The 72,089-nt window shown below is 35.3% G+C and overlaps 1 pseudogene; it reads left to right on the top strand.

Annotated features, from left to right (window-relative positions):
• Nucleotides 1-15,431: 15,431 nt before the first annotated feature.
• On the top strand, nt 15,432-58,480 carry LOC125347563 (annotated as a pseudogene).
• Nucleotides 58,481-72,089: the final 13,609 nt, after the last annotated feature.

Genomic DNA, 72,089 nt, shown 5'->3' with positions numbered 1-72,089 from the left:
CTCTGGCTTGTTCTACTCAACATAAAACGTTTGGGATTCAACTATGCAGAAATAGAAATTGGTAGGTTGTTTTTGCTATGGTAGGAATAGTATTAATATTGAATGGAGAGTATTCAACTTTATGCATAAGCTCTACTTTTGTAATTCCCTATGTATGGGCATGTCAGGACTGTGTTCAATTTGCTGCTATAACAAATGGACCTCTTATTTATATTTAGACACAAGCCTCTCCATAACTATATGCTTTCATTTTCTCAGATAAATAACAGGAGTAATAAAGATAAATTTTCACATAGTAAGTATGTACTGTACATAAAAGTATCATGAATATTCTTGTTTGCAATTCTTGCAAGATTGGACAGGTTGAAGATGAAAAGATCATAAACAATGGTAGTGAATGTGATAGAAATTTTTATCAATAGACATACTTGATCTTTCTTGAAATTATGAAGACCAGAATACCCAGAATGTTATGTTTATAAGAGATAGCAACGTATGCCAGCAATATCATCACCTGAGCCAGTGTACTACTTACTCTTCTTAGCCAAAATGTTAATGACTCCTTGTTCAATTTATAAATTTTTCATGCCTTATTTTACCAGAACTCAGTTGTGTTTCTGGAAAGTCAATCTCATTAATAATGCTTTATGTTTTGAGTCATTAATGTTCATACTAACTTGCTTTCTACCCTCTGATACGAGGTGTCACATCTAAGTCTAAATGATTAAGTCTTTTAATTCTTTCTTAATGGAAAGCTCTTATCAGATAATGCTTGGAGGTATCTTTAGAATTAAAAAAAAAAACTTACCCAATACATGCATGGACAGCTGAGGACATAATAATGGCTGACTGAATGCTTTGACATTTCCAGTCAACTATAGCGGTATCATTGTCCTTTCCTGGTTGTAACATCAGCAGGATTGATAGGAACACAGAGATGATACTAATACAGACATTTCCTTATGCAGACATTCTTACTGCCTGGGTGCCTTTTCAAACTTGAAGGACACTTTCACAGTTTACAAATAGCCTTCCTTGGACAATAAACTATCCTGCTAGCACCATGCATGCTAAGTTTATGCCTGTGGCATTTTTAGAAGCAGAGTTACAAACTTATGGGAATATAAATTTAATGGAAATCCTGACAGCTCCCTATCTTTAACTAAGAGAATGTTGTCAATCGTAGATGGCATTCTCCAGGTAATACTGATGAGGTCAGCTCTGGATAGCAAACTAATTGCAAGCTGTGTTTCTGCTGACAAATTATAAACGGTGCTTATGCATGCCACACAAATCTAATGTAGTTCAGAGCACTGGATAGAGGCATAGCTATCAGTAAAAGTCATTATATGTATTGAATAAATAGAAAATTGCTGTACCAAGCACTTTTTAGATTACTAATGTGAAAGACATATACTATAGAACATCTATCACTGTGGAAACATAATCATCATTGTTTCTGATTCTTTTTAAAACTAATTTATATCAAAATAACGTAATTTCTGAGACTGCAGTATGACAAGTACAGAACATATGTTTATCTATTATAATAACTTTCATTTCATTAGTGTAACAAGAGGAAATGCTTGTTTAAGTTAAATTCAGAGAGAAACAAAATGTTCTCTTGAGTCTATTTTGTGTATTTCTCTAAAGTAATAACTTTTTCCTTCAATTATTTTACTATCTCATGATAAAATACATGTGAATATCATCTTCTTTCTACTACTCATTTAGTGATGCCAAGAACTATTAAAAGAAAACTAAAAATACACAGCAGATAGGATCCAAGCAATTTTAATAGAACCCTTGAATTTTGTAGGTTTAGTAACCTGTGCTGTCCTGTATTACAAACAATAGAGATGAAGTGCATTTATTATACCTTTTGAGTTATTTACTCCTCTAATTGTGTTTAACATAACAAAATAACTTGGGCTATGTGAAATTGTTGGGGTCCTTGGCCCCCAGCACTTCTCCTGGCCAGCAGGAGAAGCGGGGAGCGTATCCCTGGGGCAAGCCAAGATGAGGTAGAGCTGCGAAACCGCCCACCTTGATCCCCCCTTATGGTTAAGGCAGGACACTGAGATGATTCCGGGGAAAATGTCACACATCTTCTGAGTTTAATATGAAAAACCACACTTATAAAGGCTGAATGGTGCCAGGAAGGAGAGGGATGTAGCGTACCTCGCTAGGCGCTGTGATTGGCTGCTTGGGCTGTCCATCAGGTTCTGGACCTGGAAGCAGGTGGGGCTAACAGGGCTGGGAAGGAAGGCGGGCAAGCTAGAACCGCCTCTTAAAGCTGCAGGGCATCTGGGGTGGGCATGCCCCACATCTACCCCTTTTGTTTTTTATTAATAACAGAGGAGGGGCACCAGGCTGGGAGTATGGGCGGAGGCTGTCTCTTCTGGAACTATTTTCTGCTGAAAAGGGGAGAAGTAGTCAGGGGTCCCTGATTCATCATTTGGCCTGGTATCATCTAGTTTGGTTGGTAAAAGTCCTCATCATTTCCACAAGAATGGTTATCAGGGCCAAGGGGTGTCATGGTCTCCTCTGGCTACCTCCTGCAGCTTGGACACGTCAAGGAGTCCCTGGGGCTGGGGTCTTCAAGGTCCAGATCTGTGCTGGGTACAGCAGTGTAGTAAGAGGATGGCCTTGAACTGCAAGTTCCCAGGTGGTGACCTCAGTGAGGGATGTTATCCTGTTAAAAGAGACTTTTGAAGAGGTCAGGCAAAAGCCTGACAAGTTCACAGGACCAGTTAACATGAATGACATGGGAAAACACACCCTGGGCATAAGCCAGAAGAGTTCCATTTGGAACATAAACCCAATTGTGGCCCATTACAAGGAAGGAGGGATAACTGAACTGGGGGCAAGAAGGAAGGGCGAGACAAAGTGACTTCATTTAGGATGTGACATCATTCTTCTCTTACTCCTCTCCATGTTCCTTGTTCCCTGAACTGGCTGAGTTCCAGGGGTCTAGGTGCTTGTTACTAGGATGTCTTGCCCCTACTGGCATTCACGGGGTTTGAACTCAGGGCCTGGGCACTGTCCCTGAGCACTTCTGCTTGAGGCTAGCACTCTACCACATTAGCCATGGTGCCATTTTCAGCATTTCACAGGTTCTCTGGAGCCACACTTTCAGTCTGGCTCTTTGCTGGTTACTTGGGAGATGGAGTTTTAGAGGTAGTTTCACTTTTTTTTTTCTCCCCAGGCTGACTTCAAACTGCAATCCGAGGAGTTTTAGCCATAATAGCCCTTTTGTTTCCAATTAAAGCAACAAGGAGAACAATAGGAATAGAGTTTACCTGTAACTTGTTGAGAATTGACCAACAAATACTTTCCAGAGTTCTTCCATAACACTTAGAGAACAGCAGACTGAATGAGATCCATGTGCTATCAAATCATATCATTTAACCTTACTGGAAGGTGGAAGAGAACACAAATGAATAACAATTAAGAGAGCAAAGGGTCAGGACAATGTAAGTCTCAGCTTCAGCAGTGGCTGTGTCTTCCATCCTGGATCAGCAGGCTTCATTAGTCATGTGTGATGGAGTCAGGCAAGAGAGATGGGTTGGATCTGGGCAAGGCTGTAGTGGCATCTCTCAGAATCCTCTGGATATATCATCACACCTCCTGCTGGGTTGCCTGCAAAATTCTACACAGACTGGTTAAAGACATTTGAAATCTCCCAGTATTCCCTGGTTGCTTACTCTGAGTACTATGGCTTTTGTAGGCTGATACCCTACTGGTTTAAGCAGGGTGACAACTTTAAAAGGATTTTCCTAGTCACAAAATTCACACAGACCAAAGGCCAACCAAGTCTGCTCTCTGCAGCAGCCACAACAGTTTCTGAGACATGGAGAGGGAAGACCAATACTACCCCAAGGCAACCCTGTGGCCACCAAACACAACTCTGATGTTTTTAACCTAGAGTAACTCTGTTATGATAGGACTGTTATGAACCCAACTCTAATCTTGGGAGCGGGTAGGGCAGAGCCAGAGCAGAAGCACTCTGGGCCTTTCAAAATCTTCACAGGACTCCTAGATTCCCTGAGCAGTTTTTTATGAACGAGAGAGAGAATAAGGAATCAGTGAAACCAGGCAGTTTGGGAGCAGCCTCTGGAGGCAGCTTCATGAACCGCCAGTCCACACAGCTAGCACACATGTTGACAGTCCATGCAACTAGCACATATGTCGACCTGAATCCTATAAAGCAAAATATTAATCCTGGGTCAGGAAAATCTAGGTTAGCAGCCACATTTGTATAAAATGACTCTGGTCCTTTGATCTTAAAGTATATGAGAGCACAGGAGAGAAAAATAGAAAGGCAAAATCTTAGTCTATACCAAAGAACTGTCAGGATCAGATGTACATTTGACTTTTAGCATAGATAGACATAAAAAATAACACACTGATTTTACATCATTGGATACCACATGCTGCATATTTGAACCTTTTGGAGTTTTTGTTAGACACATTTGCTTGCACACAAACATAATTAGTTTGGATTTAAAACCTGGGTTTTTGTTTGTTTGTTTTTTTGTTGTTGTCTTTTTCTTCTTCTTTGGCTTGGAGTCTGGTGATAAGGCAGGATGCCTCCAGGCTGTTTACTGTGACTCCACCTACAGGCTGCAAGGATCCCTTTAACATAAAACTTAAACAAGTTAAAATAGTTTAAAAGGCAAGTGATTTTTAAACCATGATGCTAGTTTTTGCATGTTTTACCCACAGATAGACAGACAGACATACATACAGACAGTTGTGCACAAACTTTGGGCGCTCTTAGAAAATTTTTTCTTTTTCTGAATTGGCCATGTAAGTCTTCTGGAATTCCAGTGGCAAAATGATATTATTTTGCCCATATCTTAGAACCACGTAGTCAGTTAGAAAACAAAAAAAACTTTTCCTAGGAAACAACGGTTTTCACAGATTATCTGGCAAGGAAATGAAGAAAGCCACATTTTGAAAAACCAATGGGGAGCTCCAATGGGGAGCTGAAGTGGGATGCTATGACCAGAGAAGGTCCAGGAGATGGGAGACAGCAGAACAGATACGTGGCAAGGCTTAATGATGGTGGAGCTGGTCAGAGCCTTAGCAGGCTCACAGCAAGAAACCTTCACCTCAGAGTATTTGAATTGCAAGGCCATTGTCAGGGTGGGGGGCAGGGGTACCACCCTGCCTTGAGGAATTTGAAGAATTTTGCATGCCCCTTACCTGGGGGATGGGTGGGCTCCACCTCCAACCAACTCTATTGTTCACCTTATGCTCAATGCTAGGGAAAGTTTGGGATTTAGCCAAACAAGCAGAAGTTAAGTAAATAAGCCCAGCAAAAGCTTCCCAGGCCTCAGAAGCCAGAGGAGTGAGAGTAAAGGGTCCTTTACTGTCCCCAGGGTGGGTCCACAAAGGATGGTGGGAAGCCTCTGGTGGAGGAGGGGTGAGAAGGTGGTGAAGGCCGCTGCCACAGCTGCCACCGCTGCTGCAGCTCCCAGCCCTGCTCATCCGCCATGTGTCTTGGGACCTCGGCGTTCAACTTGGGACCCGGGGGACCTGGTGTGGACTCATCTGCGGACCCATTGGAGTGGGGCATAGATCCCCTCTCCTCCTGGGCAGCTGGATGGCTGCCCCTCTCCCGAGCAGCCAGGCTGAAAAGGCCAGCAGTCTCCACCCAGGGTGCAGCAAGCTTCAAGGTCTCCTAGGCATTTTCGGCTTGGGAGTCTGAAATGCCCAGTCTGGTATTTTGGAGTGTGAATCTCAGAACCGTGAAGGGTGGATGGCTCCACTGACTTTGAGTTTGCCCCATTCCTATGGGGATACTCTTGCCTCTGGGACGGCTTGATCAGCTCACTGGTGGAGTTTCTAAGCCTACGCTTTTCAAACCACACGTTCGGGTGCCAAAATGTTGGGGTCCTTGGCCCCCAGCACTTCTCCTGGCCAGCAGCAGGAGAAGTGGGGAGTGTACCCCTGAGGCAAGCCAAGATGAGGCAGAGCTGCGAAACTGCCCACCCGAGCCCCCCTTACGTTTAAGGCAGGACACTGAGAAGATATCGGAGAAAATGTCACGTATCTTCCGAGTTTAATATGAAAAACCTGAAAAAAATGCACTTATAAAGGCTGAATGGTGCCAGGAAGGGGAGGGATGTAGTGTACCTAGCTAGGCACTGTGATTGGCTGCCTGGGCTGTCTGCCAGGTTCCGGATCCGGAAGGCAGGCGGGGCTAACAGGGCTGGGAAGGAAGGCGGGCAAGCTAGAACCACCTCTTAAAGCTGCAAGGCATCTGGGGCAGGGATACCCCACATGAAATTACTAAGGGAATGGTTTATTTGGCTGTCACTTGTAGGGGCTGAAAGTGCAAGATTTGATAGCACCACTGGTTCATTCGCTATGAAGGACATAGAGTGGATGGAGTCCTAGAGGACCCTTTGTAAGAAAGAAAATAATTTCAGAGGCCAGCTTTAGGCATGCTGAATAACTAGATCTCATGGGAAATAATTTAGAGCTGTACCCAAACAAGCTCTATATCTTCTGAGCATAGTGTCCTCCTCAAGGAACTGCCACCAGGCCCTCACATCCCTAAGGCCACACCACCATTCCATATTATTACAGTAAAGACCAAGTGCCCAATTCAGTAATGCTAGAAAAATCAATCAAATTCTGACCATTTAGCAACCCCTACAATTTTAATTTCGATCCAGGAATGTTTCTTCAGCCTAGCATTTTGATTTTTTCCCTCTGTTCTTAGTCTAACCAGGTGACTTTTAATATTTTCTTACTGTTAATATACAAGCCACTTTTCCCACAAAATCATATGAGGTGAAATAAAAGTGACTTGTATACTTACAACATGCAGAAGTCTGGTACTTTTCTATACCATTTAATCCCTTTTCGTTTTATTTGTGTTATACCAGTGCATAGGTTTATTTATCTATTAGTCATTTTTATAACACTGCACAACTATTTTCACAAAATACTATTCATAAAGTTTGTACAAGAATAATTTTAGGAAGTTTTCTGATCTATGAAAAGGATAAAAATGCTGTTTTTTAATTAGAGAGTTTAGGTTGAAATTTGAAAACAATCCATTTGGAAGATATGTATTAATCCAGTAAGACATTGATGTATAGTATTCAATGGATTTTTCCATTCTCAGTAATTTAAAAATTTTTTTTTTGGCGGTCTTGGGCTTGAACTCAGGGTCTGAGCACTGTTCCTTGCTTCCTTTTGCTCAAGGCTAGCACTCTACCACTTGAGTCAGAGCACAACTGCTGTTTTTTTTTCTGTTTATGTGCTGCTGAGGAATTGAACCCAGGGCTTCCACTCTACCGCTAGGCCACATTCCCAGCCCCCTCAGCTATTTTAACTAATTAATTTTTCTTTCTTTATTAAACAGAATTTGTATTATGTAAACTTTAAGTTGTAGTTTTCATATATAAATGCAACATTTATTTTGAGAACTAAAAGAAAAGGTATGATAGTCTAGCATTCCCATTAAAATGACTAAAAGTAAACACAATTAAATGTTTAGGCTTTGGAAATATTGAAGTATAAATAAAGGGAAAGTAAATATACAAAAGCTAAATAGAGTAAAAAAATAGCATGAATATAACAATAAACTAGCCAAAGTTAAAAGCTCATTTTATAGACTAAACCACAGTTAATACATTTTTGAGAATCACTGATTAAGCAGATGATGAAACAATAAAAAAACCTCATATGATGAAAATAAAAGAATATATAAGCACCAAGTAATCAAGGTGTTATTAATATTAGAAAAAAATAATCCAATGCATATGTTTGAGGGACATCTCCACATTTGGTGAACACAAACTGCAGTTTAAAATCTTCTTCTTCCCACCCTGTTTGCTCCAACTCTTTACATGCCCTATTATCTTATGCATTTGAATGTCAAGCCCTGTAATGGCAGTTGCCTCCAAAGAACCCGACCTATTACCATATCTACTAAGACTGTAATCTCTAATAATCATCATGCTCTATGAGGAAATAGGAAAAATAAATCTCCAATAAATAGTAATGGGATTTGTAAAAGAATGAAGGTAGAACCTTACTTAACCAGTGGCAAAAGGCAAATGGAACTGCACTAAAGTCTTCAGTGTTTTAGATTTGTAACTATAAAACAAATGGAAGAAAAAAATGAGGAAAATAAACTACTGGAATGAAATAAGGAAGGCTGATTTTTGTTTGTTTGCTTGTTTCTTTGCTTCAGAAATTGTCCCAACAGTAAAGGTAATAGATACACATAGAAAGTGGTACCAAACTGTGGGGCACACCTGGAAGTCAACTAGCTGGCACCGCCTGTTTCTCAGTCTTGGGGCCATGTGTGGCTAAGACGGTGGCGCCTAACAACAATGAGCAGATGCTACAGTGTCTTTGGTTATAACCTGGACACGGTTCTGTGGGCTGTGATGCCCTGGCTCTTCCGCCCTTGATGGACAGCTCATACCTCCCCTTACAGTCCCTAGATAGGTGCACAACCATCCCCATCCTGCCAATCTTAGACCTGATTGGCTCCTGTGCCTAATATTAGTGCCACGTACTTCCCCAATAAACGAGATCTTGCTTCGACTTGACTCCCAGGCCATCTGATTGTCCTCCAGTGAAGAAGGGCTGGGTGCGGGTGGTCTGCCGACCCTTTTCTTTCTTGGCTCGTCCAGTTGGGGTGTGCCTTCCCTGTCTCTCCTGAGAGTCGGGGGAGCGCGGGGAGGGGGGAGGGGACTAGAGACCCCAACAATAGTGCCCAACTTGAGGCACGAAGAAGCATAGGTTTAAGCTTTAGATGACTCGAGGTAAAGGTATCCCCGAAAAGATGGGGCAATCTCACACTAAAAGTGAAATTCGTCGAGCCAAGCCAAGCGAGTTCTGAGGTAAGGGTATTCCCAAAAAGATGGGGCAATCTCACACTAAGTTTTAGATGACAGGAAAATGCTGAAAGAAGACTGTTTAAGGAAGAAGAGAAGAGCAGGAGGAGAGAGGAGGTGTGTGAAGCGGAGTGGAGTGGAACCAGATGAACTGGAGGAGCAGAGTGGAAAGCTGAACCCAGCTGCCTGGAGGAGTGGTGCAGAGCCCACCGGAGCTGGCCGAAGGAACGAGATGGAGAGGAGAACCAACCTGGCATGAGGAGCCTGGCTGCCTGGAGGAGTGGTGTAGAGCCCACCAGAGCTGGCCAGAGGAACAAGCAGATGCCGGAGGAGGACCAGGAGGAGGCCGCCACGAGAAGCAGCAGCCAGAAGGGCAAGAGAAAAGGGGGCCAGCCGGGCCCAGGAGCAAGCGCAAGGGAATTCAATGCCTCAAGGGCATCTGCCCCTGGAACAAGAGCAGCCTGGTGTGGGATGCAGCCTCTCACATGCTGGCAGCAGGCAAGCAGTGAGTGGTGGCACCACAGGGGACCTGCACGCTCTCGAGGGAGCATGTGGCAAGGAACAATGCTGCGGGGCGCTGGCACAAGACAATGTGCAGCTGCTCCTCAACTGGCTGTGTGGCCCCGGCAGGAGCACGTGGAGCGGAAATGGTGGCTCCAAGAATGCCAGGGACGCCACCTGCTGCGGGGTGCCGAGGAGCTTGCATTGAGGACAGCGGCCCCGCGTAGTAACAGGACTCCCTCTTTAGTGTCAATCTCCAGCCCCCCAGTAAAACAAAAAGGGGGAGATGTGGGACACACCTGGAAGTCAACTAGTTGGCACCGCCTGTTTCTCAGTCTTGGGGCCACGTGTGGCTAAGATGGCAGTGCCTAACAACAATGCACAGCTGCTAGAAGTGTCTTTGGTTATAACCTGGAGGCGGTTCTGTGGGCTGTGATGCCCCAGCTCTTCCACCCTTGATGGACAGTTCATGCCTCCCCTTACAGTCCCTAGATAGGTGCACAACCATCCCCTTCCTGCTGATCTTATACCTGATTGGCTCCTGTGCCTTATATTAGTGACATATACTTCCCCAATAAACGAGATCTTGCTTCCACTTGACTCCCAGGCCGTCTGTTTGTCCTCCAGTGAAGGAGGGCTGGGTGCGGGCAGTCTGCCGACACTTTCTTTTCTTGACTCATCTGGTCAGGGTGTGCCTTCCTCATCTCTCCCGTGGGTCGGGGGAGTGCGGGGGTGGGGGGGGCTAAAGACCCCGACACCAAACAAAATGGTTTGGCATAGTAAAGAAAATAACAGAATGAGAAGGAAATTGGAGAAAGTATCTGCAAACTATCATATCATATCATATCATATATATTATATATATGTATATATATACATATATATATATAATGTATCATAGGAGTGGTAATATACCAAATTAACAATTATAAAATGAACATATACAAATACCCATAGGTATTTAAAAATGCTTAATTTCATTAATCATTATGTATGTAAACTAAAACCAGTGGAATTATTATTTTCCATCCCTACATACAAAATAATACCAATACTAAGTTCTTATGAACAAATAATATGATGCAACTTTTAGAGTTCATATGATGTACATATACATATACATATATGTATATATATATCATACACATAAATTTGTATTGAACATGCTTGTTTAAATCTGAGTTTTAATATAACACTGTTAAAATAAATTTACAACTGACAAACCACTTTAAAATCAACCTTTTGTGAATCATCACAATTACTCATTGTTTTCTTAAAGAGGAAATTGATTCCATTTTAGCATATTAACATTGATGGGGTAATTTTCCAATCAAGCCTTGATGTAAGTGATGAATAGTTACATCTCTGTAAAATACTAAAAAAAAAAAAAAAATCAAATATCTAGCTTTGCTCTCTAAAATTTCAAAGAACATCACAAATTTAAAAGCACTGATCATTTGAATCTATCATAATATTTTACATGTTTCAGTTTAAGTCTCATAGTTCTTACTGAGCTACCACCCTCTTTTAGTGAAAATGCATGTAAGAATTAGCAAGTATGAGTATTTTGTGTTCTTCCCTGAATGTGGGAGTCTTTTCCTGATCCATAAAATCTGCTTTCTGACTGGGAACTAAAGATTTCCTGTTAACATTAGATGAAAATGTATTAAAATAAATTTCCTTCCAATTTTCCCAAATGTCATGGCCAAGGAAGGATTTTATTGTTTTTCTATTTCATTGTATTTCTATTATTTTAGTGTGCCTACATATCTAGAATCAGGTTAATAGAAGTAATTTGAATATTTTTTGCTTCAAATGTTAATTATAAATAACACAGGCATATAACTACTTGATAACCAATTATTTTAGTAAAAAACTAAAAAAAATCCTTTTATCCCAATGAATTATAGCTAAACATTTATAGATCCTTCAAGAAAGGTGTTAATTATGGAAAAATTAATTATTTCAAACCATCAAAGTTTAATTTTTGGCATCAAAGAGTTAGTACTAAGGGTATACTTGAAAATACATTTTATTATGAACTATATCAATATTTGAACCATATAATATAAATTATTTTATTTAAATATTTCCACAAAAAGAAAATGATTTTATGAGTTTTGTTAAGTAATTATTGGAATTGTCTCACCAAAACTAAAACATTTCTCTGTAACGTGTCTTTCTTATTATGTTTCTCAGAAGTATTTCAGAGTTGATACTCATACGCAATTCAGTTTAGAAAATATTAATATCACTGTACATAATATAATTAGATTGTCAAAATTTATTGACTATTAGCCAATTATAATAAGTCAAACTACTACACATATGAATAAGATCTTTAGTGGAGGAAAATCTGATAGTCTTATGAATTCCTATAAATTAAGACACATTCAAGTACACGTTACAAAATAGAGTGAATAAAGTATTTATTCTCTAAATGATCTCACAGAGAAATCTCTATGACTTTTGTAACTTGGATGGTCTTCCTTGACTTTAAGTAAAGGAATAAATCCCTTTACCATAACTTGGATTGAGTTTAAGTATTGAATATTTTGTCACTTAATGAATGAGCCTGAATCAGAGTGCCTATGGCTTACAACTTTAATCCTAGCTATTCAACAGTCTGAGATCTGAGGACTGCAGTTCAAAACCAGCCTGGGCAGCAAAATTCCTAAGTCTCTTGTCTTCAATTAACCACCAGAAAACTGGATGTGGAACTGTGGCTCAAACTGACAAAGCAGTAACTTTTAGTGAAAGAAGAAGGAGAAGAAGAAGAAGAAGAAGAAGAAGAAGAAGAAGAAGAAGAAGAAGAAGAAGAAGAAGAGGAGGAGGAGGAGGAAGAGGAGGAGGAGGAGGAAGAGGAGGAGGAGGAGGAGGAGGAAGAAGCTCAGGACAATGCCTATGCACCAAGTTTATGTCCCACAAACAAAAATAGAACAACAAAACAGGAGTCTTACTCTAATGATAGGGCTAGTACAATTTACTGATTGAAAATGATGGGTATAAAGAACACACTAAAGCCACAAGCACAACAATGTTCATTGCAGCACAATTTGTCATAGCTAAAATATGAAACCAACCCAGATGCCCCTCAGTAGACCAATGGATCAGGAAAATGTGGAACATATACACAATGGAATTTTATGCCTCTATCAGAAAGAATGACATTGCCCCATTAGTAAGGAAATGGAAAGACTTGGAAAAAAAAATTATACTAAGTGAAGTGAGCCAGACCCGGAAACATGGACTCTATGGTCTCCCTCATAGGGAATAATTAGCACAGGTTTAGGCAAGTCACAACAGAGGATCACAAGAACCTAATAGCTATTCCCTTATGAATGCATAAGATGATGCTAAGTGAAATGAACTCCATGTTATGGAAATGACTGTTATATCACTGTTGTAATTACTTTCAACATGCCATGTGAAACCGTAGCTTCTATTGTTGATGATCTTCTTGTATCCCCTTCCTGTGGTTGTACCCGCACTATCACTGTGTCTTATCTGAGTACATTGGAAACTGTATATACTGGTATTAGAACTAGGGAAATGAAAGGGAATATCAAAATCGAGAGACAAAGGATAAAAAGACAAATGACTACAAAAGAAATATTTGCAAAACTGGTGTAAACCAACTGAACAACTCATGGGGGGGAGAGGGAAAAAGGGAGGAAGGACGGGGGAATGAGGGAGGAGGTAACAAACAGTACAAGAGATGTACCCAATGCCTAACCTATGAAACTGTAACCTCTCTGTACATCACTATGACAATAATAAGAGAAAAGAAAAAAAAAGAAAATTTTGGGTATAAAGAAGAATGTTCAATCCCAACTCAATATAGAAATAAATGTTGAGATTTTAGGTAACATCAGTAGAAGTTGAGTTATTGAATAAATGGTTAAAGTTATGATGTCATAAATCTAAAGAGTCCTTCATATATTATAAGAAAAGTAATATTTTATAGTTGCATTCATATTTTATGTGAACTTTTGAATTACTATTTACAATGTATTTTGCATATAACATAACCTATGCTTATGTGTAGTCAGATATATTTATTGAGTACATGCTATAGTCAGAGATTGAAATTATTTCATTAAGAAGATAGGCATGGTTCTAGATTTAAAAGTGTATTTTCTTCTTTTTTTTTCTTTTATTTTAAAACAAAAGACTCACAGGCATTATTAGGCCATCCATTAGAGTAAATTCACTATGTGAAAGGGACTACTGTCATCAAAAATCAATATGTTTGAATGTTTAGTAAGGGTATAGATAAGATTATAGTCTATTTAGGATAAATGCAACAAAATAGAAAATTACCAAATGAGAAAAACACACACCTAATAGTGCATCAGTACATGTGTATATCTCTGTGTGTGTGTGTGTGTGTGTGTGTGTGTGTGTGTGTAATCTTCATATATCTGACTGAACTCTTGACAACAGACTATGAAATTTACAGGGGTGGAGTAATAAGTAAGCATATGAGGGAAAGATGAAATAAACTAGCAAAAATCATGAATGACATGACTCACTTGTAACATAGTTTGAATACATTATCTTCAGTTAATGGAAGCATTTCCAGTGGATTTCTATATCACAATGCTATGCATTCTCATCATTTTTTAGGAATACTATTTAGTCCTTGTGGATGACTCAGAAAGACCACGAGTCCAAATTCATAACTTCAGATGTATATTATTAGTTTTTCAGTCATCAAGACAGTTGTATATCTGTCCATGTTCCATTTTACTGTTATTTAAATGATCCAAATTATCAGTCAACCAGAGATGATGGGACAGTAAATAGATGTAATTGAGAAAATGACCTGTAATTGACTTCAGTAGGATCAAGTGAATTGTAGATGGAAATGATTATACATTATTTAGGCTTGTCCAATTTGATAGTGATCACAAACGTCATAAAGCAATGTAAACTTAAGGTACTTAAAATCAAATACAACCAAAAATCAAGTTCTTTTATTTATTTATTTATTTTTGCCTGTCCTGGGCCTTAAACTCATGGCCTGAGCACTGCCCCTGGCTTCTTTTTGCTCAAGCCTAACACTCTGTCACTTGAGCCACAGTGCCACTTCTGGCTTTTTCTATATATGTGGTGCTGAGGAATCGAACCCAGGGCTTCAGGTATACGAGGCAAGCACTCTTGCCACTAGGCCATATTCCCAGCCCGAAAAATCAAATTCTTTATTCACATCAACTTTATAATGTAGACTAACTTATTTATAGTAGGTAGACTATGTTGATTTCTGGTGAAGTTGAATTCTATAGAGTTTGAACTATGCAGAGTTACATAATTAGGTCTTTGTTCAAAGTATGAATGAAATTCTCCTAAGTATAAGATAGTTTATTTTGAGGCAAATTGATTATATCTAAGTATGGACTAAAGATCATTGGAAAGAAACCACTAGCTTCATGTCTGTGAGTCTCTTCTATGCCTAAGTGAATTTTAATGAGTTCCTAAGCCCTCATCCAAAGGTAGAGTCTAGTATGCAGCTCTTTAAAATTACCTGTTGCCACAAGGCTCCTGTGATTCAAAGAATGACATCAAGTTGTTAAAAATCCTTTAACTAACTATAGAAAACAAACAAACAAATTTGACAAAAACAAAAAAAGAACCCAAAAGACAAGAAGCCCAGTTAGTTGTTCAAATGAGACTATTATCCCTGAACAACAAAAGCTCAGTATCAGCACCTAGGCTCCGCGTTCAGGCCCTAGGACTAGAAAAAAATATAAGTCCCAATGACCTATGGTCACAAAATTTTCATAAAGTTTTCATTAAACATGCCACCATACAGAAATAAGTAACTTTACCTATTGAAGACATGACCAAAAAATAAGTGAACAGATTGAAAAACTGGATTCTAATAATTTTGCTAATATTAAAAAAATATTCAAGTCCCTGAAGATAAAAAAAAATTAAAGGTCTTAACTCATGTTTTTAATAAAATTCAAATGGTGATTTCCAACCAGTAAAATAAAACATGACCTACCATAATAGTGTTTTCTGAATTTCTTCCAGCTATGTGTCAAATTTTGAAGGATGTATAACATGTATTTTGATTTTAAGCTGTGTACACCTATTTTTATGGCTACTCTGTCAGACAGAATGCTACAATGTTTGCAGAATAAAGAACAACTTCCTTCGACTGAGAGGTAAGACATGAAGCATAAAATCAAATGAATGTCAAAGAAAGTATTTTCTGAAGCATTCAAGAAGTTGGCCTCATGAGGACCTATGAGAGCTTATTCAAGGCAGTAAACATTTCTTCCTACAAGCAACATGGTATTGAATGGCAAAAACTAAATTGTGCTGCAACTGTGGATTCTTTTATAGACACACTGTGACATTATATTGTGGAGCTTTTGTTGTATTATTACTGACTCATAGGTAGATAGTATTGTTCTCAGACTTAATTCTGTCAAGGGTGCTGCCAACAGTTGCAGTATTTACAAGTAAATTGCAAGCATAAATACAGCATGAAACAACAGCCCATGAGACACTTATCTCCATGTAACCACCAGAAAACCCAAGGTGGCACTGTGGCTCAAACTGCTAGAGCAGAAAAAGTTCAGGGAAAGTACTCAGGCTCCAGAGCCCCACAACAAAGACCCCAGGGAGAGCTATAAACTGTATAGATAATGACCATCACATTCTTTCCCTAAACTAGTACTTATTCTCTCTTGAGTGGCCAATATGTTCTCTAAGGACATTCTGAAATGAATCACTGCTTGTTAAGTTTCAAGAGTAATGTCAAGAGCCATGTCAAAAATTCACAATTTGTGGTGTTCCTTTAAAGCATTGTAAAAAGGCTTAACAACAAAATAACTTAAAAATAACCCTTTAAAAAGGTTTCATACCTGAAAGTGAGACAAAGTATTCTAACAAGACGAACATGCATATGTAGATTACTGTGTCCCCAGGAAATCAACTGCTTAGCCTCAAGGTAGATAGGTTCAAAGCAAAAGAGAAGTAGAAGAACTTGCATATCACATATAATCAGTAAGAGAGAGATAGTCACCAAATATTTACCATGTGTTTTCTATTCTTTTTAAAAATTTTAGTTCTATGAAAGAACACTTGTCAACAAATATCTAGTCCTCCTGAAAGTACAAGAAAATTGTTTGAATGGAAACAGGAGAGATCTTTTTCTAATTCTATTGGAATTGAAAACTTTATGGTTTTGGTTGTTTTACCTGCTGGGGTTTATATGCTCTTTACATAGTGCCTAGGGCTGTATCAACCACAACCAAGGTTTACCAGGATCAGCGAGGTGGCTGTGGAAAGAACAGATTCCAGAAATCTATTTTAATGTATTGTATAGTTTATTAAAAATAATTTTATCCTGGTGTTGGAGTCATTGCACAGAACAACTAAAGATTCACTAAATAATTCTAAGAAGAGATTATCTAGATAAAAGCTTATATCAGAATTCTACTAAAATAAAAGAAAAAAACATATCTATAATAGTATATCACAGGTAGCTACTATCTATATATTATATGGAAAACTACTGAATAATCTATTGGTTTAAACCCCTTGGATGAACTGGACATCTGTATTTGTAATCCCTCTGTTTAGGAGTTGGAAGCAGAACTGACATGAATTCTAGGTCAGTCTGTGCTACTTAGCAAGACCTTGCCTCATATATTCCATAAAAGTGGTGACAGGGCAACATGTTAGCTTGCAAGTACACTGAAATCCGAGACCACTTCAACCCATGACATGTATTGGAACATAGTTGTATATGTATTGTTATTATAATAACTCTTTTCAAGATCAATGGTTTAATGTAGAGATGCAAGGTAATTTTGACTTTTTTTTCTTCTTTTCCAAAGGGAATGTCTGAGCAATATTCTGGTTAAAAAAAGATAAATTTTGGAGATTGTACAATACTGGCCATCATTTCAGTTTTGCTATATCAGGAGATACCAAGAAGTAATAATTTGTTTCTACAGAAAATCACAGGGAACAAGAGGGGTCTCACATTTTCTTTTCTTTTTTCCTATACCTGAGAAAATAAAGTGCCATTGGTTGGCTACAGGATTATTCTCAATGTAAAAGTCTTAGAATTAAAAAATAGAATAAAGTAAAATAAAACAGGAACATTACAGGCCTAATTGCAAGGTCTTAGTATACTACAAGAGAAAGTCTAATTCGCAAGAGCGGAGAAGTTTTTGAGATTTTTCTTTCTTTCTCATAACTAAAGGAGTGCTTTCTCTATTTGCTGAGAAAGAAGGCCTGTATTTGTCAGCCACCATGTTGATTGGGAGGTAAGTCCCAGACTGAGAAGAAATAAAGCCCTTTAAAGGAATCCAGCATGCAGGTATTGTCTCTAGTATTTTCTTCTCAGGTACGAGAAATGACTTCCTGCAAACAGTGTAATAAAAGCCTCAGCCAAATCTCTGCTCCTTAATTATATATTTTTTACTATAATATTGTATATAGCAAGTAAGGTTTGGAAAGACAACAAAGCTTATGCATATTGAGAAAAAAAAGCTGCAAACTATGTGGATATGATAAATTTTAGGGCAAGCTGTTGACATAGGTTAATCCACAACTAATCTGCAATTGTTTAATACTCACTGACAACTCAGACATACAGCATTATTAATACAGAGAACAATCTCCAAGAAAGAGGACAGAGAGTCTTGCAATGCCATCATTTTATTGTACATATTATTTCTCATGACTAATACCTTGTCCTCTTCTCTCAGGATTACCATAACACATTCCTACTGATGCTTCTACATGGCAGAAAGATCTTACTGTTTGCAGCCACCTTCCATTGCCTCCCTTCTATTCTTTAAGATAAATGCCAATTTCCATAAAAAAGGTGTAGAAAGTTCTTAAGCAATGGAGGGCTGTTCAATTTCTCAGGCTCATTTCTTCCTCTAGCTTTATTAAATGTCTTACCCTTTCCAGCATCGTTCAAGAATCAGGTCAGTGTCCCCCCTTCAAGAACATGCCTTGGCCTTCTCTTCCTCAATTTAATTTAAATACTCCCCTGGTAGACTGTAGTAGCACTTATTGTATTAAATTGAAAACATTTGTCTACTTGTCTGTTCCTTTCAGCCGGCTGAGTTCCTTGAGGACCGGAAGCTTAACGTTCAATTTGTACTCTGTTCACATCCCAACCCACAGCACAAAGGCATTCACAGAAAAAACATATCTGAAATAATCACCACTCCATGGCAAGGTTCTTATGTCACTAAACTGATCTCTATGTTCAGAGGAAGTAGAGGCAGAGGGTGCTAAAATAATTATATGTGGAAGCAGAGATTAGAATCTCTAGTTACAAAAATCTAGTTGTAAACCTTTTCTATAATTTCAGCTAAGTTATTTGAGGAAATTTATACTAATTTTAGGGATCTCAGTTTGTTAAATTTTTAAATGGTTGGTCATCCTGGTTGAACAAAGACTAAAAAATTAATATATACAAATGTTTTAAATAACATGATCATGGTAAGGATTCTTTAGTCAATTTAAAAAGGGCTCTTTGAAGGATGTATTAGTGTATCTCTTCTAAATTCACTGATCCCATACTAGCACTGATCTAATTGAAGAAAAACTTATTTACTTTGCTTGTCTATCAATATCTGCTTAGTTGAATATTTCTTTTTTTTTTTTTTTTTTTTTTTTGGCCAGTCCTGGGCCTTGGGCTCAGGGCCTGAGCACTGTCCCTGGCTTCCTTTTGCTCAAGGCTAGCACTCTGCCACTTGAGCCACAGCGCCGCTTCTGGCCGTTTTCTGTATATGTGGTGCTGGGGAATCGAACCCAGGGCCTCATGTATATGAGGCAAGCTCTCTTGCCACTAGGCCATATCCCCAGCCCCTAGTTGAATATTTCTAAAGTAAACAATAGGGATACAAGTACTTTGTCTTTAGAAAGAATAATTGTATCGGCTGTAAACTTTTAAAGGCTCTAGTAAAATGACGTTTTCATCAGTTTTTTTAATCTTCTACTGACAAACAGACAAGCTCTGTACATTTATGTAAAAATAATGACACGGGCAGGAGCTAGTGGCTCCTGCCTAGCTACTCAGGAGGTTGAGATCTGACCATTATGGTTCAAAACCTAGGCAGGAAGTTCATGAGACTCTTATCACCAATTATACAACAAAACCCAGAAGTTCAAGTGGTATAGTGATACTGGTAAACCAAAAAGACAGGAACAGCACCCAGGGTCCCTGAGTTCAAGCCTCAGGATTCCTCACACACACACACACACACACACACACACACACACACACACACACACACACACACACACACACACCAGAGACGGGGGGGGGGGGGGGGGGGGAGGAGGGGAAGAGAGAAAGAGAGAGAATGACACATATCTCCTATTCACATAAAAAGAGAAAACTGCAATTCAAATACAGGTATCGGTATGAATAGTACATTTTTGTTTTAATTTGTTTCTTTACTTTTTCATCACTGTTTTTTTTTTCTTCATCGTGAAATGTATTCACATCCATGGGACCAAACATATGGCTTGTTATCAACAAGGTTGATGAAGCCACATATCTTGGCTGAAAGCATGCTGTGCTGCTTGTTTACCTTGGATAATTTCCTCATTGGTCTCAAAAGAATGAAAAAACACAATTGCAAACCATACCATGGATTATACATAACTGATAAACTCTCTGCATCATTCTAAACTATACTATGTCTGCTTACGTTTAAAAAAAACCTTTCCTTTTATCAAAATATTCAAAATATTGGGATGGTTGAATATCTTGAAGTCATTGGGCACTTGCTTAGCAAATGAAAGCCATGGATTTGCTTCCTAATGCACATGCACAAACAAATAAATGAACACAAATATGTAACATAGCAATCACATGAACAAAATATTGATTATTTTGGTAGGATGGGTAAATAAGTGTAGTATATGAAATTTATCAACTCATACTTAGGTTTCTTCAGTTCTGCCATAATAAAGCAGATTATAAAATGGAAAAAAAACTTTACAAGGTATATGTTTAATATTATCTGACACTACATGTCTGTCTTGTTGTTATATTGTAGGAATTTCATACTAAATCTTACATATCCAAAATATTTTCAGAAATTATATTTCATTATACTAACTTTGCTATTTAGAATCTCAATTATTTTCTCTTATTTATAAGAAATTATATTTAACATTGAATACAGGCCAAAAGAAAAATATAGCTGCATATTAATTGCATAAGCTCCTAAATTCACCAAATTAGAAAAGTTTGTCTTTTCATTTAAGAAATTTTCTTACTTTTACCTTAATTAATTATACTAATATGAAGATTGCTCTTGCTATTCAAGTTGTATTTACTAATTTGTGAAGTAAAAAATATAATTAACAGAAAATAATAATTAACATATGTTTATAACTTACTGCTACAGGTACATTTCAGAATATCAGTGAACTGAAACTTTTATTTTTCCTTGAGTTATTTTATTAAAACACATATCACATTTTAATGCAATACAGATAGATATGCAATCACATTTTAATTTTCCTAACTATACAATACACATAGACAAGCCAGAAAAGGCCAAATTATTAAACATAATAGGATTGGCTATACATGCATAAGTTCCATTTTGTACAAATAAAACTAAGATGGATTTTTCTGAAGGCTAACCTTTGTTGAATCACTTTCACTCTTTTTGATTATTTTCACATTCAGAATCTACTTACGTTAGCCTAAGTTAACCACCTTTTCTGTTTCTTTGAAGACATTCTAATATTGTTCTGGATACTTCCATCAGCTATCAGGCACTGATTTTAGAAGTTCTGGAACAATAACTCCAGGGGACTGATTGACAGTGACTGCTACCAAATTAGCATTTCCATGGAAGCCAGCTTCAGTTATCCACAACACAGATTTTCTGAACTGTTTTGCAATACAAGCTAAATCACTCACTGTGTATTCAAGAAAACACAAGACACTTTGTTTGAATACTGCATTAGGGCAGAAGTAAAAATCGTATACTCTTTAACACACTGTGTTCTGGAAAATGGAAAAGGCAAAGCATAACAGATTCTTGCTGTGTGAGATAACACTTTTTGTGGTGAGATGATTTAAATTTAGCTTACAAAAAAACTTCAAAACTGCACATATTGAATTTAAAAATCCTGAGGTTTATAGCTGATTGTCAATTCATTTGTTCTGAACATACCAAATATGCTAGAATTACATATGAACATATGGCAAATGGCAAGAAATCACAACTTAAGGTAATGTCTGAAACTGAACCGCTTGTGCTTTTGACTTTGTATAATGCACAGAAAAAAAAAGAAAAAAACACCTCAATACTAAAAAGATACTGAGAGCTAAAAGGGGTTTTTGATACTATCATGTAAAACTAGGGGAATAAAAAGTAAACTAAGATTATATTCTTAAATTTCCAAGTACAAATCTATAAAATATTTTAAAACCAAGACATATACCTAGCCATGTCAACTTAATTACTCCATTCCATCAGGTTCACACATACAAACACATGTCTGCCCAGTACCCATTCATTGGTCTTTTTCTATGATTAATCTTTTATTATTTCCAACAACATTAACCCCAGTTGGACTGATAATAAGAAAGTTCAAGATTATCTTTTAATTTTTAAATCTATTTTTTGCTTTTTTATTCTAATTTATAACTAGTTGTACAATGGAGTTAACAAAGCAGCTTATGAATCCATCTTGATCAATGTCAACTCTTAAAACATTCTCATGCATACTTCCACTATTGACCCCTTCCCTCACTCTTAATTTTGCAGGACATACACTGGATTCTTAACTGCATTCTCTCCCTCTTCTCTTCATTTGTCTACTCCATTCCCCTTTACCATACTCTATTTATCACTTTCAAGTACCTGTTGTTTCATTTTCCTGAACTTTTTTTTTGTTATTTTTTTTGCCAATTCTGGGGCTTGAACTCACAGCCTGAGCACTGTCCCTGGCTTCTTTTTGCTCAAGGCTAGCATTCTACCACTTGAGCCACAGCGCCACTTCCGGCTTTTTCTCTATATATGTGGTACTGAGGAATGGAACCCAGGGCTTCATTTATATGAGATGCGCACTCTACCACTAGGCCATATTCCCCTGAACTTTTATTTTGACATTCTAAGAAATTACACTCTTAGAGTTCACCTATGAACCTACTATTTTTCAGGTATTGCATTTGTATACATTTGTATATCACCCAACATATTGACTTATGAGTTTGTAAGCAAAATCTAGCTTCCATATAAAAGGGAAACAGGGATACTTTGTCTCTCTGGACCTGACTTACAAACTTACTTAACATACTTTTCTGCCAAGTCTTTTCATTTCTTCACAAATGTAACAATATCATTCTTTCTAATGCATGAATAAAACTCCATTATTTATATACACCACATATTTTAGTTCCATTTGTTCCTTGAAGATGGTAGTTGGATTGGTGTCTCATGTATTCAACTATTGAGCCCTATCCCAAACCTTGATTCAGAATAGTAAGTCAGTACTAGTGATTACAAATTTTCAATTGTAAAAATTAGCTTCTGGTATGTTAAACATCTCGATGAATTATTCTCTTTTGTTTCTATACATGACATGACATACCTATCATGTGAGGAATATCTGACAAAAAGGTACTGAAATAATAGCTTAATATAACAGAATTCAGAATTAAATATAGTTATCCAAAATTTCCCGTGTTGTGCATAATATTTACATGTGATTTACTTAGTAATGCTTTGTCCACTAATAGATGGCTTAATCTGAATAATATTCAAGTGAAGCTAGTATCTGTCATTCTATAATTTTAAATAATTTTCCTAATACTGAAACATAACTATACTATTTTTATAGCTACTTAGGAGGCAAGAGAATCTAAAAGTTTCAGGCCAATTATAGTAAAGGTATCAGTGATTGTCTGACTGAAAAATAATAAAAACAGAAAGACTGAGGATGAAGCTACCTGCATAACTAAGTTCATTGCAGAATTACTTACCATAGTTAAACTATAGAATGAACCCAGATGGCCCTCAATAGATGAATCAATGGAGAAATTGTGGTAAATATTCACAATGGGATTCTGTGCTTCTATCAGAAAGAATGACATTGTTCCATTTGTAAGGAAATGGAAAGTTTTGGAAAAAAATACTAAGTGAAGTGAGCCAGACCCAAAGAAAAATAGACTCTATGGTTCCCCTCATTGGTAATAATTAGTAAAGGTGTTGGGATAATCCTAGATGATCACAGTAGCTCAATTGCTATGTACATGTGATCACATAAGAGGATGCTAAGCATAATGATCCCCAAGATACGAAATCAAGTACTTTATCATTGTTGTTATTTTTAACTTACTATATGAAAGTATTTATTTTTTCTTTTGTTTGTCTTCCCTATGATTTTGTCCCTGTTATTCCTGTATTTGATTTTGGTACCCTGGGTATTGCATCTATCTTTATCTGTATAGGGAAGGAAAGGGGAACATAAAAATGGTGAGACAAAGGGTAAAGGAGAACTAATGAAACAATACTTACAAGATAATATGTTATAAACTAACTGTACAAAATCTTGGGGAGGGGGGTAGGGAGAGAGACGGTGGGAGAAAAATGAGGGAGCAGGTACCAAGTTTGTCAAAAACTGCATTCACTAACTTATGTATGTAACTGAAACCCCTCTGTATATCATCTTGACAATCAATAGTTTAAAAAAGAAAGACGAAAGACTAGGGAAGTAGCTTATATGATAAAGCATATATATATATATATATATATATATATATATATATATATATTCTGTTTTAGCCATGCATATTGACACACATTTTTAATTTCTTCACTCAGGAAGATCAAGAGGTTGAGGTTATCCTAGATTACATAACAAGACCCTGTTACAAAATTACTCAGTTTAATACATTATTTTCTAGTAGATGGAACAGAATATGATAGATTGGAAATAAAGGAAAATTAGTATTTTTATTCAAGGAACAAAAGCTATTTATGAGTTCAAGGATGTATGGCTAATTATATTAGTATTTATGTCTTAAAATTATTACATCTGTGGTCACACAATTTGATATGTGACATCTCTTTAACAATGTTTTTCTGAGAATAAAGTGGATAATGTAATATAGGCAATGGATGTGAATGGAATTTATCTGATGACATCATAAAAATTGTAAAGCAAATGGAAGAAAACTTACAAATAATCTCCACATCTGTATAATGTGGACAGACATTTGCAAAAATGTCCACTTTAGAAGGTGAAACACAATGAATGAAGATATGCCTTAACAGTTCAAAACAAATAATGTTAGGTAAAATTTTCACCATGAGATATAGGCATGAATGAATGACCATTCCAGATACATTGTAGTCTCTGTATGTTTGGTATGTTTATTAAACCATTATCTTGATTGACTTTTGGGATGTAGTGAATCTAGACTTAAGAAATGCCTTTTAAAAACTCTTTCATGGTGTCCTTGAGAACAAGAATTCATTTTGTTGATGAACAAGACATTTTAGTAAGATTGTCAATGGTTGATGATGTTCAGAAAGAGCTATAATTACAGAAAACTGTCAAGACTGAAAACAAATTCAAACAGCAAATGACAGAAGGCTTTGCCCCTTCTCTGCTTTATATTTTTATCAATGACTGTGATGATTAAAATTATAGCCAAGAGTGAGCAGAAAATGGTATCTGCTATAGTGGATGACAGGTGTCAAATACAAATAAAAAACAAAAGATCTAAAATGTCTGTGTGACTTGCATCTCACAATTCACATAATATATCAAATATTTACCAAAAGTCACCATAAAAGCAGATCTCAGATATCAAAGATTTATTGTAATCTGGATGAACGCATTATCTTATTTTGAAAAAAAAATGAAATGCCAATTTTTTTTATTTCATCAAGATTTTATTGTCGGTCAAATGGCAAGAAACATGCACAGTACTTTTTGTCTACAAATAAAGCAACATTTTGGTAAAATTTTCTTAAAGGTATTTAAGTTGCCAATTTTGACAATGAAAAATACACAAAGTATAGTTTCTTCTTAATCAGGAGTGAAATTCTTAGGTTTCAGCTTTCAAATATCTATGTACCATTAGCAAGGTAAATGTTATTAGTATTTTAGAAAAATATACTCATAATTCCTGTGTTGAAGTTTAAACATCATTATAAAGTATTAAGAGAATCAAAACTTACACTAACTGATATTCAATATTAGGGAATGTGGAGAATTAATTGAGTACATATAATATGATGAAGTTGATTCCCACATTTGGATCCTGGTGGATAGCAGAAAAGAGGAAAAGCAACTGGATGACTTTCACACAGTAAAGACATACACACACTTCCTGACTCGGTACTGTCTGTCCTATGACTCTGCCCATATAAGGATATAACCTTGTGAGACCAAGGGATTTGCCATTTCCAGAACAATAAAAAACAGTAAGTATCATTATAATACTTTCATTCTATGGTATTATATTGTTGTAACATAATATGCATAGATAAATTAATATTTTTCTTTGAAAATATGATTTTATTTATTTTTCACTATAATTGGTAAATAGTGTTTGTAATATGCCTGTGAATAGCTGTATTACTACTTATATTATAACCCTCTTATACTGTGATGTTTTTGCAGTACATACTAAGAATTACTAGCTTATAGGTGTTACAGATTTTTAATTTTAATGCATTTTAAATTATCTCTTACTGTGATTTTTTCATGGAGAACTCTAAGCATAAATTAATGTGATTATTGGTGTTTTACTTTCTCACTGACACCTGTTAATGTTTTTTATGACTACATTATGGGTGTGAAAATGCATCTTAAGTGCTATGAATTTGCAATTTACCATTACAAATTACAAACTTCTTAGGCTTTTTTCTCTAAGGCTCTTGTGCTTTCTTTTCTATGTAATATTTTTTAGCCATTTTTAACTTGAAATTTTACTCCTTGATTTGATGTAGTTATTAGTTACCTCAGCTTCCTAAATGTAATAACCACTATCACCTGCCTATAGGGACAGGATTTAATTTGTAACAATTAACCCAGGATTGCAGATATGTTTTAACAAGTTCTTATATACTTCAGTATGGAGTCCTTTATACTTCACATTTGCTCTATTTTCTGTTATGTGAACATAGTATACTTTTCAAAATTTAAAAGAAAAACTGATATTGACAAATCACTGTTAATTTAATTCCAGATGTGATGTTTTGTTTTTCTATTTATTTTCATTCCTTTTCTGCATTAAGAGCAAATTTTAAAAACTTTGCATTTAGTTGTCATGTTTTCTTCACTTCCATTTTTTTCTGCACATTTTTCATCTTTCCTCATGCTTCACAAATTTTACTGTTTTTAATTTTAGTAATACTAGCCATGTACTGTGTAGAGTATTGCTTTGCATGTAGTTTTTGCCAGTTATGAAATTATGGAAAAAAAGGTAACATGCATATTTCATCAGACTTCCCAACTGTATTTGATATCACATTACAAAATGTACTTTATTTACTCACTGCAAAGTTACTCTTTTCTCTCTTCCTTGCTCCAGTATTAAGTCTATACCCACTCAAGAAGTACATGAAGTAGGAAAGCACTTCCATCTTTGGCAGAAAGTAGAGTATTCATACATTCCATTCTATTCCGCTAGAAATATTATCAAGAAGGATTTACTTTTCCAATAGGCCTTGACTTTTTTTTTACTAGCTCTGATGATACATTGATGGTAACTTCTTCCAAGAGAAGTCTGGTGGGACTGCCTTGAAAGACTGTTGTTCACTCTAAATGCCTTTAGGATCAACCTTGGTTATATCCTGTAGATAACTAGTTTCCAGTTCTGACCAGCACTTTCTGCTTCAAGTTTGGCTTCTTTTCTTAAACCACATGATGATCCAAGAAAAACTGGTTTAAAACTTTTTGTAGCCTCTTCATCTTTCATGGTCACAGAATGGAATAGCATTAGTTCTATTTGGATTTAGCTTTGGCTAAGTAATGTTGTGGCTACTTCAGTCTTCCCTCTAGTGTATTAAAAGCCTGCTTGTTTTGCAGCCACTTTTGTATCCAGTGATGAGTACTTTTGATGTCCTTCCAGAACACTTCCCTTGCACTCACAAGGGAATCTGTCTCAATGTTTGGCCCCAAAGCTCTACACTTTAGCCTCTCTAAGCTTCTCACTACATTTCCCATTATTTTCCACATCTGCCTAAGGTGAAATCTGTTAGAATTTCCCTTTCATTTGCACAATTATTACACAATAATTTTCATTATCATTTTCCTAATTGGCTTAATTTCCATCAGATTGTATCTCAGGTTTTGGAGAGGTCCAACGGACAGAAGGAGGGTGGAAAGAATAGTCAGTGGTCTTACCAAAACCAGTATTTTCAAGTTAACTTTTCCATTTTATATAGCACATTTCATGTTTCCCCCAAAGCAACTACAAAAGGAGCAAAAGTCACTCCTGTCAAGTCCCTATGCATATGAGCTGTTGTCATCAGATTCTTTCAATGTATGTTTCTTTTCATATATTCTGCACTGATTCTGATAAGCATTCAAAACTTGACAATTTATGAGTTCCATCAGTCCTGAACAATTCTGAGTAATTTTCTCAACTGCTCAGACTTCTCTTGGTCTGTCATTCATCTTTCTGATAAACATATAGTGCCCAGGAGGAATGTGCTCCTGAATTGGTCTCCATGAATCTTTGCTTCATCTTCATACATTTATTTGCTTCTGTTTGGGAAGGCTTGGTTAGACATTCAGATTTTGTTTTCCTGTAAAACCTTGAACACTCCTCACTAAGTGACTATTTTACAACTCTTCCTCTCTCTTTCTTGCTCTTAGGAAGTTAGATAGATAGATAAAGAGAGGTATATGCACAGATTCAAAAGTAGATACATAAGCACGTCATTTCTAGTTTTTGTGTGTTTGTTGCTCAAATCAGTTGCTTCTTATTTCTGGATCATAAATTTAAATTTTTGTCCATTATATGTATTTTATAAGCAAGTATTCTGTAATATCTATGTATAAACTCCACCTGGCTTTAGTTTGTCTTCTAGAATTCTGAGATATCTCCTTTTGGGGAAAAGTACATCTATGAAGTATTTTCATTTGTTTCTGAGATTAAAAAAATTGTTACTAAGCACAGATAAACTTAAATATTTATTTATTGCTAGAAAGAAAACATTTGTAAAGTTGTTGCTTATGAATGAGTGATAATAATTGGAAGCAAGCATAAGCACATTTTAATTCTTCTTTTAAAGAATTATTCCTATGGTCATGTATATCAAATGGATGAACATTTCCAGGTTTGGTTTGGGGAAAAATACCTTATTTTTCCAAACAATAATGTAAATTTCTATTTACATATTTATGCTAGTTATAACATTAAATACCACAGACTTAGATTTATTTCTATTCTTCATTCTAATTGTATTTGCTATTACTCACTGTCTGCAAAATGTTGTTTGAATAAGAGATAAGGAGAATGCAATTACTCTGTGGCTTTTGTTGCTATGACACATAATTAACATGATCTTTATCTCCCAGATGTTCCAAATACTTGTTAGAACATAATACATTAACAAGTGTCATTATAAATATTTTGTATTCATATATCTGCCTATATGTATTGCATAAATGTATTGCCATATGCGTACTCACACAACTACATTAATGCATCTCTATTCAAACTTCCAAAGCTTCCTGATGATGATTTGTTCCACCTTTAATAGTAAAATTATTTTGTAAAAGAGCTAAACTGTAATTATGTTTCATCTAACTTTCTCTCTCTCCCCAATATGTCAAGAGAGTTTCATTGTTTGTCCAAGAAAAATCTCTCCTAAATGATTTGAACACTAAAATTTTACCCTATACATAACATCATATTTTATGATTAAATTTGGCTATTGGTCACCCACCAATATTCACAGCCATATTCTATAGTTAAATAACCTCTATACAATTCATATTCTTTTTCTATTTATTCCTTGAGGAATTAAAAATTTTATAACTTCACCATATTGCTTGCATTTATCTATTCAACCATCACCAATTCTTTCCATTTCTGAATTATCTTTTTTTTTAAATTATCTTGAAACAATACAAATTTGTTTATGTGTGTGCCAGTGAAGTCATAGTGATCAATATGGATTTAATTGGGATTTGAAAAGGAATTTGGTAAATAAATGTAACTGTATTGACTCTGAAATCTCTCATTATCTTAATACCTCTTTGCCATCCATCTTCTTTAATTTTACTATGTTAAAAATACCTTCCTTGCAACAAATTGAACAGTGCCTACAAGTATTCTAAGGCATGCATTTTCATTTGATCCTAAAATTAGGTCAAATCACTCAGTGTTTTTTATTTAGTCAAACATATTGGCCTCATTAAGATTAGTGATGAGAATGGATTTAACAAGGACTAATCTGAATTTTATACATGTCATTCTAACTGGGCTAATGAAATGATTTTGGTTGCCAGAAGCATTTCAGTCTGGCTATCTGGAGTGCAGCATTTTACATGAGCTGCCAGAAATAAAAGCATTCATTTGCACTTCTAGACAGAAAATGTGGGAGTCTACAGACTGACATACAGAATGAGAGAAACCCAATTGGACAATAAAAAACCTTTAAAGTGTCTCTCCAGATGGTTGAGCTGCTGTTACTCCACGTGGAACTGCAACACCCTCCTTTAGGTGATGGCATTTCTGCTAGTTTATGAAAATTCACAAGAAAAGTTCTGAACTCAAAGAGCAGTATTAAGCTTCTCTGGCAATCAATATTTTTAGCATGATTTCTGAGGTGTGATATTTATCATAGCCCTGATGATAGGAATACATAAATTTCTTCAAATAACTAAATAAACATGAACTTCTTTCACAAACAGTAGCAAATTTCTAATAGCTCACAAAGGAAGAAAAATGGCAAAAGAGCTTCTATGACTAACAAACTTAAAATTCTATTGAAAGGGAGTTGTATTTGTTTTCATTTATCAGGTTTGAATTCAAGGCATTTCCTTTTTTGCACAATAGCTGTTATTGGAGTGTCACTGCAGCTTTTATAAAATATGACTAATGATTATACAATTGTTATTTCCAGAGTCTGTTCTGAAATGGCAGCCAATAGAATTTTGGATACATTCAAATATTGGTATTTTACAGATGTATAAAGTTATTGTTTTGCTTTTGTTTGAATACAAGCCATTTGTTTATCTTAGGATGATTAGAACAATTAACAAATTTAAGTTTTAGCACAATAAATTTTCCATCTACTTATATATCCTTGAAATTTAAACAATCCTTGTGAGATTGACTCTGAATGCCTCTGTGAACTGTAAAGAAAAATGCTGTTATTGACAACTAAAATATTTTATACAGGAGACTTTTTCTAAAATATTAAATTAAATATAAAAATTTTAAGCTATTTATTGAATATTTCAGATATAGTTATACACATTGAATGGAAGATTCTATATTATCATGAATTAAAGATGAGATGTATAGGGGCTGGGGATATGGCCTAGTGGCAAGAGTGCTTGCCTCGTATACATGAGGCCCTGGGTTCGATTCCCCAGCACCACATATACAGAAAATGGCCAGAAGTGGCGCTGTGGCTCAAGTAGCAGAGTGCTAGCCTTGAGCAAAAAGAAGCCAGGGACAGTGCTCAGGCCCCAAGTCCAAGCCCCAGGACTGGCCAAAAAAAAAAAGATGAGATGTATAAAGTGCTTAAAATGTTGCATTATAAAAATAGTTCAACAAAATAACTGAGAAAATATACTAGATGGGGTCCAGAGTAAAGGGACAGGAAAATGAAGAGAAGCAGGGGATACAGTAAAAAATTCAATGTATATCCTGCAAAATTAAAAAAAATAGTTAAGGAAGTCTTAGGTTGGGAGGGGTGGATGAACATATTCAAAAGGGTGACAATGATCGAGACACACTATATCCATAAACTAATGAATGACAACTCCTTTGTACAACCACTTAAAGATAATAAAATATAGATTTTGCTTCAGCTACCAGAATGTGGATATACTGATTGATTATTGTATCTGTGAAAAGTAATTTATCACATAATCTATGCAAGCTCTGATTGTTCCTATTGTCTATTGCTTTATAATAAATTGGATCCAAGTTAAACAATGGGCATTTTGTATATCTCAAGCTTTTGAAGACCAGGAAATTAAGGAAGACTGCTAAATTCACCTTGTTTTTATACAATCTTGGATGGTATTTATTCCATAGATGGATTGAAATGGAGTTACACATTGGTCTTACTCACATTCACATGATAGACCCTTCAAAGGAAAATCTGGAGAAACTGGATCACTTATGCTTGGCTTTCCATATAGCTTGGACTTTTCTTAAAGTATAGTAAGCTCTGGATGTTGGGATTTGTAACAGCAGATATAGCTCCAAAGAATATTGATAGCCATTTGCAGTGCTCTTGACATTGACAGAATTTTATTTATGTATTTTTTTCAAAATCAAACAAACAAAGCTATTATCCTTAATCTAGGGTACACCATGTAACTTTGGGTTTTAATTAGCTATTTTAAAGTAGTTTGAAATCCTTGGTTACATTGATCAACAGTACCCAAGCTTAGATTTTCAGCTTTATTTTGTAATTCACTCTTTCTCATTTGTGAATGTATGTGTTTTGGTACTCCTTTTTTTGCATGTCTATATCTTCAGCTTCTGAGACCAAAATGGCATGTTTAACCTGTATGAAATCCATTTTTATCACTATATAATCCGAGTGAGATCATATAGTAATTGCATTTTGCATTTGTCTTTTTACATTTATATTAATTATGATCCATGTTGTCCCCAAAGATAAGCTTTCATTTCTTCATTTCTTTCGTTTCCTTTATCAGCTCATGAATGGAGCTTTACAATGAAGTAAATGTAATCAGGGAACCATGTTCTTTCAAGTAAAATTTGTATATTAGTTGTGCAGGTTTTAAATATATTTTCTATCTCTGATTTATTCTATCTTGTACTTAGATTAGAATTCACTTTTTTGCAATAAAATACAGTTTGAGATCTTAACAAATTATTGTGATCATAAAAAGAAACATACCTGTTGATATAGCATTCATATAATATGCTTGAGTTTTTATATACATAATCTTTTTTCACCTATCATATATAAACACATATATGAATATATGTGGGGGATAACAATACTATTTTCTTATAGTGTAATGGGATTTTATCACTTGTATTAAATGAAAAAAACAATGAAACATTTTATGACTTTTGCCAATATAACACAAAAATAATTTGAGGAAGAACAATGTTTATATTGAAAGTCAAACAAGACTTTAGCCATAAGCAAGTAAAAATTAAGTACTTCAATACATGCCTAAATCAAGATATGGAGTAGAGTTAAAGAGGATTCATTGTGGAGTATGCACAAGTTTTGAAATTATTTTTCCTCTTCTTGAAGTCTTTTCGTTGTCTACATAATTAATTCCTCCTTTGAAGTGATATTTTTTCTAACCTCAGTTTTTTAGTGTACTTTTTTTTTTTTTTTTTGGCCAGTCCTGGGCCTTGGACTCAGGGCCTGAGCACTGTCCCTGGCTTTTTCCCGCTCAAGGCTAGCACTCTGCCACTTGAGCCACAGCGCCGCTTCTGGCCGTTTTCTGCATATGTGGTGCTGGGGAATCGAACCTAGGGCCTCGTGTATCCGAGGCAGGCACTCTTGCCACTAGGCTATATCCCCAGCCCTTTAGTGTACTTCTGATATTTTCCTTTTTAATTCTTTTGTGTTTCTTCATTTTCTTACTCTCAGAATGATTTCAGCACTATTTGACAATAATATTATACAATGTGCTTATATCCAGTCTTCAATCCAGCCACAGTCTTTAGAATTTTTGTCATTTGCGTATTTTCAGCAAATGGAAGTATTTTAAAGTATAATTTCTTATATCTTATTGCTTCCATTAGCTCATGGGAATTTTCAAAAAAGGGAAAGGAAAACATTTATATTTGCTGACTCTACAACACTACACACTAATCCTAAATACTTGCCAATGCTTTCTTTATGGTACATAATTTCACAATCGGTGGACTTTATCATTTTACATGGACTTTTTTCTTCAGGTTAGCACTGTGTGCTAGCATATAATAGTTTGTATTTTCTATTTCTGTTCAAACATTATTCCATCCTTTTCCCTGTCCTTTGCTATCTACCATGCTTCTTATTTTTATGTTCATTAGAAGTAAGCAGAACCATGAACGAAACTTTTTATAATTTGGAGTTTATAAAAGTGTCAGTAGACTTCATTGGATTATGAAAGTAAAATTATACATATTTTTTAAATATATGTTTTGGCAGTGTTACCTGTGATTTCCATCTGGCATGCAGCCATTCCTCAAATATTTATGGCTCAATACAGCAGCTGGCTATAGTAGTAAACAGTGCTATATTCCTGGATGGTAGAAAACATAAGAACAGAGAACAGAGGGAGAATAAGAGGAATTACTGCAAAGGTAAGTTTATTGATGTTCAGATTTAATATTCAATATTTGTCTTTATTGTTGAAGTACACAGGGGTTATAGTTTTATGTGTAAGGTAAGTACATTTCTTTTCCAACTTCCCTCTTCCCTCATCTTCCTTCCCCTTCCATCTCCCCTCTCTCTATACGCTTCCCCCCCCCCCCCCCCGCATGTGTTGTATGGTTGGTTTATACCAGTTGGTTTTGTAAGTATCACTATTGTAATGGTTTGGCTTTTTATCCTTTGTCTCTCGATTTTGGTATTCCCTTTCCCTTCCTTAGTTCCAATACATGTATATACAGTATCTGGGGTACTAAATCAGTCACAGTAATAGCAGGAGTAAAAACACAGGAAGAGGTACAAGAGGGAAAAAAATGATATGTTTTCACAAGGTATGTTGAAATTCACCACAACAATGTTATAATACTTGTTTCCATTACATGGATTTAATTTCACTGAGCATTATCATGTGTGTTCATGTGGGCATAGCTATTGAGCTATTGTGATATTCTGCTATGTCTATTCTAAAGATATACTAATTATTCCCTATGATGGAAACCAGAGAGTTCATGTTTCTTTGAGTCTGGCTCACTTCACTTACTATGATTTTTTCCAAGTCTGATTTCCTAATGAATGGGGCAGTATCATCCTTTCTGACAGAGACATAGAATTCCATTGTGTATATGTATCACATTTTCCTGATCCACTTGTCTACTGAGGGGCATCTGGGTTGTTTTCATATTTTAGCAATGACAAATTGTGCTGAAATGAGCATAGTTGTGGAGGTGGCTTTATTGTGGTCTTGCTTGTAATCTTTTGGGTTGATGCCCCAAAGTGGGGCTGCTGAATCTAGGGAAGCTCTATGTTTAGCCTTCTGAGGAACCTGCACACTGCTTTTCAGAGTGAATGAACAAATTTACATCCCCACCAACAATGTAGTAGGTTTCCCTTTTGGCCATATCCCCTCCAGTATTTGTCAATATTAGTTTTCCTGCTAATGGACATTCTTACTGGGGTGAGGTGGAATCTCAGTGTTGTTTTGATTTGCATTTGTTTTATGGCCAGTGATGTAGACCAGTTCTTCATGTGTCTCTTGGCCATTCTCATTTCCTCTTCAGAGAAGTCTCTTTTAAGGTCGTTGGCCCATCTGTTGAGGGGGTCATTGGTTCTTCAAGGATTTGTTTGGAGAAATTTTATTTTTTGAGTTCTGCATATATTTTAGATCTGAGACCTTTGTCATTTTATAGCCAGTAAAGATCTTCTCCCAATTTGTGGGCTTTTTGTTTATCCTTCAAGATTTGTACTTTGCCCTGTTGAAGCTCTGCAGTTTGATGCAGACCCATTTGTCCAACTTCGATTTGTTGTGTTTCTGGGCCTCTGTTAAGGAAGTTCCATCCTGTGCCAAAGAGCCCAAGAATTTCTATCCCCTATTCTTTCTTGTAGTGTTTTCAGTGTATCTGATTTTACTGCTATGTCTTTGATCCATTTGGAACTGATTTTGGTGCAAGGTGATATATAAGAATCTAGTTTATTTTGTTACAGGATATTCAAATTTTGAATAACTTCCACAATAAAACCCATTATATACACATTTCTGAAAGTTGAAAATTCATTAAAATGATTTTAAATATATTTGTAAATTGTATTACTTACATTAGTTAACTATATTGATTGTTTAATTATATTTGTAAATAATTTAGTTCCTAAATAATATCTTAAGTAATACACTTGGCTCATATTAGAGACTAATTTTCCAATGTCATACAATTTCTGTGAACAAGATTTTTGAAATGTCTTAGCATATGGCTTGGCAGGTTCCTAGTGATTAAGTCATTATAGATTAAATTATCTCTCTATAGTGAGTTCTGAAGTCTATGTCTGTATTTCTCCCTTTAGCTTCCAACAACATTATCAAACATATTTCCTCTCAGTTTTGGCATATCTCTAAAAACGTTTTAACCACCTGCTACATTTAGAGCTTTGAGGTAGTTCTAGTTAATCAGTTTCCCTAGAAGTAGCCTATTCCATTAATCTTAGACATTCTCTGATGTTCATGCAGTGTATTCTGACTGTAGCCCTTCATGGAGCTCAGAAGAAATGGCTTTTGCCATGTACCAGTTGAAGTTGGAGGAGGGTCTCTACTTGGAGACCAATGTCATTCATGGTAGATTCTTGTCACTTTTTATACATACATTAATCCAGTATCAATTACCAGGTGTTCCTTTAATAAACCAAATTTTAACTGTTGTACTAAGGGTGAGCTTCACTTTAAGATTAAGACAGTTAGATGTAGGCTGAAGTTGGGTTTGTTCCTGGGAATTGCTGGCCTGTTTTAGAGCTCTCAGACCAAGTTGAAATTGGTTTAGTCATAAGACACATAGTATTATATCAATAGATATTTGCTGTTCCCTCTCCTGTTCCCGCAGTGCTAGTGATCAACCTCCAAGCTGTATCTAAGGTAGGTGAATGTTCTAGCATGTAGCTATTACCTGTGGACCAAAGAGAATTTGAGGACAACACACTGTAGTACAACCACAATGGGTATTAGAGTGCATTATGCCTATATTGTGACTCTGATTCTGAAAAGGTCAGTCATTGAGAGCTTGAAAACATGTCCTATTATCTGTCAAATATCTGGGCTCACCACATTAATGAACTGTATTTTCAAGTTAATAAAATTCATCCAAGTTTTTACAAACTATTACTAGGAAATTTTACCTGAGAGGCTTAATGAACAAACAAGCCTTTCTTCATTATTACAGGTGAAAACTGTGAAGTAGGGTAAGACTCAGAACAATTATTTACAGTCCGTTTGAATTTATAAATTGATTTTAATCAGTTATGCAAATATGAAAGGAATTAATGCTTCTCAATGGTAGCATGAAAACTTTCTTGTGAGACTGATGGTTTTCCTGATTTGGAATTTACGAAATTGATTTTCAACTTTGTTTTTCTTTAGGGAAAATTTTTTTTACCATACTCTGGTATGAAAGAAATTTAGTTTACAATATCTTCTCAGTAAGTGATGGAATGCACTATCTGACTTACTTTTAACAGGTTTAAGTAAGAAACTTTGTGTTGACTTCAAAACAGACTAAATTTAAAATAACATTTATCTACTGGTAAAAATTTTGATTTAAATACGAACTTAAATATTAAATCATCATTTGTTAAACTTAAGTAACATGTCTTTGTTTTAAAGTAGATTGTGTGGTGTTTTGTTTTTAATGATACAGGTGATAAGAAAAAGTGAATGGTATATAAAAATGCAGATCCTTAACTTCACAGCTGGAATGAGAGATAACGTCTGTCTTAGCCTTTTTGTCCTCTGTTTCCTTGTCTTTCAGATAAGAACACATACAATTATGAATATGATAGCTTATACAAAGTATGCAAGAGATTATGAAACATAGTGAAAACTCAAAATAACATGTTTTCATTGAAATGAGAACCACAAGTCTCAGTCTTCACCTTGTCATGTGTGAGAGCATCAACATTTACATTTATTTCATATGTTTTCTCTACCTATCTTGATATAGTTAGTCAATACTTCTTATATTCCCACAATGCACAGGCAACTTTATTTATTTATATTTCCTGGGAAATACCTGTACTCAAGTGAAATTGTAGGCATGTGGCTGAAAGGGTAGCTTGCTTACTATAAAATACAAGACCATGAGCTAAAATCAAGTAGGACAAAGATTGGATTCCACACAAATTGTCAGAATACATAGTCTCTGTCTTGCTGTTAAGTTAAATTCAAATTAGCAGTGGCTACTTGGAGATCAAGTATCTAATATAGACTATGATAATTAAGGAAGTCATAAAATTGAAACTAAATAATAACGATTGTAAATAAGCCTAACATAGAGAGAAAAAAAAGTGAAAATCACACCTGGGGGGGGGGGAGGGAAAGTGGGGGAGGGAGGGGGGCATGAGGGACAAGGCAACAAACAGTACTAGAAATGTATCCAATGCTCAACGTATGATACTGTAACCTCTCTGTACGTCAGTTTGATAATAAAAATTTGAGGAAAAAAAAAAGTGAAAATCAATATTGATCTCATAGCTACACCTGTTTTGTCAATGACAATCAAAAAATAAAATTCAATGACATATTTCTGTTAAAGGAAGTACATAAAAATGCAATACATGCATAATATGAAATGTTTGCTTCAAAGACCAGGCTAAAAGAAAATTGCTCATTTCAATAGATAATGATTCAGTATATATTGAACAATGACCTCCAAAACATCACCACAGTCAATAGAATGACAAGCTTCATTAGGCAGGTTTTGAACATATTCTTCAAATAATCAAGTAAAATAATGCATTATGAGGGCTTAATAATTGCAATTCTATGCTGAACTAGTCTTTGACCTTAGGTAAATTACTTTCTCCTCTATGATTGATTCTCAAATATTTAAAATTACCAGGTCATTTGAGATAATTTCTTAGCCTTTTTCAGCTCAAATGATATTTATTACACTTTGTGTAATTAATTTGCCCAAATTTCTAGTCTATTTCAACATGTATTCAATAAAAACAGAGTTTATCATCAATGCATTGAGCCACTTCATTCAAACCATTTTCCTACAGAATAATTTATTCCAAACAACTTTTATTCAGCTAACAGAGTCATAGATGAATGGAGAAAAGGAGAGGGAAGGAAGAAAGTGAGAAAGAGAGAGATCAACATTTTCCATTATCCAAATTTATGTTAAGCTACTATTAAGCTAATTTCTCTAACACAAAGGCTTCAAAGAACAAATATGAAAAATAATTAGTATATAAGAAATGCACAGGCATTACATTTGCTATGATTTAATGTTGACTTAAGCACTAATCAGTTATGTTGTGGCAAAAAACAGAGCTAGTAATGCCTTACGCAATCTAGAAGATTTTCTAATCTGTTTTATGTTTTGTTTTAAGACATACAAGACAGGACCATAAATACAAAAAAGGTACCCACCTCACAGGGATGTCCTAAAATAGAGTTGCTGAAGCTAGCTGAATGTCTTATGAAGATTAATTTTGTATATCTTAACCCCAAAGAATTCACTTCTTAAATGAACAGGTAAATATATCTGCTGGTGGGGGCTATAAATTTAAAATAAAATATATTTGTTATATATTTGACAAAGTGATTATCAATAAATTCCATATAAATTAATTGTACTCCTGTCATAGATGTAATAAAAGCATTGTACTATCATCCTGTTATAAACTGAGTGTGAATATTACATAAATATAATAGATGTATGATTTCTTATGGCAAAAAATCTTAATCTGGACAGAAATATTGTATGACACTTTCTACACAATGGTTTATTAATCCCAGAAGAGTATTCCAAACAGTAACATTTCCTTTAAAATTCTGATATCTAGATTAGAAAATCCAAGCTGCCCGAGGATTTGCACAAATTCAGCAGCCAAAGTATAAGTCGAGAGTGAGATGAGGTATTCAAATCAATTTGTTGCTCACAGGTAGTCAGAAAGAATAAATAGAAGTTGAAGATCCATTGGGAGCAAGTCCTCAATATTCAGGATAGACACTTTCACCAGACTATGCCTCGCTTTATAAGTTTGAGGAATGTCGCATATATTTTACTCCAGTATTTTATGCCCTGGGGACTACTAAACTAAAGCATTGCAAGAAATCTTGTGGTAGGATAAAAGACAAAGCAATGCAAACCAATACTTACAAAACTATATGCTGTAAACCAACTGTGCAACTCATGGGCGGGAATGGTGAGGGGGAAAGAGGGGATACAGGAGGAGTTAACAAGTTGGATAAGAAATGTTCTCGCTGCCTTAAGTATGAAACTGTAACCCCTCTGCATATACTAAAAAAAAAAATACAAAGAAAAGAAAAGCTAAAAACAAATAACAGGATCTTGCATACAGATAATTTCTCTGCATCTCAAAGCTCAACTTTTCAGCACAGACTGCTGAAATCCTGAGGACCATAAATGAAAGAAGAATGATCCATTCATCCAAGGTTATCTTTAGTACCATATTATAGAATGAGGACAGGAAAAAAAAACCTTTTTATTAAAACATGAGTGAATTAGTCTATGTGTATCATTTAAAATGAATCAAAAGTGTATGAATTAAATATATACTTTATGTAAATACAATGTTTCTTTTACATTGAAATTACTATTTCACTTAATTTAGCAAAAATCTGTCAATTCCTGACCAGATGTTGGAAACTGTTTTTAAGCAAGTATATGAAACGATGCGTTCATTTTAAAATTATCATTTTATAATACTACACGTCAAATGTAATTTTTATATTTATGTATGTTTATATTTAAAGAGTATAGCTCAGGAGACAGCTGTTTAGCTTAAAGCAAAAATAACAAAGTCTTATTTGCTAATGATTGATTAACCTATATGAGCTTAAACAATTTAAATACTTGGGTGAATTGGTTTAGAATTTCTTACACAAATACTTAAGTTCATTTTTAAACATGTGAATTTTAAAATATATTTTATGTTTTAAAAATCTGTGAGAGGTTGAAGAATATCTTGCTTACTTACAGATCCAACACAGTGTTTCTGATGTTCAAGAGTTTTCTAGAGACCAAACAACTAAATTTTATTCAGACTAGGCCTGATTATCAACACGAGTACTGGACTGTTTAAGGTTAATTTTTCTTTTTCTTTTCTTTTCTTTTCTCTTCTCTTCTTCTCTTTCTTTCCTTTCTTTTCTTTCTTTCTTTTCTTTTCTTTTCTTTCTTTCTTTCTCCCTTTCTTTCTTTCTTTCTTTCTTTCTTTCTTTCTTTCTTTCTTTCTTTCTTTCTTTCTTTCTTTCTTCCTTTTGCTGTGGATCGTACTCAGTGGTGTAGATATCTCAATCAATATATTGGCATGATAAAGATTTTGAGAGCATTCAATTGAGGCATTGTGTAAGAGAATCATACTGAATCCTGTCTTGAGTTTGATCAGAGCTGTCAAAGAAAAATCATACAAAACAAGAGACAATGTAACATAGGAGAGAAATTGAACATAGTGCTCTGATACAAAAACCAAAAAGGCTTTTTAAGCTTTGGAATGTGCTAATGGAAAAATCCTGGCATGCATTAGTGGTGGATGTGATTAAAAACTGTCTGTTTCATGCTTGCTACCTGTCCATAGAGACTGAAGAAAACAGAACTGTTGCTTTAGATGATTATATTTCAGAAGGAAGCCTTCCAGAACCTCAGAAAGATCTTCCCATTAAAGAAAAAAAACAAAAAACAAAAAACAAAGTTTTCAAGAATCTTAGGAAAAGATGCCAGCACACTTTAAGAATCACAAGAAAAATTTGCAGCTACAAATTTTCAAAGGGAAATGCTCTGGAAAAAAGAAAACCAGAGGACTAGACTTAAACCCAGACTAAAGAGAATTTTAAAGACTTGATAACTTAATATGATTGATGAACAAACTAAAAATCATGTGTTCTAATAAGCATTAATTGAAGTAAATGAAATTCTTAGTCACAAAAAATGAAATTAAGTCACTTACCTTATTCATCCTTTCAATTTAATCTAATTGGCACTTTCATTGCTCAGAAAGGAAAAAATAAACATAAACATCTAATAACTTAAAAGACAGGAAGTAGATTCTGATACTAGAAGGGAGTCAATGTAGGTAAAGGACCTAAGATCAGAATACAAGGAAACCTATGTTTATATTTCAAAATAGTCAACTATAGGCTCAACCTAGAACGTAAGCACCAAAGAATGGAGAAATAAAATGTCACTCCCCCGCCCCCCACTGTCTCTAAACACAAAGTATTACTAATCTTAGCCACAAGCCCACATAAAATTCTGTCATTGACTGGTTGATTATAGGCATGTGAAAATAATTCCATGGCTATAGAAAATGTTCTGTATATTTTTAATCTCCCAGAGAGAAAAACTATAACATGTAGGAATGCTGGCTTTCCCTAAGTACAAATAATGTATCAATGATTGCTGATTGTAGTCTGCTCTGAATACACAGACACACAGACACACACACAGACACACACAGACACACAGACACACAGACACACACACACACACACACACACACACCAAACCAAAAAAAAAAAAAAGCACTCCATCTAGGAAAACTTATCTTTATTCACTGTATTTAATATTTTTGTAGTGAAATATTTTTACAAGAATAAAATCATGATGAAGGAAAGAAAACTGACAGAATTTGAAATATGGAAGTTTATTTGAATCTATGGCTTATAAATTATTTCTATATCATGAAAGTTTTTCATATCAAAAATATGCTATTATGTATAAATAATGAGCATAGCTCAACTTGCCTTTGATTTATTTTTGAGAAAATCTTAAGAAAATGACATAAGCTGCAAAAATACAACAAACCACAAAGTACCTCAAAATCTAGAAAAAAATATTGTGATTTGGTGCACTGCATATTGTACAGTATGTCAAATATTTCCAATTTTATTATTTTAATATGTAGCTATTCCCCCTAGTGTATGAGCATACTTTAGTACCTGGAAATGATCAGAATGCAGGTAACTATAAGAAATAACAATCAAAATATACCATATCTGACATAGAACTCTGTAATTTATTAGAACAGCATGAAAAATAAGGAGAGCTGACCAATGTGGATAATGCAAGCTTTAAGGAAAGAATTTGATATTATCTGAATTTCAGCTGCAGAATTCTTTCATACCTTGGGAACAGATACATGTCAGATTTGTAAGAAGAGATAAATGTGATATATACATATATATCACACACACACATATATATATATTTATATATATCCAAGTAGTTTTATAAATAGATAGTTTTGTTTGTCAGGGATATAGGTAATTATTCCTGGTGTTTGATAATTTTATGATATAGATAGTTATTTTGGGTTAGATATCTCCCTTAATTAACTTCTTTGAAATTTTCTGCAACTACTGTGGCTACAAAAAATGTGCATAGTTTGTGTTTTGTATCCATAGTTCTTCACTAGGAACAACACCAATTTCTGCTTTTAAGTTTTATCTTATTTTATATTAAAGGTGATGTACAGAAGGGTTGGAGTTACATATGTAAGGTAGTGAATACAGTTTTGGTCTAACATTGTTACCCTCTCCCTCATTTTCTCCCACTTTCTTTCCCCTCATTGCCCTCCCCCCCACACCCCAAGTTGTAAAGTTCATTTCCAACCAAGTCTTTTCCAACCAAGTATTGCTGTTGCATTGGTTCACCCTTTGTCCTTTGTCTCACAATTTGTTATTCTCCTTCCCTTTCCCAAATCAGATAAATGTATACACAAGACACAGGATACAGATATCAAATACAATGACAACAGGGGATAAATCAAAAGGGGGAAATAACAACACAAAATAAACAACAAAGAAAAAATGTCCTCTGTTTTGTGTTTGGTATTAATTAATAGTTGATCCAAATCAGGGGGAGTGATGTGATTAATTAATTAATTAATTTTTCTGGTCTTGGTCCTTGAACTCTGAGACTGGGCCAGCTGCTTTTACTCAAGGCTTGTACTCTACCACTTGAGCTACAACACTAATAACAGAGTTTTCTGTGATTAATTGGAGACAAGAGTTTCATGGGCTTTGTTGCATGGGCTGGCTTTCAACCGTTATCCTTACATCTCAGCATCCTGAGTAGAGAGGATTATAGGTGTGAACCACCAGCTCCAGATGCTGTGATTCATTTATATCATCTGAGTACTCTGCTCTCAATAATTGAAGGATTCATATGAGTCAGTCAGCTTTTAAAGTAAAAGGAGTACAACATTGATTCAGATGTTACTATCTCTGATTTTTTAAATTAGTTTTTACATGTCCTCACTAGTATCAATTAGTTGTGCAATGAGGTTATATTGCGACATGTCAAAAATGTGTATTATAAATATGAATCAGATTCACTTCTCTGTCATTCTACCTCATTTATTATCCTTTTTTCTAAGCTTACAACAACAGATCTATTTCTCACACATATACATACAGTATTTGACCACACCCTATCAATTTACACTTTCCCCTCCCACTTGTTTACATATCCCAGACAGGACCTGTAATGTGTTATTGATCTTTATTTCACTTCTTATATGATATTTTTATGAAAGATTTTTTTCTATGATAATTCACACATGCATTTACAGTATTTTAACAAGAATTAATCTCTTATTATTATTTTTTCTTTCCCTATCCCAACCATCTTGTCATGTGAATATATCTTTCCAAAAAAAATTAATAAACACTATTCTGGAGAGTTTAAGTATCTTTGTTCAATATTGTTGGTGATTAATAATGTTTCTTTCTGAGTCATATACTCTGTATTCTGCCTGAAAGTAATAGACCAACTGAGAGCCGAGTGCAAGCTAAGTGGATTCTTTAGAAATATAAGTGTGTGTGTATGTATATATGTATGTATGATCACTAGTTGATTACGCAAGATGGCAGAAGTGAAACTTGCCTTCCTTTACTCTTTTTGTCTTTCCCATGTAAAACTTGGAGAACTCCCCAATCTAAATGCTTCTAGAAAATGCTGCTTTAGCTAGAAGAAAGTTAAATTGTGAAAAGGTAATAGATAATTAAATTGGATGATTTAACAATCATTTTCTGTTTCCCATGTCTTTTCAGCTATATTTGTCATTTGTCCCTATGCTATGAGTAATATTAGGGCAATTAACTTCTCAAGAACCTTGGAGGAAATATAAGTTTTAAGGGAGTACAAATTTTATACATTATGTATAATCAATGCATTACAAAACAGTGTTATTTATAATACACACAAGATTTGTTTTTATGTAAGAAAAATGTTTTTCCACATACTTACAAAAAATACATTGTTATTAGTTCCATTCAAACCCAAATAATATGAAGTCTGCTGCAACTGAGCTTTTCCCTCAGAGATTCATACTAGGTTTCATAATGCCAAATTCACTACTTTTTTTGAACAAAATAAAGTGTCAGCACCAATGAGTTGCTGAGTAATTTAAATGAACTTCTTAATTCTCTTTGATCTTTTCATTAAAAGCTAGATGAATGTATGCAGATGTTTTTGGAATATCAATAGAAATAGATATAAAATGCAGGTGTCTTAGGTGTTGAAGGATGTGATAAAAAAAACTGTTAATAAAATGCTTACTCTATTACTCTATGGGCAATATAGTTATCACAACAAAATAAAAATTTAAAACTAAATTAATAGCATGGTACATGCATACTTCCGGTTGTATGTAAGTATATGTGTTTGTGTGTTGATTTATACACAAAAGCACACAAACATTCACACATATATATTTCTTGAATTCTTCAATACTTCCTTTATGGAACAGTAGATACAGCAACAATATTTCTTTTTAGTTCAGCTTTGTCAATATTTCCCATGTAGTATCAAATTTCTTTGTTTTGAACACAACACAGAAAATAATTTTGATTTATCATGAATCAATGCCAAAGTTACTCTATGTATCATGATTCCTAAATTTAGATTCTACTCTCTTCAGTGTAGACTATAGCTATGAGCTATCTCAGTAATCAAAGAAACCAGCTGTTAGAACATTTCTGAGTCCACCACACGTCTAGAATAGAAAACTAGTTTGTCTACTTCTATCTCTATTTTGATGCAGTGTTTGACAGTAAGAAGCTTGGAGTCAAGCAGATTGTGATTGTATTATTATTTTGTTACTGTCTGGTTTCTGTTTTAGAGATCTAAATTGATATTCCTCATCTTGAAAGATGACCTGATAACACGTACCTTGACAGTAACTGGGTTGGGCATGCTAGAAATCTGATCTTCTTGAATGAATATATAGAATAAATGAATATACTTGGGCTAGACTATGAAGCAAATGATGCTATGGTTTCTTAGGCTAATCTTTAATACAATGATGATGTGGTTATTTATGGACTATGACTGAGATATGAGGATGACAACAGTATTACTGACATGTCTTTATTTTTCTATACTTAAATAAGCCCTCCACTCTCTCTCTCTCTGAATTACACATATTCAGTATTAGATTTCTTTTAGTAAAATGGCAATTGCTAATTTAATTTCAAATTTCTTTTTTAATATAGAAAATATTTTACTTCCCTGGATAGTCTAATATAAAGTCATAAATAATTTCAGTATTTATATAAAGCATCAATTGGACCTTAGTATGAGCACTACTTTTTACATGACAGGTACTTAACAGTGATGGATTTGATCCTACAGGAAGTTAATTAAATTTTTCAAAGCATTGGGTTTCTTTTTGGAAAGTTTCCCTAAAAGCTTTCTTGTAATAGTTAATTGTATTCCTATTTTATATCATCTGACAACCATGGTTGACGTTTACTCTGTACCTGCCTTCCAACTGCATGTATCACACAATAATAACTCTTTTGGCTTAAAATAAATATATCTTTGTAATTACTATGAGGATGAGACAGCATTCTGATGAGAAGAGAAGCCCATGATTTTCAGATAAATAAATTTCAGCTATTCCTACACTAATAGTTTTAAAAGTATTGTAAGATCCAGGAATAGTGGAGTTACAGCAGTTAAAAATGGAGCATTAAAATGTCCCATGTCTCCAAGCTAATTAATCCCATCAGACCAAAATAGCCAAACACCAATTCTTAGAATATGGACTTACTTAAATTATGACAAAATATCATGTCTTGATGCACAGTGAGAAATGTCCTTGGATATTGCCTAAATAATATGGAAAATACAGACAAATATCTAGGAATGGAAAGTATGTATAATTTTTTTAATCAGTGTCCATGCCAGGAGCTGCACTCATTTTATTTTTTGTATAGATACTCAACTCCTTAGTTAAGTACATAATAATAAGTTACATACAGATGTTTCCCTATATTCCTGACCCATAAAGAGCTGGATGTTCATTCTAAATAATACTATTATATGAAAAATACAAATGAAAAACCAGGCACTCACCCTTGGCTAGTATCTGTCACCTTAGCTACTCAGGAGTCTGAGATCTAAGGAGACCAGTTCAAAGCCATCCCTGGAAGACAATTCTATGACATTCTTAACTTTGTTTACCCAGAATGCTAGAAATGGAGGTGTGGCCTAAAAGATCACCAGCCTTCAATGAAGAAGCCAAGTGAGTTTAAACCCTGACTTGAGTGTTTACGCACACACAAACACACACACACACACACAAGTCATGTAAAAAACATAGGCATTTATATTAATGCTTTTAATTTTTGTATTCAATTTTGTTAGTAAATGCATAAATTTATTTGTTTTGGAATTGAGAGTAAAGTAATAATTCTATAGAATAATATGTTCATATTACTTTCATTACAGCGCTTAGTTTGCCCTATTGTATAAATAAAATTTTGATCAGGTGATTCTGACCACAGTTCTTGAAGAACTGTCATTTTTCCATGATTTTGTTTGAGTTCACATTCAAGCCACCATTTATTTGAACTTAGTCTACACAGAATTCTTTCCAAATCTAACTTTGCTCTTTGTTTCTCTAAAAGAGCTACCCTGATAGCCATTCAAAATCTTGGTTCATAAACTTCGAAGCTGGAATGCTACTGACATGTAGATTGTGTACATATGGAATGGTGGCATCATCTGTTCAGTATTGGTTGCATCCATGACAATGAAAAGATTCTTCATACTATTTTATTACTATAAAAATGTAGAACACTTCACATATATGCATTTCATGCTAATCTCTTTATCATTCCAATTTTCATATATATGCTGCCTAAGACAGCACTCTTCATAATTTTTAACAAGGAAGTACATAAAGTAAAAATTTTGATTTTTGAACTCCATTTCAGTAGAATTAGACCTTTCATTTTATAGGTCTATATTTTGAATTCTGAAATGTAATTCCAGTTCTTGAATGTCATCTTTGTGCTGCAAATATTTTAACTTATAGGTGTAGGTCTTACTTAGCAAATTCTTACCTATCATTTGGATTTTGTCCTAAATATTATTCTGTGTAGATTGCTGTCCTGACATAAGGACATAAACAACATCCCCATCTCAGACCATGCTAATAGGTTTCTTACGGAGAAGGTACCTGACAATTCAGGATTCTGATATTTCTGTTCTCATACTTTCCCCCCTCAATTTAGATAGTTAAAAAATAAATATATACTTTTTTCAATATTCTGTATATCATACACATTTTATTTACATATTTTATTGAAAATTTAGATTCTCAACAAGGACAGGTGTTATATAAAGCACCTATGACAGTCATAGGCACATGATATGTGCCAATACTTTTCTAATTATTTTATACATAATCTTTTATGCTACTTTTTCCTATTTATTCCAGATGATAGCATGCCTTATCACTGCATCAATGTATTTGAACTTTAAAAATGTTTTACCATTTAAGGTTTGAAAATATTGCAAATTACTCAATTTCCCTCATGTATTTGTCACTTCATGATTTTTTTCAACAAAAATAATTAGCTCATAACTGTGATAACTTCTTTTGATAAGTTATTCTAGATTATGTGTGAAGAGACATCTGGATAGAACTTGGTAGAATCAATTTTAGCATCACATTCTCTAAGTTATGAGTGTGATTCTCTGACTCAGTCTGTGTTAAAAATATGCCCCTGTGTGCTATTATGGAAGGAAAATTACTAGTGGCTATGGTATCCTTGCAGAAAATCATTATAAGCAGCAGCTATGACACAAAGAAAGCAGAACTGGCAGTAAACCAAGAGCTACATCAATTACATTGAAAGTAAACTATTTCCAGTGAAAAATATATAATTTGCAATGGAAGATATTGAAGACTTTGGAAGAGGAAATCTCCTCTACCTTAGGACACTGAGATATTTTGCTTTCCTGAAAGATTATTTGCATTCTCATGTTTTATTCTCTAAATTGAGGGCTATGCTGACAGTTCTCTGTTCTTTTTTTTTTCTTTTAGATGATCTTCTTGTAACCCCTTCCTGTGGTTGTACCACACTATCACTGTATCTTACCTGAGTACATTGGAAACTGTATGTAAATATGTAAATAAAATGTGTATAATATATAGGAAATTGAAAAATTATATATATCTTTTTTTAACTATCTACATTTAACTGTATTAGAATTAGGAAAGTGAAAGGGAATATCAAAATCGAGAAACAAAGGATAAAAAACAAACGACTACAAAAAAGCAATACTTGCAAAACCATTTGGTATAAATCAACTGAACAACTCATGGGGGGAGAGGGAAAGGGGCAGAGGGGAGGGGGGAAAGGAGGGAGGAAGTAATAGTACAATACATGTACCCAAGGCCTAACGTATGAAACTGTAACCTCTCTGTACACCACTTTGACAATAAATAAGAAAAATATAAATTAAAAAACAAGAAAATCTCAGATAATGGATATGAGAACCCTAACTCACATTTGACACTTACATTTCATTTGTAGGTTAGGATCTGCCAGATATGTGTCCAATGAGACATTTAGATAAAGATGTATTGCAAGTAATAAGCAATATCTCTAGGTGGTAGAACTTCAAATTTTCTGTCTTAACCATCTCAATATAAGGTTAACATCTTCATGAATTTGAAGGTTATATTATATGGCAAAAAGAAGAGTTTCTCACATCTTTAGTTTTACCATAGACATTAAATGCAATAGTACACTACAAAACAATTATTTTTAAATTTTAAGCATATTCAACTATATGATGCAGATAAAGTAAACAGTGAAAAACAAAGAGAAATCTAAGAAAATGAAATAATCATAAGGAAGACAGAGATATGGGAATGGAGGGGGTGGGGAGTTCTATGTCAGAGTTGTTTGAGGGCATATGCACAAAGGTATAGCTATTGCTTGACCTTGCTCCTATTATTTAATATAATTTTTTTGATATCAATATGATTGAATAATTGTGTTTAATAGTTATTCATTGTTTCAAATATTGCTTACTATTTTTCATTTGACAATTTCCACCCAACACCCCCCCAAAACAAACATAGTGGTGTTTTTTGTTTGTTTGTTTTTCAATTTAATTACAATGTCTGCTGAGTACAAGTGTAGATGACTTTATAGTGATATATTAATTTTTTGACTCTCTATATATGATAGTTTGTATGCAGGGGTTACATAACTGCCAATACATCTATCTGCAGATGATAGAGAGGTAGGTAGATAGGTATGTAGTTAGAGAGAGAGGGAGAGAGAGAGAGACATTTGGAAGTATGTGTTGTAAGCTCTACATTTAGTCTAAGAAGCCTCTCATTACACATTTGGGAAACATTTTCTGTTGAAAATTAAGTTATATATGCAAAAATGTATGCCTTGTGTGTTAAAACAAAACAAGGACAACAACAAAAAGGAAAAAAAAAAACGGATAGGGTAGAAGGGGCTAAGAGACTTTGCCTCTTACCTGCTTACCTACTCACTAGTGGACTCTAATGGTTTCCTCTACAACCTGTTTCTGAGTGTTCCACAGATAAAATGTGTACATTTCTTGATACAATGAGACTCTCAACACATCTGATAACTTTAAAAATATTTTCTAGTCTCTTCTTTCTTAAACTTTCTCCACAGATAACAAATTGAAATGCCCAACTACCTCTCATCATCCCACTTATTTTCTTCCTTCTCCCAGCCTGGCTTATTTAAGAGACATATTTTCCCACATGGTTCATTTCAACTCCCAGGTTAGCATCTTCACAATTGAGTACACAATGCCTGCTCCTATTTCTTGAGGATGCAGATAATAATTATCTTTTAGCATGCAGAGGGCACTTAAGAAACGTTTCTTTAACAAAAATTGTCTTTACCTTTTACATATGCTGATTTCTTTCTTGAGCCTCCTACAGTATACAATTTATTCCTCACATCAATGTCTTGCTATCTTTAGAGTAAACTTTAATCATACTATTTAGTGCTGAGGAACATTTAGAATTTTCTTGTTTCCTACCAAGCTAAATCAAAGAGTTGCGACTTGATTTTAAAGATTGTCTATTCTATAGACTATGTGATATTTTAGTTTGGTGTGGAGATGACATGTCTGGAAAAACCTATGAACTTCTCAGTACTGTACCCCATTATCCCCAGCAACTCCCAGCAGCCATTGCTTTACAGAGGATGAGTGCATTTATATATAATGGTAATCTCCTCAATCACTTTTGCTGAAGTTTCTCAATTGGAGCTGAGTTCTCCTTTCTCTCAATCCCCACATTATTTTGCAATTACCTCAAAAATGAATTATTAGGCAGTATTTTAAAAACTATTCTTTTGTTTGTGTCATGTCAGTTGGAAGATTCTTCTTTTCTGTGTTTATGCTTTATAACAGTGATATAAAACTGTTACTTCTAAAAGTTAAATAAAATGCTATACATTTATAGCATTTGCAACAAAACATTTGCACATTTCTTCAATACCCTTGTTCTCTGCCACTTAACAAGGCATCTGATTATTATATAATAGTCAGTGACTGTTGAGTATGTGAATAAAATTATCATCCTATGAAGTATTATAATCTCATAAAATGGGCCCTTATGAATCTAGGATGGTGATAATTATATGATTTGTATGTGTTTGTGGTAAGGAATGGAAAACATGAGATTATGCCACAAGAGTAGAATCTCAAGTAATTATTGGCTTAGTTTAAATTCTGTTCTATATTTTCATTCTCTTTCAAAAGGTAAGTTTCAACTTTGACTCTCCTTGAGTCACTGATGGCTTAATTACACAAATTTTAACCAATCCTTCTTATGATTAAATAGCAAAATAAATTACTGTTTTCTATATCATATTTGAGGCAAACATAAATAATGCCATATAGCTTATGTTTCCCCTTTTAATTTCATGTGAGTATAATGTAATTTAAATATTAAATAAACCTGATTTTGTGAGATTCCCAGGAATAAAGGTGTGACTAAGTGAGAACAAATATAAAGACAAATATCAGCTACTATGAGATGTTCCTTAATCCAACATTGCAAAATCTGGTTAAAACTAAATAAAATAAATTACAAATGGAATTCAATGTTTATGTAAAAACCTGGAAATTATAGTCTTGGACTGTAGTACACACACCATAAAAAACGTTTTTGAGTTCATATAATTATAAATTCAATTATTATATGAAGAAATTTATTATATAAAGAAAAATATTGTGTTGTTCCAGGTACAAACCAGGAATTTTAAAACAGTGGGAAAAATTTGAGAAGAAAGTGGAAATTAGAACAAAATGAGACTGCTTATCTAAACATATTTATTAATAAAAAATAAAAATAGTAAGTTACAGTAAAAAATCCTGGTAGACATCCTTTTAATAAAAGGAATTCTACCATAAAACATATCAACATTTCTAACACTTAATGATGCATTACGATGAGAATATTCAATTCTTAGTATGTTTTGCAAACATGCATGAGGTAAATCTAATTGTGGTAAATATTTGTAAAAGACAACATAGAGATAACATTTTAATATAACTCAGTTATCAGTACTCAGGAGAGAATAAAGGAGAATTATGAGAAAATGGGAAAAGCTAAAAACATCATTGACCATAGGAAATAACAACTTGGAATATGTTTTTGGATTCTGTAACTAAAACATTTGAAAGACAACCAGTAAAATTAGAATAAGCTATGTGAGTTAAGATTATTGGAACAAAGAAAAATTGCTGGTCTTAATAAATGAACCATACCCAAACAATTTTTTAACATTAGAAAATAAAATAAACAATTCTTGAGAAGTTTTCACATTAACATTTTTATTATCTTTAAGTAATTACATAAAGGAGTTGCCATTAAGTTCCTTCATTAAAGCAATTTAGGAATACAACACATCTTGATCAGTCACCCTTTCAAAATTCTTACACACCCATCGTGACCAACCCATTACCTTACTATTATTAATATTGCAATATTTGAATAAACATATATATGTATATATGCATTCATGTTTAGGTGTATCTATGTTTATGTTTGCATATATGTATGTGTACACATGTGTAAATGTATGGCTCCTTTGGCTCTTTATTCTTCTAATAACTACTTTTCCCTTGCTCCCACTTTTCATTGCTAAAGTTCCTGTTTTGCAGAACCTATTTTTTTGGATGTTGACTTTGTATTTCTAAGAAATCACACAATTTGTATTCTCTCAAGAGCCTACTATTTTTCAGTTAATGAATTTGTAACAATTTGCATATCACCCAACCTGTTAACTTTTACATAAATATGTGATATGTTTAAAATTATTCCAAAACAAAATATTAAAAACATGTTTCACAAATGTCTTTAATTTGTCTTGGTAATAGACCATGGGACTCAGGTTTAAGCAGAGGATCACAAGAGCCCAATAGATATCCTTATGAACACAAAAGTTGATGCTAAGTGAAATGAACTCCATGTTATGGAAACAATTGTTATATCACAGTTGTAACTACTTTCAACGTGCGATGTGAAACCGTAGCTTCTATTATTGATGATCCTCTTGTATCCCCTTCCTGTGGTTGTACCTGCACTATTTCTGTATCCTATCTGAGAACATTGGAAACCGTGTCTACAGGTTTTAGAACTAGGAAACTGAAAGGGAATACCAAAATCGAGAGACACAGCGTAAAAAAGACAAACGATTACAAAAGCAATACTTGCAAAACTGTTTAGTGTAAATCTACTGAACAGCTCATAGGAGCGAAGGGAAAGGGGGAGAGGGAAAGGGGAAATGAGAAAGGAGGTAACAAACTGTACAAGAAATGTATCCAATGTCTAAAGTATGAAACTGTAACCACTTGTATATCAGTTTGACAATACGAATTTAAAAAAACAAAAAACAAAAAACATAATGTCAATTGCAAAATAATGTATAAATACTATGTATATAATGTATAAATATATAGTATATAAATATATATGTATAAATATATAATGTATGAATACTACATATTGCATAAATATATTACCTTCATTTATAATCTAATCGGAAGAGGGACATTGAGACAAACCTTAGTGCTATGTAGTATTAAGAAACAGTTGTTTTATTTTGAAAGTCAATAATTTTTCTATCATTTAAAGTGCATGAAAATGTCATTTCTTAATAAAAATTAATTTAGTTTTTGATAAAAGTGTGTGTGTGTGTGTGTGTGTGTGTGGTATTGCATGATCAAGACAAGATTTTCCAAACATTCTTGTTATTTATTAAAGTCATAAACTTGTTATGTTATAAATATATGCATAGATATATATCCGTGCTAATATCTGTTTTTACAGGAAGACAAATGCCACAACTTCAATAACAATGTAATAAAAGGTAATGAATTTTATAATAATTGAGTTTAAGTGAAAAATATTTAAAGTACAGCAGTTGCACAAACTTATTGGGTGTCTTACCAAGGGGAAATTGCAAAACCTATGCTATATTTATCACACACAACATTACTCGTTCTACTAGACAAATCCCTTCACAGATGGCATGTGCTTGTGTCCATTTAGGTGATTTATTGCCCTAGGACAGATGTCCTGTGAAAATTCTTATTGTCTTGTGATATGTTATTTTATTTCTGAGCACCTATGAGAAACAAATGTGATAAAATGTCTTAATCATCGGCCATATACTATGGTCTACTAACTAGAATTACTCCTATAATTCTAACAAATCCCCAGCTAAGGAATAGAGAAAAAGAGAACTCAAATATATCCCAAAGCTTATATTACAGTTTTAAAATCGTCAATTATTTTTATCAATAAAAAATGTATTTCATTGTATTCCCTAAATTTGCTCTCTGATTCTAAGTATGTGTTAACAAATATATTCATACACACATATGCTTAAAATTAATATCGAACAAATTTAACCATCTAGTGAAAGGAATTTTTACCCATCCTGAGGGTGTGAGAATAATTTCAGTAATGGAAAATTATGCCAAGATAGCTTAACATAGTATTTTTATTTACTCATGAGTGGAGGAAAAGTTGCTTTTAATAGTATATATTTTACTCTTAATGAGTATTAATAATTTTCTATGTCTTTTTTGCTATTTGTTCTTTGCTACTTATCCTGGTGATGGGAAAGGGAAAATGGCTGCATGATAGAATAACATTTTTTAATGTTATGACTTACAAGGATAATTATGCAAGCCAAAAGCCAACAAAATAATAAAAAACAGACACAAAGCCATATTCACTGAAAAGCACAAAATTGTTATTCCATACAGATTAGTTAATTTTTTCCTCCATACAAATAGCAGATAAATTACATTTCAACATAATCTTTGAAACTAGTATTTCTAAAGTTGGAATTCACATCCTAATGTCTAGCTCATTGCCATTTTCAAGATGCCAGAATGGGGTCTGATTTGAAACATTTGATATTTCTTTGCTTTATCAGCATAAGCAACTCCGGGTATCATGATTCCTCATTCTATCTGTCTTCAGAATCAGAAACAGCAAAATATTTCAGCTGGAATTTTCTGGCCTGAATACCATTCACTCTGAATCCCTGAGAGTTGATTTCAAAATGCATTTATAAATGCACTCTACTGCATCCAGTCTTTTATGTCTGAAATGTTCATGGATCTCATACTTATAAAGAGGGAGGAAAAAATGTGAGTAGTTTGTCTAGAAAGGGTATGCCTGGTTAGGGACTATATGAAAAAGGGAAATTATTTCAGTCTTTTTTTTTTTTTTTTTGCCTGTCCTGGGCCTTGAAATCAGGGCCTGAGCACTGTTCCTGGCTTCTGTTTGCTCAAGGCTAACACTCTGCCACTTGAGCCACAGCGCCACTTGTGGCCATTTTCTATATAAGTGGTGCTGGAGAATCGAACCCAGGGTTTCATGTGTATGAGGCAAGCACTCTTGCCACTAGGCCATATTCCCTGCAAGGGAAATTATTTCAAATAGAAGATTAAAAGTGTTGTGATTCTCAGATTTGGTAGTTTAAGTGAAAAGGAAGGTGAGTGTGTGAAGGAAGAAAACTATTGAAATTAATGAGAAGAGGTAATGGATAAATGCTAGAATGAAGACATTAAATGGCAAAGGGCCTTTCTCTGATTTAGAAAACACAGAGGCACTGCTTCATGTCACTGAGCTTCTAAAGACCCATCTCTCAAGATGGCAACTCTCTGCCACTTCCAAGACATGGTAGATACAGAATGGCCCCCATATCCATCCTACTGAACAGGACATAGGGCTGGGCAATCTGATTTTACTTGCTGAGTTTGTGGTTCCCATCTCAAGTGGAGAGAACCAGGTCCTGGTTCTAAAATCCCTGTAGCCATTTCTTCTACTCTAATTACTTCTATGCAGACATTTATGTCCCCACAAACTTCTTGTAGTTTTGAATCCACACATCTCTAACAGATTTCCTCACTTTTTTATCAATGGATTCTTCTCATACCTGGAGCAAATTCGTTTATTCTTTTTTTTTTTTTTTTTCCCACCAGGTCATCATCTTGGCAAACCTCCCTTGATGAGTTTTTCTAAATGATAGAATCTACTGATACTCAAAAACTTTTATTTCAATTATTATATGTAAATATAAAAAAGTAATATATTTCCATCTCATTAGTAGAATTCATGTTGTCAATCTAGAACATCTGAAGAATTAATTCATTAAGGTGACTAAGCTTAAATGCAAAATTGGGATTAAAATTTTAAATTCTAAATACTTCCCATCCTTTTAAAGTTGAGATATTACCATGTAACCATTGTTAGGAAGTGTATCCAAAAGACAGCTGAAGTATTTTCTTTGTGTTGTTGTTTTGTGATGTTATTACTCAGATACTTCATCATCTTCCTAGTATTTACTCTTTTATATTCCTTAGTGATGACTCAAGGTGAATAGAATAAAACATGATTTGATTTTGGAATGTATTCAAATTGCAAACAGTTCATGTTTTGAAATTTTTAGTATTAGTACATTTACTGATGAAATGACTAATTGTTAAGATATGTAAAATAAGTTGTGTTTGAATTTAGGGACACACTTGTTCCAGGAAGAAGCTACCTTTTTTGCCAATTCTACTTTTATTCACTACATTCTCACCTCCATGCAAATGTTTTCATAAGAAAAATGAACCCAACCAAGACATGGCTTGTAAATAATCATTAGAAATCAAAGGAACAACATTTCAAATGTCTTGGATATAAACCAGCTGGAAAGCTTGGTGAGTTATTTCTAACAAAATGCAAAATATTATCAGTTTGGAAAGCATGTAGGGGAATTTGAAATTCATTATATTTGTTTAACCTAGAGTGCAGGAAATTCAGAGGATATATATTGTGATATTTAAAAGATTGCTCTATTTGTGAAATTCTATACAATTCTGCATGAACATTCTAAACTGCTCAACAAAAAATGAAGGCAATTTCTTATTTTATGCTAACAACCTACTCATATAAGTGAATCTACCCTTCTGTATGCTCTCTTTAGGGACCCAAGATGATGGAGCCTCCACTACATATGACTCCCAAAGTCCTCGTGGATGTGGAAAGAAGTGGCAAATTCTAGACCAAGAATCCATAACTACTACCCAGATGAAACTGTGGAATCTAATGTTTTATTGCACAAAATAATTCATAATACTACATTTCTCGTTGAAGCAATGAGGAAATGGGGTGTCAAAAATGTGCACAGGGGCTGGGAATATGGCCTAGTGGCAAGAGTGCTTGCCTCCTACACATGAAGCTCTCGGTTCGATTCCCCCCGGCACCACATATATGGAAAACGGCCAGAAGGGGCGCTGTGGCTCAGGTGGCAGAGTGCTAGCCTCGAGCGGGAAGAAGCCAGGGATGGTGCTCAGGCCCTGAGTCCAAGACCCAGGACTGGCCAAAAAAAAAAAAAAAAAAAAAATGTGCACAGACCTTTCAGCTCTCTGACCAGCACCATGGCACTCGACAAGAACAAAAGGCGGTAAAAAGGGAGCCAAGAAGAAAGTGGTTGATCCATTTTCTAAGAAAGGTTGGTATGATGTGAAAGCACCGGCCATGTTTAAGTAATATTGGGAAAACATTCGTCAGGAGGACTCAAGGAACCCAAATCGCATCTGATGTCCTCAAAGGTGGGGTGTTTGAAGTGAGCCTCGCCAATATGCAGAATGATGAAGTCGCATGCCGAATGATGAAGTCGCATTCAGAAAGTTCAAGCTCATTACTGAGGATGTTCAGGGCAAGAACTGTCTGACCAACTTCCATGGCATGGATCTCACCTGAGACAAAATGTGCTCCATGGTCAAAAAGTGGCAGACCATGATTGAAGCTCATGTTGATTTGCTTCGTCTATTCTGTGTTGGTTTTACTAAAAAATGCAACAATCAAATCCGCAAGACCTCCTATGCCCAGCATCAACAGGTGCGCCAGATCCGGAAGAAGACGATGGAGATCATGACCCGAGAGGTGCAGACAAATGACTTGAAAGAAGTAGTTAATAAATTGATTCCAGACAGCATTGGCAAAGACATAGAAAAGGCCTACCAGTCTATTTATCCACTGCATGATGTCTTCGTTAGTAAAGTAAAAGTGCTGAAGAAGCCCAGGTTTGAATTGGGAAAACTCATGGAGCTTCGTGGTGAAGGTGGTAGTTCTGGAAAAGCTACTGGGGACCAGACTGGTGCTAAAGTTGAGCGAGCTGATGGCTACGAACCACTAGTCCAGGGATCTGTTTAAAATTCAGAGTTTTAATAGTCACAAATCAAAGGTCTATTTGTGAAAAAATGTGCACAGCAAACAAAGAATATAGTGGGAACATCAGAAGATTGCACTATTACAATTGTCATGGGAAATAGTAGGGTCTCCATTTTCTCCTGTTTCCCTTGATATAGATATCACAGTGCTATGAGCATATGCAAAGTATAAGGACATTCCTTTCCCCTCCTCCCCCACTATCCTGTATAACATAAATGATAGCTGTTCATTACCAATATTTTTTGGGAGGGTCATCTGTGATAATTTATAGGTCTCTTTGAGGATGGCATAGATAATAAATATGTGGAAATTTCAATGGTTACTGTTGATTTGCCAAACATGCCAAACTGCCAAAAAAAAAAAAAAAAAAAAAAGGAAATTTGAACCTTACTATGAACAATTTATTTCCCATTTGGAACTCCTAAGAGGGAGATTATCTTGAAACACAGACTATTAGAGAAACAGCATTTGGGGGCGGTGGTGGTCCTAGGGCTTGAACTCTCAGCCTCGGTGCTATGTGTGAGCTTCTTTTGTTCAAGGTTAGTTCTTGAGCCACAACAACACTTCTGGCCTTCCCCCCCACCCCACCCCCCAGTAGTTTACTAGAGAAAAGTTTCACAGATTTCCTTCTCTGGCTGGCTTGAAACCAGAATCCTCAGATTTCAGACTCCAGAGCAGCTAGTATCACAGAGGTAAACCAGAGCACCAAGCTAGCATGTTTTTGTTTTTGCTTTTTTAACTGAACCTCAAGCCATACCAAGGATCAGTGATGCAAAACACTAAGTTGCATCTTGATGTTTGATAATAATTTTGTCTGCCTAGAATTTAAAAGTATGTCCATGCATTCTTTTAGGGTCTAATGAAAACAATTATACAGGCAGTACAACTAACAAACACTGGAGCCCTACACTGCAGTACTTTCTTGGGATTGGTTGCACAGAAAATGGAGACCCCACTATTCCTTTCCCCATGACAATTGTAATAGTGCAATATTCTGATGTTCGCACTATATTCTTTGTTTTACAGAGTACATCTGTACTTAGGTGGCAAAATTACAGTCTTAATTCTAGGGGCGGGAGGCGGGGGAGTCCTAATAAATGACTTGCCTTTCCTGAATTTCATGTTTTCTCTCAAAATTTATAGTTATATTATTCTAATATTTGTTTTGAATGTATATCAGATGACACCTTAAATCCACATTGAACAAAAATAACAGTAATCACTCAATAAATAATAGAAATGTGTTATTATTGTAGTATACTTCTGGCTTTCTTAAGCTTTGTGTTATTTTTACTATGACAATTTGTAGAGATTCTCGTAGCTAGCTTCCCTATTGAGATGAATAAGACACTATTTAGAGGACATGCTGTGATTACCTCTAGTGTAGACTTGAAAATGTAAACAAAAAATCAATATACAAGATCTTTGGTGTCTATGAGTATATTGATCCAAGGAGACCACTATATAGAAAAATTCAAAAATGTTTAAATTATATTTTCTAACATTACTCAAATTTTCCTATATTCTGTGATTGTTTGGTAGTAGACATAAATGTGGGAGGGACAAATGTAAACCCACCTCTAGAGTATATATATATATATATATATATATATATATATATATATATATATGTGTGTGTGTGTGTGTGTGTGTGTATGTATGTGTGTGTGTGTGTTTATATATCAATATTTGTCAAGGTTCAGATGTAGAAAGCAGATTTGAAATGCACTGAGCATGTTAGTTCTGATTGAGATATAGCATCATGAAACTTACATTTGATCTTTTACAATTCCTTGGTTGGAGTGAATAATGGGAGGATAAAGGTTAAAGTCTGAGAATAATGTGTCTCTATACTTTGTGGGTTGAAATCAAATGTTCATTGTTCAGATTTGTAGTTTGTTTCAAATATGAATGATGATCATAAATTTCAAAAACATTACATTTAGAATTCCCTGCAAAAAGAGTCACTGACTTCATTCTAGCCCATTTAAAAATCCAATTTGGGAGAGTCTCTTCGGGGGTTATGGAGGAGCAGCTCTTCTTGGTAGATGAAATTTCAAGGAAAAACATGAAACAACTACAAATGTGTATTTTGATACTAAGGACAAGCAGTGTATATCAATGAAAATCTAAGCATTAATCTACTTTTGTATTTTCTCACCAATATTTACTCAAATGTTGATTGTAGAAAATTTAAAGATATATAAATTTCTGTTTTAAGATTGTTGCTCAACATAAACATATACATTAGAGTTACTATGAGAGTATGCATGCTCATGTTCTTAATTATGTTTTTGACACATTAAGTTACATTATCTGTTGAAAATCCTTTAGAGTTTCACAGATATCTATTTATTTCAACATTCTGTACTAGAAGATGAAAATATCTGGGGATGGCTAGTCAGCAATGCTCACTTTATGTGAAAAAGCCATTGTTGATATAATATATTATGATTCTTTCAGAATTGTTTTGTAGAATTTTCTGATTCCAAAAGGAAACCTCAGTTTTCTGTCAAACAAAATCATTTCATTCTGCCTATAAATAAATTTAAATTACATTAAAATTCTAACTAGGTAGGCAGATAGGAAAGTTGAAACCTCCACTTGGATTTTCTAGACTATAAAAACAGCATTTTACAGATGAAAAATAATATAGTAAAATAACCCCTCCAAAATTGTTTGTTTATAACAGAATCCTGAAGGAAAGATACCATAACATTCCAAGGAATAATTGCAGAGACAAAATATATTGGATTATGCTTACTGAAGCATTTTCTGAGCTTAAGAGGGAATCATTCAGCAATTATCATTTCACTAACCATACTTATATGGCCTCTGAGTGGAATCCTTATATGTTCTCTAGAACTAAAAGACTTCATACAGAAGTATTAAATGCCAACATAAGGAAATCACTCATACACACCTAAAAGTCATCTAACAAAACAGAATTTCAGGCTTGGAGACAGTTCCATGTTGATTGCTAGATGGGAAAAAAATGCATGTGTGTGTTTCAAAGGAGAATCAGAACCTTGTTTCAATGGCACCAGGATGTCAACTACAGGCATGATGCAAATCTATGCAAAATCCAAGGCAGTACCTGACATACATTCACTTTACATACTAAACCCAAGGCTACCATGAAAATAAATTACCATTGAATAATTAAGCTTTCCTGTAATTATTAATTTGGCACAGATTTCCTAAGTTTATGAACTTCTGACAATTTCAGACCAGCTAGGCGGAGGCAATAATAAGCAATATTTATGGGGGAAAAAAACAACACAAGATCACTTCAGTGACTTTTTTTTCTAAAAGGACATAAACCATGCTCTAAGGTACTATACTGTGTTCTTCATTTTACACCAAGTTAAAATTACTTTAAATACATTCTAAAAGTTCAAGAAAATGCAATTTGCAAATTGAATAGAAGAAAATATTAGGCTGAGAAATAGTAAATGCAAATATTTACATCTTAATTAAAGTCTTTTTCTAAAGGGAACTTATTTCCCTTTGACTTCATGAATAAATATATAATACTTAAGTTGTTTGTTTAATGCAAGGCACAATTCTAAATAGCTTCTTTTTATTAAATAAGCCAGACACAAAGAAACATAGGCTCCATGTTTTCCGCCATTTTTACTAATTAGTATATGTCTAGGATTTTTCTAGCAGAGGATCACAATAGCTCAATAGCTATGAAAATATGACCATATAAAAGATACTAATTAAAATTAACTTCAAGATATGTAAATAAGAAGATTGCTATTGTTGCTGTTTTGTTTTGAAAGCACTGTGTGAAATTATTTCATTTTTCTTTTGTTGTCCCCCTCCTCCTTTGGTTCATGCCCTGTCATCACTGTTTCTGATTCTTGTACCTTGTGCCTTGTGTATATGTTCATCCAATTTGGGGAAGAGAAGAGAAATAAGAAAATGTTGAAACAAAGGACAAAGGCTGAACCAAAGCAATAGTGTCACTCACAAGACACTATGTTAGAAAGGAACTTTCCAACTTGGGGAAGGGTGAAGGCAGGGGTGAGGGCGTGGGAAAATGAGACAAAAATGAGGGAGCAGGTAACAATGTTTGACAAGAAAAAATACCCATTTCCTTACTTATGTAACAGAAACCCCTCTCCACATCACTTTGCAAGAAAATTAAATTAAAAAGGAGATGAGGACATAATACTCACAAAAGATCTATGAAATAATGTTTTACTACTGACATTTTGTAGATATTGAAACTAGGAAGAATGGCATGTTGGTGCTCCCAAATACTAAATAGTGGTTATTGTGGTGGTGTTGAGCACAAGTGGATGAATATGGGCATGGCCAGTGTATGAGGAAGTGTATGGAATATTAAACACAAAGATAGTATAGTATAATATAGATAGTATAATAGCACCAAACACATTAAGATGTTTAACTTAAATTATCTCTATTTTTGTTTTTCCTAGACATGATAATAATTAAGAAGGTCAATTCTTTTTAATCTCATATGTCCAGTACATTTTAGAGACAGGAAGATTAATTAAGTGCTCTAAGCTAAACACAATCTGGCTCTATCAGCCATCTAATTCATGGCAGATTTAGCCCCTGTCCATCTCTGTCATTATAGATGCATTGTACTTATCAAGGGTTTGTTGAATGTAACTGCTTTTTACCGCTGCTCAAATGTTAGACAGACAGATAGATAGATAGATAGATAGATAGATAGATAGATAGATAGATAGATCGATAGGTAGATAGATAGATAGATGTATAATAAAACATGTATTCTGGGCCTGGGAATATGGCCTGGTGGTAAAGTGCTTGTCCTGTATATGTGAAGCCTTGGTTTCAATTGCTCAGCACCACACATATAGAAAAAGCCAGAAGTAGCACTGTGGCTCAAGTGGTAGAGTGGTAGCAAAGAGAAGCCAGGGACAGTGATCAGGCCCTGGGTTCAAGCCCTAGGACTGAAAAAACAAAACAAAACAAAACAGAAATCATTCATTCTATCTCTTGGCACCAATGTCAAATGCAAACCACAGGAGACTTAGCCTGAGTGCTACAAGTTTTGCAGATCTCTACTTTAAAACCAAGACATACACTGTGATCAATGCTATCACCTTTGCCAAATCAAGTCAGATTGGTCCGGGTACTAGTCCCAGGCTCTCTAGAAAGCTTCTTTTGTTGTTGTTGTTGTTCTTATTTATTATCAAAGTGATGTATAGAGAGGTTACAGTACCTTGGGTACATTTATTGTACTGTTTGTTACCTCCTCCCTCATTCCCCCTCCTCCCTCCCCCTTTCTCTCTCCCCACCATGAGTTGTTCAGTTGGTTTACACCAAATGGTTTTGCAAGTGTTGCTTTTGGAGTCGTTTGTCTTTTTATCCTTTCACTCTCGATTTTGGTGTTCCCCTTCACTTTCCTAATGCTAATACCAGTATATACAATATCCAGTGTACTCAGATGAGATACAGTGATAGTGCGGGTACAACCACAGGAAGGGGGTACAAGCTTCTTTACATGACTAATAGCCTTTTTATATTGAATCCGGATTTGTGTGAATGGCACTGTCACTTGTCCTTAAGGTCATAAGAATTCTAACAATAAAAGACAAAGTTGTATGTGAACATATGCAGCCACAAGTTCACGTCTCATGTTTTAGTATTGTATAATTAATTTTGAAATGAGGTACTCCATCAGAATCTTGGGAAAATAGCTGATACTGAAAATAGGAAAGAAAAGTACTTTTATACATGTTTGTGCGATATCTCTGAAAAAGTAAAACTATCAGCATATAAGTCAGTTATTCTGCTTTAGGCTGTAACCTAAGAAAAATGTTATGGGGGAATTCAGATATTTGTAATACCTTATCTTAGCTCACAAATGTAGAAAAGAACTACTTAAATGCCTATTAATTGAAAATTTGTTTCACAAAACAATGTGTGTGCAATAGAATGTTATTCAGCTTTCAAAAATTAAAATTTGGACATATATTAAACTGTGAATTCATCTTCAAAGAAATATGCTAAGTAAAATAAGCCACACGTATATGGACAAATTGTAATTATTTTTCTCCACAATAAAGTTTTATTTGTAAGGAAATGGAAGGACTTGGACAATGTTATACTAAGTGAAGTGAGCCAGACCCAAAGAAACATGGACTCTATGGCCTCCCTTATTGGGAATAATTAGTACAGGTTTAGGCAAGTCATAGCAGAGCATCACAAGGCCCAATAGCTATACCCTTATGAACACATAAGATGATGCTAAGTGAAATGAACTCCATGTTATGGAAACAATTGTTATATCACAGTTGTAACTACTTTCAACGTCCTATGTGTATGTGTAGTTTCTATTATTGATGATGTTCTTGTATCACCTTCCTGTGGTTGTACCTACACTATCTCTGTAATCTTATCTGAGTATATTGGAAACCGTGTTTACTGGTATTGGAAGTAGGAAATTCAAAGGGAATACCAAAATTGAGAGACACAGGGTAAAAAAAGAGAAACAACTACAAAAGCAATACATGCAAAACTGTTTGGTGTAAGTGAACTGAACACCTGGGGGGGAGGGAAAGGGGGGAAGGAGGGGGCATGAGGGACAAAGTAACAAACTACAAGAAATGTATCCAATGCCTAACGTATGAAACTGTAACCTCTCTGTACATCAGATTGATAATAAAAATTTGAAATAAAATAAAATAAAATTGTATTAGTGCAACCAAGGTGAAAATATACTATATTTTACTTTTCTCACATGTATGTGGAATACATTCATGCATACATACACATAGATATTTCTATATCTGTCTATCTATCTATCTGGATTTTTTTTCCCTGTGGTATATACACATCCTTTCACCCAAGTGACCATTAAAGATTGGGTGGCTCCCTTGAAGTTTTATTATTCTTCGTCTCCCATAAAGAAACTCCATTTTCTCTGTCTTTTATAAAGAAGGAATGCTCTCTTCACACTACTTGATAGATGGCCATTAATATTATTGACTTTCAAAACCAAGTTACAGTATCCACTTAACAATTTTCTTTCTGGTTTCCTACATGATACAATGTGACAAAATAAAAAAAATTATATATTATACTTAGAAATTAACTATTAGAATCATACTGGTAGCTACATATTTTTTGTAGTATTCAGTGACTGTATTAAATACCCTGAGTATAAGTAGAATCATTCTTTTCCTTAATCTAATTTTCCACGTTCCAATACAATCTTTATGGTCTGTATATGTTAAGAAGAATAAAAAGTTTTCATTTACTCACATTAAATTCTACAAAATATCCATACAACAATTCACACAAAAAATCTCACAAAAATAAGGTAAAAATAAAATAGATATTTTAGTTCTTACTTGTAAAATTGGTGGATAGTATTCTTTCATATATATGTATATGTATGTATATATCTATTCTACATCTATCTTATATACACAATATGTGTATGGTATAAATATACAGAAAATATATATTATGACATAGATATAGAATATTAAATTAGTTCATCATTTTTTATGGGCTGGACATGTTTTTTTATTAGTTTCTTAAATATAAGCAAAAGCTTCCATAATATTAGAAGGTGAATTAAGAAAGAACCCCAGGCTCTTATTTCTTGCAGAGAAGACACTGACACAATGTGAGAATAGTTTCATTTACCTTTTATCTCTGCAGTAACTCCACATGAAGAGAATTAAATATTTTAATTAGGAGCTTTCAGGTTATCTTTGAATCCTTTGCCTGTCTGATTCACTCTGAGTAACACCAGGGATGGACACTCTCTGGCAATGTTAACCTTCCACTTTTATCTGCAAACAGAATGCTTGCCGAGTGAAACAGAGACGTTTATCATGAGATGAGCTCCTTCAGCAAAATTAGTTGCATTCTAGTGTGATATTACAATAGGTCTTTAGAGATATGTGAACCTGCAATAATAAAGGGAGAAGAGCCTGAAATTCTCTTTTGTTTAAAATAGTGCAGTTGAAAATGCCAAGTCATTTACTATTTCTTCCTGCACCAGCTTCAGTATTCGTGTTTCTATATCGTCTGGAACATTTTGACTATATGCAATTGTGGTATTATAGTATTACATTTCCAATTTGCAGTTTCAATTTGGATAGAATGTGTCTGGGGGATATATTTGCTTTAATTACAGTACATGAGCATATATCCACAGTATTGTTTGATGTCAAATGTTCATGAAATTTTGCCTATGAAAGTAGCTACTCTGTTCTTCACAAAGATCTGTATGGCGGTGGTCCATTGCCATGCTGGAGAAATTATATACTTATCTTCTTAGGAAACCATTTTTTTCCTCTTTTTAAAAATTTTCTTTGTCAAAGTGAAGTACAGAGGGGTTACAGTTTCATACTTAGGGCAGTGAGTACATTTCTTATCCAACTTGTTACCTCCTCCCTCATTATCCACACCCCTCCCCATTTACTTCTTCCCCCCATGAGTTGTGCAGTTGGTTTACACCATACAGTTTTGTAAGTATTGCTGTTGCATTAATTTGCCTTTTTATCCTTTGTCTCTCGATTTTGGTATTCCCTACCATTTTTTTCATTAATTTAATTATTTTATTCATTCAATAAAAGATTTCAGTCTCCAAAAAGGCAAGATTATTTCTTCTTTTTTTGCTTTTGTAAATTTTTTACCTCCCCCCTCCTCATTTCCCTCCCCAGCCCATGAATTGTACAGTTGGTTTATACCATACAGTTTTGTGAGTATTGCTGTTGCATTGGTTTGTCTTTTCATCCTTTGTCTCTCCATTTTGGTATTCCCTTTCCTTTCCCTAGTTTGGATACATGAATACACAAAATTAAGAGTACTAAAATCAGTTACTATGATATCAGGGGTAAAACCATGGGAAATAAAGACAAAACAAAAAAGTCATAATTTTACATGGTATGTTGGAAATTCTGTGTGTGTGTGTGTGTGTGTGTGTGTGTGTGTGTATACTTTGAAGTGGAATCATGGTCAAAGCACTGTATGTTATTCAGATTTTTCAGTTCAAGGGAGGCCCTCTATAATGTGACTAGGAAACCCCACTTCCAGGTTTTTGGTGGTTAGTTGGACATCAAAATTTCACATGTTCTTGCTGAGGCTGACTTTGAGCTGTGATCCTCAGACCTCAGGCTCCTAAGAAATTATAATTACATGTGAGAAGAAGAAGCCTTAGTCTGAATGACAATTTTCTTTCTTTTTTTTGTGTGTGTGGATCCCACATTGTATTGAATGAGAGTGCTGTCCCTAAGCTCTTTTGCTCAAGGCTAGTGCTCTACCAAGTTGATCCACTTCTGGTTTTCTGGTTGTTCATTTCAGATGAGAATCTCATAGACTTTCAAAACTTTGCTGATTTTGAACCATGATCCTCACATCTCTAATTTGATGAGTAGCTAAGATTCTAGGAAGGAACATTACTTACATTGTGGAGTTCTGAGAAAAGACATCTTTCTATTTATTGTTTTGTTCCTTTCTTTTTGAAAGGAAGTGATGGATGGAAACAATGAACTGTATGCCATCAGTGGGCTGTCAAGGGATGTGAAGGTTTGATAACAAACATTTGACAAAACAAGATGGTGTTCTAGTTCTTTCCAAAGGGGATATATTCTAGATTTGTAATGGGGGTCTTCTCGGGACACCTGTATTCCCAAAGTGCATAAACGTTCCTGGGGTTCCAGAGCAACAATTGAACTGCAAAGCTCAGGTTCACAGACCATGTTTCTTCCACACACATGATTACATTCTAATGCTGAGAAGAAACTAGCAGAGGGATAGGGCTGACTACCCAGGCAGAGCAGCAGGGCCATGAAGCCCCTCATCTGTGAACACCCAGGAACCATCCAGCCCCAGGCAGTAGTATTGGAAACTGTTGCACAAATGACAGAGACCTGTGCAGATTCGGACCTTATGGGTTGCCCCCATGTCTCCTAAAGTCTGGACCAACCCAGACAGAACCTGAAAAAAACCTGTCAGTTTCGATGTTTGCTGTGGACTCATAGCTCTCCAAAAAGGGAGAATAAATAGAGCCCTTCACTCAATTGGCCCAACCTTGCCATGCGGCCAGGTTCTGTACGGTGTTCATGCAAATGTGGTTTCCATAAAAACTGAAGAAGCTGAGCTTGGAGCACTGGCTCAGGTCGGGTAGGAAGGCTGAGACCTGGACATTGGTGATTTCACATTCCTCCAGGACCAGGTTCTCCAGGGTGCTGGCCACTTACTTCACAAGGGCTTGCAAGGGTGCAGGACTGTAGCTATTCATAGACAAATTCCTCAGCCTCGGGTGATGGAGCTGCCTGGTGCTGGAACACTGGGACAGAAACCTCAGGTCAGCTTCTGGCAGGTCACATGAGCTCAGAGACAAGGCCTTCAGAGGTGGCAGGCTCCTGAGGATGACTGGCAGCTTTCCACCAAGGAAGAGGACTTCGTGCATATGCATCCGCTGGAAATGATGCAGCTGCCCCAGATGTGCCCAAAATTGGGAGGAATGCAAGGAATTTGGGGAGCTGGAAGTGTCAAAGTCACCAACCGTATTGGAAAAAGTAAGGTGAAGGTTCTTCTGGCTCTCGAAAGAAGCAAAAGTTTTCATGGTTTCTCCATGACACAACTTACTCACCAACAGTTCCAGTACAGAGTCCAGATTCACAACCTGCAGAGCCTTCTGGGTTTCAGAGCTAGAGTTAGAAATAATCTCCAGCTCACTGGACCACAACCTGTCTTCTTCTTTCATCTCCCAGGCCCACTGGAGCAGGAAGGCTTGGAAAGCATCCTTACGGCGATCGATCGTGGATGATCAGGTCCATGGCCATCATCAAGGGCTGCTCTTCAATCATCCCTGTACAGGGACTTTCTATAAACTTGTCAGGCAGAAGCCCTGGATAGGAGATTTGGGCCATGGCAGGGTACCCCAGTGTTCAGATCTTCGGGTGCTCAACGAGAAGATCGAGCACTTGTAGTTTCCACCGAATGGTCCCTCCTTCTTTGCAAGTAGCAGATCCAGCATATCCAGGATAGTTTGGTATAGTGAGTATAGTGGGTATAGTGAGTCTTCCAGGTCCCCCAGGAGAAGGCAAGAGAAGAGCCTGGCTTGAACCATGGCCTTCAGCAGCTCTGTGTGGTCCCCAATATAGGCCTCCATGAAGAGTGATGGGAACAGCAGCCCTGGCAGATAGTCCAGGGCAGAGATGGCCAGGGCCTGGTTGCTCAGCAGACTCTGCATGGCAAAATGGTAGAGAGACTGTGGGGTTCTGGTGCTCATCTTGGTGAATGAGATGTGGGTCTGCTGTGGAGGGCTCTCTGAATCCCAGCAGAGCCAGACACTGACTACAGGCTCCAGGACTCTGCTTCTCTGCTCTGATCCCTGGGTATCTTTATATCCTGAAGTCCTGACCTCGCTCCCATTTCAACCAATCAGAGAGCAGCTTCTGATGAGATTTCTGAGCCACACCTAGCAAATCTAGACAGGGTGTCCCTCTGCAGATTAATTCAAACTGGGCTTCCTATACAAAAGTGATATGATTTAGGTCATGTTCCCCACCTGCTCTTTGAAATGTAAATCACAAAAACAATTCCCACCCTTATCCCTCAATCCCTCCAGGAATTCCTATGATGTAGCACTGCCCTGAGGCTGTCAAGCATCCCTGGAGGGCCCCCAGCCCAACTCTATAGCATGCACAGAGACCACTAGACATTCCCTCTCTGTGTCTTTTTCCTTTATTTCTATGTTCCTTCATTCCTTCCTTACCCCATTTTCATTTCTTTTCCATTCTTCCTTTCCTATTTACTCCGTTCTTTTTCAATTTCTTCTCCTTTTCTTTTTCCTCCATTTTCTTTCCTTTCCTTTCTTCTCTCCTTTCATCACTCCTTTCTTACTTTCCTTCTTTTCTACAGTTTCATCCTTTCTTTTCCTTCCATCTTAGTTCCCTACCTGCTTGCCACCCTCCATATCTTCCTTCTTTCTTCATTTCATTCCTACCTTTCTTCTTTCTTTTCTTCCTGCTGTTGTGCCAAGTCACGAGATGACCACCAAGAAGGCCACCAAGACTCAGACATTCCGAAATGCAAAAGCAAGGCAAGGCTTTATTCAAGCGAGCTGCAACTCAGGCCTCGTCCTACCTACTGACACAGTGGAGGTTAGAAGGAAGCCCTGAGCTGCGGTTACAAAGGGCTTATAAAGGCAAAAAACAAAGTTACAACAATCAGGTGTTCAAGCAAGCAAGATTAGGACACAGGTACAAATCTGATTGGCTCAGGCTCTAGGGGTAGTTAGAGTTAAGCATTCCCAGCGGTTAGAGTTCTAGACTGGGTGGGCCCTAATGAGCTTGTCGTGGGTTTGCTCACAGGGCCTGCCTATCTCAGGTTCACGTGGTAAAGTGGGGTTTGCATGGTAAAGTGGGGCCTGACTTCAAAGTCTGGCACTTCATTTCCCCTTTTTTTGCTTTGGTACCTTGGGAGCCAATCATGGTTCCATTCTGTCCATTTCAATGGCTTGCATGTCTAGGGGATGATATGGAGATGAGGCATGGGCCAATAGGGCCCAAAGTAGTAACCCAAGGTGCCTGTCACCATTTCTCACAAGCACAGCCTCTATACCTCTGTTTTCCATGCCTCTAGTTTATCCTGCCTCATCTTAACAAAAACAACTCTGGACCCTTGGTTTTAAAGGGGGGCTGGTGGGTGAAGATCATCCATCTTCTGTAACTTCTTCAGGCTGACTCAGGGGCGTTGACCTTACCTAACCAGAAACCTATAAACTTAGTCTACTTAACCAAGGGACTGCACACATCAAACTGGACAGGAATCCTGCTCATCACACTCGGGAAGTCGCTTATTTAGGTTTGGATCCAAGTGATCTGGCACATCCCAGTTGCCTGTGGCTAGATCACATATGTTTACTACTAAGTCTGGCCACCAGGTTCCTAAGGGGGCTCCCTTAGTTGCTAAAATAAGGGAGTCACCCCACTTTGGAGTGAGCTGCCAAAGTATTTGGAAAGGCTGTTGAGGGTTAACATCAACATTAGCTAGGGTAGCAAGGAAAGAAGGCAAAAAGAAAATTATAACAATATTCAGTCTAACTTTCTTTCTTTTCTTTTTTTTCAATTTTTTATTATCAAACTGATGTACAGAGAGGTTACAGTTTCATACGTTAGGCTTTGGATACATTTCTTGTACTGTTTGTTACCTTGTCGCTCATACCCTCCTCCCTCCACCCCTTTCCCTTTCCCCCCCTGAGGTGTTCAGTTCACTTTCACCAAACAGTTTTGCAAGTATTGCTTTTGTAGTTGTTTGTCTTTTTTTACCATGTGTCTCTCAACTTTGGTATTCCCTTTCAATTTCCTACTTCTAATACCAGTATACACGGTTTCCAATATACTCAGATAAGATTACAGAGATAGTGTAGGTACAAACACGAGAAGGTGATACAAGAACATCATCAATAATAGAAGCTACAGATACACATGGGACATTGAAAGTAGTTACAACTGTAAAATAACAATCATTTCCATAACATGGAGTTCATTTCACTTAGCATCATCTTATGTGTTCATAAGGGTATAGCTATTGGGCCTTGTGATGCTCTGCTATGACT

The sequence above is a fragment of the Perognathus longimembris genome, chromosome 3 (genome assembly GCF_023159225.1).
Source record: "Perognathus longimembris pacificus isolate PPM17 chromosome 3, ASM2315922v1, whole genome shotgun sequence".
Taxonomy (NCBI): Eukaryota; Metazoa; Chordata; class Mammalia; order Rodentia; family Heteromyidae; genus Perognathus; species Perognathus longimembris.
Note: the sequence above shows the minus strand (reverse complement) of the source record. Positions and strands in the feature narration are given on the sequence as shown.